Below are 72,089 nucleotides of genomic sequence, written 5' to 3'. Positions count from 1 at the left end.
AGACCTGGTAGTGCATTTTTTGGCAGCTTTGCCGAGTGCCAGGGCAAAAGGCACTCGACAAAGGCTCTTTGCCGAGTGTTACACTCGGCAAAGTGACCAAAATTTTTTGTTTTTTTTTTGTTTTTTTCTTTTGATCACTGCAAACACAACATATGACATATATATCACATCCAACACCTTATATGTCACAATCCATCACACATACCACATGAATCACATCCGTTCATCACATGTCATAGTAATTCCATCCATTATTCGACAGGATTCCACATCATTCAACAAGTAGTTCAAATCCATCACCACATGTCACAATAACACATGCATGACAACAACATTGTCTCAGACAGAAATCCATTGCGAAGAGAACAAGACATGAAACTACAAGCGCTACTCACTGAAGCGGCCCTTGATGTGGCCATCCTGCTGACGACGGGGAAGGAAACATCTGCTCGTTCAGAGTGCCCTGAGCTGGGTTGTTCGAACCCGCCGACTGAGGCTGCACACAGGAGAAGAGATTGCATGAGACAAGATTAGTTGAATAGCGATTGTAGCACTTCCTTGCATGTGTGACATTACTCACTAGAGTAGCGGAGTGAGGAGGCTGAGGTGGACCCATTAACCCAGGAGGCATAGCAGCACCCGTCATAGTTTGCATCCAGGCAATAATGTCCGCCAACCTTTCCTAGGCGAGTTTGTCGGCCTCCCGCGCGGCCCGCTCGGCCGCCAACCCCAGCTCCAGCTCCTAGGCCCTCCTGTTTGCTTCTTCCACCTGGGCCTACAAATTGTTGCAAAGCTAATGTTACAATAATGCAAAGGAAATAGAGTTTTGTAAAGATCAATGTACGACGAGTAAAACATGAATAACCTGGAGTGTGTCGACCCGGTGCTGTGCAGTGCCCGGCCATGAGCGTATCACCGGGAGTGAGGAGGCGATCATGCTCTGTGCTCGGATCTGGGAGAGAGTGGGAGTAGAGGCCATGTCGATCACGCTGTCACCAATCCAGTAGCGGCCATGCTTCTTGCCTTGTCCAATCCTCATGACGGTGTTTGTATCAATGTTGTCGGTCCATGGATTGTACTCCGGCCCATGGATCGACCTTGCCACCGCCGTGTACTCCGTGATTTTCTCGTAGGTGCTCGAGTTTGTGTACGCCTCGGCTGGGTCATCCGGGTTGAAGGAGACGTCAGACGACGCCTTGCCCTTATGTGCCATGGCAAATGCGGCGAAGTTGGAGCACTCTTGGCCTTGATGTGCCGCCGACTGCAAGAACAAAAACAAGATGATTAGAATTCTTTGCCGAGTTCAACGAAAGCAAGAAGAATAGAAACATGACCACGTACCCATGCTCGGGCGTATCCGGAGAGGTTGCGGTTGCCTTGATGGTGTGATACACCTGGCATGAACAAACGCCGCTGCCGAGCAGCCGCGTGCTGAGCGGCCCACTCCGCGCTTAACCACCTATCCACCATCTTCGCCCAAGCCATGGGGCACCCATTGCACCACCAAGGAATCACCTACACGTCATCAAGTAGTTGACATATTTGAAAAACAAGTGATTCGTACTTAATCTCAAAAGGAACCAATTTTAATGTTCTTTAGCTACCTCAAGGAACTGGAGTTTGGTCAGCGTCAAGTCTTGTTCTCGGATGTCCTTCTTGGTGACCTTCTGTCCGAGCTTCGTCCCATAGTAATCTATGATGGCCTAGGGTCGCGCCTCATGATGGACGTCGACGATGCGTTTCCTGCAAGCTCGCTTAGCCACTGCCTCCGCCGTGCCCTCGAATCCGTCGTCAAGTTTGAAGTACTCCTGCATATACAGACACGATGTATGCATTAGTTATTTCAAGTAGAGTCCAATGAATGCGTTGTATTGAGCCATGTAGTGCGAGGAAGACTTACCCAGAACTCCCGAATGACGAGCGCAGCCACGGTGCCTGCTTCCATGTGGGGGGCGGACTCGTAGTGGGCAAACGTGAAGGCGGGCTCGAGGTTCCCGGCATGCATGACCATGCCAGGGAAGTGGGTCCTACACAAGAGACCTAGGATGCCATTGACATGGCGGGAGGCAGTGTTCCCCGACACAATCTCCCACCCCCTGCAGAAGTGATTAAGAAAACATATTAGTCTCTATTTCGATATCGAACATAGCAAATGAAGTAAAAGTGATAACATGCAAAGGCACTTACCTTTGCCCCTCTGGGCAAATCACTGGGCGTAGACGAGTATGCGGTCGGTCAGGGAGGGTGGAGGTCCTCGCAAGTAGACACCTGATGAACTACAGAAAGCGGTAGCTCCCATCCCACCCCCGTCCTCATCCTCGTCCTCGTCCACCTCCTCCTAGACCAGCATCTCCTCCTCCTCGCCCGCCTCCTGCTGCACCTGCTCCTCCTCCTCCTCCTCCTGCTGTTGCTGCTGTTGGACCATAGGCGTGGTCCTCCTGTTCCTCCTGGTCATGGTCCTCATGCTCCTCCGCCTCGTTGAAGACGTCCCCTGCTCCTCCTCGCCCCCTCCGCTGGAGGCTCCTACACCAGAGGCTCCATGGTAGAACGAGCTCAAGTTCCTCTACCGGCTGCCCGGCATTTTTGTTCAGTCACCTGCAATTAAAAAGAAGAAAGAAGTAATTAGAAATAGATGCAAAATAAACAAAACAAAACAAAATTACAAAATTACAAAGTATTACATGTATGTTACAAATAATCTTCATGATCGGGATTAGCTGGATCGTAAGTCTCATCATCACTATCAACCATGTCGAAATAATCAACACTATCCGATGGAGGAATGTTGTCTTCATTGTCATTGCCTACATGTAATCGCTCAAGCATTTGTAAGTCCTTTGCATTTCGCACTTCATCTCCATCGTCATCATCATCAACCATTACATTGTCTACATCCATTCCTATCTCGCCGGTTAAGTCTATCTCAAACCTCCCTTGTAGCCCATCTTCTTGATAGAACTCTCCGTCATACGTGCTTGGGTTGAAGTTGTAATCTTCATCGTTTGGGACAGGTAGTCGGCCGTGTGGCGAGACCTTGTGCACAACAAACCAACCACTAAGATCCGGTCTAGTCTTGGAAGCATATGACGTATAATAAACCTGTGTGGCCTATTGTGCCACAATGTACACATCGTCTCTTGGATGGACGGAATCCTGTCGAATTTCGACTAGACCAAGATGAGGGGTCTTCCTCGTTACTCCCGGATCAAACCAATGGCATCTGAATACGATAGGATAAAGATTTGTGCTACCATGGAATGAAAGTTCGTATATTTCTTCAATTCTTCCATAATAGTCTACGCCATCAGTGCCGGGCGTAAAAACCCCTCTATTTGTGGTTCTTCGATTGGGCCGCCTCCGCTCGTAGCTTCCTGTGTGAAATCGATATCCATTCACGTCATAGGCGTCCGATGACTTGACCCTTTGGTCACAGCCGTTGGCAACCTATCTCAACTCGGCACTGATAGACGCATCGGTTCGGGCCTGCAAGCTCAAGCAGGATACATCGTTATATTAATCGGACGTACGAGCAACAACAAATCGGGGCTAAATTGGACGGTACCTTGGTTTTGAACCAGGAAATAAAATTGGGGCTCCCTTGTCCCGCACCCTTGGAAAGAAGGGTATCACATTCCGGCGGGGTTGGTTCCCTTGAATGGGGCCAGTATTCATGAATGGGTACTTTGTAGCTCTGTCGTATGTCCATACCCCATCCTCCCAAGCACTGACCAATTCATCAATCAGAGGCTCCATGAAGACACCCATCTTCTTCCCCGGGTGTCCAGGAATTATCAATGACAAGAATACATTCTGACGATCAAAGGCGACGCCGGGGGGGAGATTGAGAGGGATGACGTACACGGGCCAACATGTGTAGGGGGCAGCCATCAAACCATAAGGATTGAACCCATCTGTTGCCAGCGCAACACGTACATTACGGGGCTCTGATGCTTTCTCATGATGAATGTCATCAAAGTGGTTCCATGCTTCACCATCGAACGGATGTACCAACTTGTCAGGATTATATCGTGTGCCCTGTTTGTGCCACGTCATCTACTTAGCGGATTCCTCGCTCATGTATAGCCGTTGGATCCTCGGCACGAACGGGAGGTATCGTAAGATTTTCATCGGGACGGTAAGCTGCTTCTTGTGGCCATCCCCAGAGTCTACCTCTAGGTACCTGGAGGATTTGCACTTCGGACAGTACTTTTCATGCTCATGCTCTTTCCTAAAGAGGACACACCCATTCGGACAAGCATGTATCTGCTCGTAAGGCATCTTGAGTCCATCAAGGAGTTTCTGGCACTCGTACAGGCTCTTTGGCAGAACGTGGCCCTCCGGAAGCATGCTAGCAATCAAGGCCAACATACCATCGAAGTGTTATCGACCCATGTTGATCTCGGCTTTGAACCCCATCACGCGTCCAATGGCATTGAGTTGACAAACCGTTGTCCAATCATGAAGGGGTTTCTGTGACGAAGACATCATGTCATAGAACGCCTTTGCGGATGCCTCCGTCTCCTCCACACGTCCATCAGGGATCTGTGCTTGTTGATAGTCATCTAACATGTCTGCAACCCCGCCATCATCATCAACATGCTCGAGGCATGGTCTCACCACTTCCTCTCTCATCCGATGGGCTTCACCGTAGTGGATCCATCGGGTATAGTCCGGCATAAAGCCATTCTTCTGAAGATGTGTACCCATGTTGTCCTTCTTTTGCCATTTTCTGTTTGCACACATGTTGCAGGGACACTTCATTAGATGCGCTCTATTCGCACCCCTGCCGAATGCATGGTCCAAGAAAGCCTCGGTCTTCTGCCCTCATTCAGTGCTGAAATCACTCTGACTTCTGTATCCCGTGTACATCCACTCACGGTCATCCATCCTCTAAAATAGATATCAACGAGTAACGTAACCATCAACTGCATCTACGTGGTGTTCCTACTATCTAATAGGTGAGGATAGGTCCTAATCCCACCCGCAGATGTGTAGACGAGGTTAGTTTCCATGGTCTACTCCGAGCCGAGATAGAATTTCGGTAGCACCTCCCCGCTGTTCTCCAGATACACGTCCTGGCAGGGAGAGTGTGTATCCGGAGAACAACACGGAGGTGATGCCAAAACTCTGTCTCGGATTGGAGCAGACCATGGAAACTAACCTCGTCTACGCATCTGCGGGCTGTCTAGAAAACATGGACAATCCAAAACAGATATGGTTATACATATGTAAAGATATGCATACTTCCAACCGTATCTCTTTCGGACGGGAGACACCTAACTGGGTTACACCGATCTACAACAACGATAAGGAAGAGAGGTTATTTATACCTAGGGTGGCGGTGGAGTCAGGCTAGCGGGGCAGTGGCGAGGTGAGGCTGTGCAGGCAGGACCGCAGCACCGACGAAGACGATCGGGGTCGCCTAGGTACTATGGGTCCCCTCCGACAGGTCCTGCTCTGCAAAACAAGAAACACAACACTATAAGTTGAAAATTTTGGTTTCCAAAACCTGCAAAAAATAACGGCACGAAGGCCGACATTCACAAGGGCACGAAGGCCGACATTCACGACATTCACAACGGCACGAAGGCCGACATTCACGGCACGAAGGCCGACATTCACAAAGGGATGGTGCATATACCTTGGGCGGTGGCGGGACGTGCACGCGCAGAAGAAGACGCTGAGAACTCCTCCTCCTTCCTCCTCCTTCTCCTTCTCTTCCCCTTCCTCCTTCTTCCTCCTTCCTCCTCTCCTTCTTCCCCTTCTTCTCTTCTTTTCCTCTTCTTCTCCTTCTCCTCTTCTCCTTCCTCCTACTTCACCTCTGCCTCCTCCCCTCCAAGAACCGACGGCGAGGGGGGGGGCTGGGCGCGGCCCCCACGGGGAGGGGAGGTGAAGGCGGCCCTCCCTCTCCTTCTCTGGTGGCAGTGGGCCGCCGGCGTTCAGCGGCGCCGGCGGGGGCGCGGGTGGGGCGCGGAGGGGAGGGGAGGGGAGGGGAGGAGAGGCGGGCGCGCGGGTGGGGCGGGCAGGCCGGAGCGGCGGGGTCGGTGGTCACCGGCGCGGCGCGGGCCCGCAGCAGCGGGCGGCAGGGCTGGGGGCGGGCGCGGGCGGCGGTGCTAGGGGCGCAGGGTGGGGACGCGGCGCGGGGATGAGGGCGCGGGGATGTGATCACACGTGAGATGTCTAGGTTTCTAACCATCCTACGTGATAACGTGCGCGAAATGTTCTCAAATTTTTACCATAGCCTCCACATGTGAAAGATGTGTCACCAAGTTTCATGATTTTCGAACTTCGTTTGCATTTTATATAATTAAAAAACACTTCACCCGCAATTTTGTCGCCATGTTTCGTGCGTGAGATGTTTGAAACTTCGGGCGTGCTCCTGGAAACGGCCTCAAAATACAATAAGTAACGCTAATATCATTTTTCCACTCGTCGAATTCCATGATTCGATGCACCTGCAGTTCAAACTTACATTTCCCGAAAAAATGCAATTAAATGAAATAAATTAAGGATATATAGCAAAAAGGTCGAGAAATGTGCCAAATTTGAGGATGTACTTCAACTTAATGTGTAAGGGCTGAAGAAAAAGTTTGGAGGCAAAAAAACAAAAAAAACTTTGCCGAGTGCCCAACTCTGACACTCGGCAAAGACTCTTTGCCGAGTTCCTAAAGGGGGGTACTCGGCGAAAGCTGACGGCAAGTACCCCATCAGCTCTTTGTCGAGGGCCATCCTTTGCCGAGTGCCGGTCTTCACCGAGTGCTTGGCACTTAGCAAAGAGTTCTTTGCCGAGTGCCCGACATTTAGCACTCGGCAAAGCCGACGACACTCGGCAAAGCCAGGCTCTCCCGTAGTGCCTAGAATTCCTTTAGGTGGCTCTAATGGCCATGTTATCGAAACTGACTCCTCTGACCTAGCGATTTCGATGTCAATGAAACATCAAACGCATGTAGTGCCATACTTGCATCCGAATGGCAGGGAAGCTAACCTTGAGAGTGTGCTTAAACATTGATTAGGATTTTACTATATTTTTTTGAAAGTTTCCTATTTTCGTAGAACTAAATCTAATTTAAAGAATCTTTTATAGATATATTCCGCTGTGGCAGCAATCAACTTCGGCTCTGGAAAGATCTCAAGAACGCGCTTAGCCAGGGGCCATACCAATATTGAAGTGGAAGAGGAAGTGCATTGCTCTATAATTGGAATTCCTCCTAAGGATCGGATACTTGAATCTATTATTTTAGTTGTTCTATTTGGACCATCTAAAAATGTGGGCTTGGCGATAAAATGATTATGAAATTTAATGTAGAATTAACCCTTGCCTATTTTATTGAACATAGCCCTCTACTTAATTGCCGATAATTTGACAAAGATGGTAAACAAATAGCAAAGTCACAAATTTATACAAAATAATACTCTACTAAAACTAGTCCGGAATATATGACTTTCCCCTTCCTTTGTCCACAAATAGCAAAGTCACAAATTTATACAAAATAATACTCTACTAAAGCCTTCTTTGGTACAAGACAACAGACGCTAGGTATTAAAAAATAATGAAACTACCTTGAAAACCTCCTCTAATTAGGGCATGTATGTAATTTAAACAGGTTTTCTCATGCCCCAATCCATCTCTGAGATTTTTCTCTTCATTTTTAGAAGCTCTCGGACATATTTTTCGTGGTTTAAAAACCTTATCACATGTTTACCAAAAATTTTAATTAAAAATTAATGAAACGCGTATAAAACCACTTCTAAGTAGGGCAGTGAGTAATTTAAGTTTAAAGGGGTTTTAGAGTTAAACAAAGCAATTTTTCCAGTTTTAGAGTTAGAGCATCTCCAAGAGTACCTAATATTTTTCTCCTAAAAAGATGGTGTTTTTCAACTTCTAAAAAAGTTTTGGAAGGAATAAATTAGGTCATCTCCAAAAGTTTCTAATAGTTCACTCCTAAAAAACATATTTCAAAAATATATTCGAATCATTCAATAGCATTTTCGTAAATACGATCGTCTTCTTTATGAGAACAAGCACGTACAGCATGTCCTTCCGTTCCTCAGCTGGCCGGTTCCATCTCAGAGCCCAGCTCGATCGGCAGCTCCAGCGAGCGAGAGAGAGACATAGAGATTCACAAACTCTAGGCAATCCAGCACGCGTGCGTTTGTGAATGGTGAACGGCGAGCGGGCGGGGCCGGAGTGCACGCGGGAGTCGTTGCTGGGAAGGTATGAGATCGTGCGGACCCTCGGCCTATGACATATGATTCCTTTATATGTAATGTTATAAAAAGAATGGTTCTAACTTTTGAATTTATCTCTAGGCCTAGAATTCCTGCTTTGGAGCCATGACGAGCGGGCCGGCGAGCAGGATCCGCAGCGGCGCGACGAGCAGAGGATGCTGCGGCCACGCGACCAAGCTATGAGCCGCAACGCGAGTAGCCTCGCGGGGCACGGTGAAGGAGAAGAAGATCGTCGGAGAAACCAGAATGCAGGGGATTCACGTGACCGGAGTCCGCATAACTTTACGCGCAAAGAGGGATTTTTTTTCCCAAATGCTAAAAGATTGGGAGGTATTATTAGGAGTTGTTGGAGATAGTTTTTTCTAATCGTTTTAAAAATCTAAGATTAGGAGTGTGTGTTTAGGTACTCTTGGAGATGCTCTTAGGAGGAGAAACCTAAACTTTGGAGATATAGTTAGAGAAACAAAAGGACCTTTTTTTCTGAGGCAGAACAGAATTAAAATTAACGTGGCCCGGGCCAAGTTACCCAGCAGAGCGGCCTCTTTTTTAAAAATAAACATGCATGTCAAGTTGTCAACAGAAACAGACCAGAGCCGGGTTTCTTGGCCTCTTCCTCAATTGACTTCCCGTGGTATAGATACCGGTAGGGGCTATTTGGCAGCCCAAATTCCCGGAGGATCCCTGTGAATTCCCTGAGCCAATCTCTCACGGGCCAAATTTTGGTGCTCTTTGAAAGCCCACCAACCCGAGGTTCGCAGCCCGTTTCCTTTCATTTTCCACGCGGAAATAATCCACGAGCGAGGAGGTCGGAATGGTTTTCCGTGCGCTCGCGAGTCGCACGTGGCCTCTTCCTCCGCTCGTGACGCCACCCCGTCACGAGGCCGCCGCCACCACAGCGTCCGGCCGCCACCGACCCAACATACGGTCGCTGTCGCACCGGTATCCAGTCTCTGCCGCCCCTCCGCCTATGAGGATATGACCCCCGATACCCACAGGGGTGTATATGGGCCAAGCCGTCAGGGGAGGCCTAGGCCATAAAGACTGCGCATGGGTCGTGCTACTAGTGGAGGCCCAGCTTACAAGACGACGCCGCGTGAAGCACGGCCCAGGTCGGCGTGCCTCGCAAGACTACGTAAAGATCCTTGGTGATCTGGGAACCCCGCTCGGATATGCTAGATCCTATAATATTTGTAACTTCCTATCTTGTAAATCGATCAGGATAGAAATAATTGATCTATAACCCTACCCCCGGGCTATATAAGGTGGGTAGGGACCCCCTCGTTTTCATTTGATCATACGCAATACAACCCATAGAAAGAAACATGACGTAGGGTATTACACCAAGTCGGCGGCCTAAACCTGCCTAATCGCTGTCTCTTGCGTTCTGTGTCACCGTCCGGTTTTCTCACGCGCACCTCCACCGATTCATCTACTGCCGTGGGTATACCCCTCAGTAGACTACCGAACATATTTTGTTGACAGTAGCACGCCAGGTACGAGGTGTGCGTGCTAATTCCTTGATGAACTAGATGGCACTACGTGAAAAACAGTTTATAGCAACAGAGCAAATTTTTTGTAGGGCGGCTAGTGATGGAGCCGTCCCTACAGTGGCGTACTCGGGAGCCCAGAAACCAGCCGCCCCTACAAATGGAATAGCAGGGGCAGCTGTTGATACGAGTCCGCCCTACAAATAGGTCGGATTTGTAGGGGCGGCTCACTCACCAGCCGCCCCCGGCGTTGAGATTTATAGGGGCGGCTCAATAATCAGCCGCCCCTACAAATGTTGCACGAAAGCCATCAAATAGCCCAACAAATAAATACTCGGCTTCAGTCGTTCCATAGGCTTCTTCGCTTTCTCCCTCCCTCGCTCTCCCAACGCCGACAGGGCGATGGCCGCTGGCGCGCGCGGCGCGGCAGCTGCGGCCGCCCCCTCCTCTTCCTCCTCCCCTCTCGCGTCGTCCTGGCTGGCCCCCCACCGCTGGCTCCCTGTGCGAGGCGCTGGTCGCGTGACGGCGCCCCCCGGCGAGGTCGCCTCCACCGAACGCTGCGGCCTCCTCCAAACGCACGTCGACCTGGGCGGATGGCCCCCGGCGTGGCCACGCCGTCCTAGGGTTTGGCCGCCCATCGGCGCGTACGGCACGCCGCCGTCGCGGTGCCCAGATCTTTGTCGTGCCCTTCACCGGCAACAAGCACCCAGGTATGTCGGGTCCTTCGTTTCCCTTCCTGCTGCGCGAAATCGAGCACCCAAACCCTGACTACGGAGGCCGAATCTGATGAGCAGTCAGCCCGCGTGGGGGGAGCAGACGGTCGGCATGGCCCTCGGCAGATCTGGCATGGTGTTGTCTCGGCCTGGTGAATGCGCTGCCTGACGCCAGATCTCGCTAGTTGGTGGCTCTACCAGGTGAAGGCCCTAACCGACGACGGATCATGGTGGAGGCTTGCCACCGCCTTCCTAGATCGACCGCGTGGCATGGCACTCCATGCCCAGTGGTCGCTGTCGCCCCAGATCGACCATGCATGTAGCACCCCTATACCCAGAGGTACGCGCATCTGTGCCAGCTCGTCCCTCCCCACTCTCGCATCGGATAACTAGAGCTTGTGCTTGCGTAGCGGGTTTGTCAGCAGGACCCTAGCTGGGGATGTGACGCCATGCTGGCAACCCTGGAGGTACTAACGGCATGGTTGGTGGCGGCATAATTCTAGATGAGGCCGCGAATAGACCTAGCGGAACTGCAGGAGTGGTATGTATTACTCTCTCCTCATCAATCTGCATTAACAGTTTTGCCTAGAGGAATCCTACCTATTTGCCATTGGAATTGAGATAGGATTCATGACTAATTTCTTTGTAAAATAATGGCAATTGGAATTACAAGATGTCGCTGTAGTAGTCTTTCTAAATTAAACTAGCAGGGCTCTTATGTCTCTAGTTTCAGTATGATGTAATGAATACATGCCATCTAGTTTTTACTCGTTTGACTTGGTTTTTCAGTAAATTTACAATGAAAAAGGTCGGATGTATGATTATCAGTATAGAAGCTTATAGTTTGGTAGTCCCAGGGAATCAAACTTGAATAGAGAAGTTGTGATCCTTGGATCAATTATTACTGAACCACAAACTCATAGAGTAGTTCTTTTTCTCTGAAGTGGTGCTTGGTTAGAGACAACAGTGACAGTAAAGCAATAACTTCTCTAGGTTTTGCTGGGTTTTTTTTTGTCTTTTTGTCTAGATGACATTGGACATAGTAGTGACTTTGAAAGTCTTATCCTGATCATACAAGAAAGAAGATCCAAATACTGGTTGCCCTCTAGCACATCTATTCCAACTTTGTTTGATGGTAAGTTGAATTTATTTGCAACTACTGCTAGTTGAATTGCTCCAAGCACATCTATTATCATGTAGGTATCCTGTAGCCTGAACAGTATGTGATATGTGTAGGCATCATAGGACCTGGTGTCCTGGTCTCCTGGACCAATGGATCAGTTGTTGTATTGGTTAGTTTGCTTATTTCGCCTTTCTTTTGTTTCATTATGGATTTCACGGCCTATTCAGCGAGCAACTTTGGATAAAGTTTATGCTGTCTGCCGTAGTGCATAGGGCATAGCCTTGTTCAGCCAAGTGCCATGGAGCCGGTTGGTGCATGTGCAGGCGTATCATGGTCCTCGCTGGCATGCTGCAATTGTATAAGTTCTGGGGTTTTGGCTCCTTGACTTTTCCAACAATACTGTGCAAATGAGTGCATTTCTATCAATAATTCAGATTAAGTAGTTTGGAAAGCACACTATTGTAAATCTGAGACATTTTCCATCCAACTGTTAGGGTCCAGCGCGTGCTATGCTGGCTGATTTGTGCGGTAACTTTCTCACTAATTCATTTCAGAGATTTTTTAACAGTTTGTTGATTAGCCAGTGCTAGTACTTGTGACATAACACAATAAGTGGACTTTGTGACCTGATTTGTAATTACTTTTATTTGCTCAACAGGTCATCATGGGCCTAGTGCAGCTAACTCAATCTTCTGTTCTTGGATGGTGCTGGGAAACATCCTAGGCTATTCCTCTGGTTCCACAAACAATTGGCACAAGTAAGTCCACCACCACTCCTACATAAACTTTATCTGATTTTCTATTCTGAACATTGGTTTACTAAAAAATATGCATTCTGAATTATTACTGATATCATCACATACAGGTGGTTTCCCTTCCTCAAAACAAATGCCTGTTGTGAGGCCTGTGCAAACCTGAAAGGTGCATTTCTGGTGGCTGTGGTAAGTTTTACCATTCCTTCAAAACATTAGTGCAATATTTTTCTTTTCCCATGCCGCAAATAGAGACACATTTTATGTCTTTCAACAGGTGTTCCTAGTCATATGCTTGGTTGTAACCCTGATCTTCGCCAAGGAAGTACCATACAAAGGAAACGAGAACCTCCCAACAAAAGCGAACGACGAGGTTGAAGCTGAGCCTACCGGGCCACTTGCAGTGTTGAAGGGCTTCAAGAATTTGCCCCCCGGGATGCCGTCCGTGCTTCTCGTAACTGGTCTCACCTGGGTATGCCATTGCCATACAGAGCTATCTAGTCACTGGTTTTAGAGTGTTTTTGAAATGATCAAACATATGAATGTAGGGCATTCTCCACTAGAGATGATTCCACTGGAGACTAAATGTAAGACTGAATGTGGCGTGTTTCTTTGCAGATCAAGGAAGAAGAGGAAGCGACGAAGCTCATCGAGAACACAGACAAAGCTCATGGCGTGTTTAGTCACCCTAATTATTTTAGTTTTCTGATTTATATTTGTATACATACTTGTAATGTTCACTTAGGAAGAAATCCTCAGGACCACCATCTTATGCTCTTGTGCTTCTGGTCAGATTTGAATTATATATGTTTTGGTCAAATTTGATTTTTTTTTTGAAAAAATGTACTGTAGGGCGGTTCAGTCTAGAACTGTCTCTACAAACAGGTATTATAGGGGCGGCTGATGTTTGATTTGTAGGGGCGGCTGATAACATCAACATCAGCCGCTCCTACAAATCGATTTGTAGGGGCGGTCTGGGAACCGCCCCTACAAATCGGTGATTTGTAGCCACTCTTTGATAGGGGCGACTGGCCAAACCACTCCTACAAATGCCCATGAGCCGCCCCTACAAATGATATCTGTAGTAGTGTGGGAATTTTCTTCATCAACAACGTCACTGTAATTCAACTCCCGCGGCGGCGTGCTTGGACGGCCTGCTAGGGCAACTCGCAGCACGTCACGAGGCACGGAGATGAGCCGCGATCCCAGCACTCCCACGCATCCGCGCGTTGCAGCGAGCCATCACCGACAATTCACGGAGTCTAGCGGCAGCCTCGAGGATCGACATCATGACACGCGCGAAGCAAAAGCGGCGGGGCATCATCGTAACAAGAGCATTCGGCACCTTACCGTGAGGCCTAGATCCGATCTGCGGGATCATGCAACGTGGAACAAAGCAAGTCGCGACCAGCAAAAGGAAAGCAATCAACGTATCAATCTTGCATGGGCGTGTATATGCATGTATGCATCACGGATGCATGCGCATACAAGAAAATTTCCTTTGCTGATCGCCTACGTCTCCAAGATCAGATGACCACTCCAATTAAAATAAGCTAAGTCAAGATTTTCTATTTAGCAAAATACATATTTTTATATATTGTATTTCCGGCTACGTCTACTTGTCTCCCTGTCTACTATGGGCAGGAATCAGATACGGCACCTCTGCCATGTGGGCAGCTTTCCTTATCCAAGAGGGAAAATCATCACGGAACGAAGCATCATCACGCACATTAAGCGGCACCGCAACACGATTCCATCCAGACGGCGCACTTTGCGGCAGACAAGAATTAGACGAGGAGTTCACCCGGAGGCTAGCAAGGAGGCCGCGGAGTCATGCAAGCCAATGACATGCAAGCAAGTCCACGGAGCCATACTTTCGGCAGCAGCTTCACGGAGCAGCACCACGCAAGCAAGCAAAAAAGAGGCGTATATCAACGTGGCTTGCAAGCGCACTAACAGGAAACGGGTACCAGACGACCGACAACTGCTCGGCAACTAATCGGCTCGATCAAGTAGAAGCCCCAAGAAGTAGATGCACTAGTGGAGAAACGACTTTTGATCCACTTTAAAATTTAGCTTTAGTCCCGGTATTTTTCGCTCCCGGGACTAGAGAAACCTTTAGTCCCGGTTGGTAGCTTCAACCGGGACTAAAGGTCTCTGCCCAACGGCTATTGTGGTAGGTTTTTGCTGCAGGGGACCTTTAGTCTCACTTGGAGCTACCAACCGGGACTAAAGGTTAACTTTTACTCCCGGTTGGTCCCTCCAACCAGGAGTAAAAGTCTACTCCCGGCTGGAGGCTCCATCTGGGACTAGAAAGGGACCTTTAGTCCCGGTTGCTGTCTCCAACCCTCTCGGCTCTCAGCACGTAGGCAGCGAGCAAACCCTCTCGGCTGACTCGTCCACCTCTTTTTTCCTCTTTTCCCCTCGTGTCCGCTGCCCGCGCCGCCGGAACCCTAACCTCCGCCGCCACAGGTGAGCCGGACGGGACTCTTCTCTGCTGTTCTCCGCGCCCTTCCTATCCGGGTCCAGCAGTCTACTGATCTGCCTGATCCAATTGGCGTGGTGCATGCAGCCGGGGTGGAGAAAGGAGCCCCGGAGGCGTCGCCCCCCTGCGCTCGCTCCAGTGCATTTTTCTCTCCTCCCGATAACGTATTGCTGTGATATATGGCTGGAAAAAGCAGAGTTATACTTTGGAAAGTAGCACATAGTAGACATGTTGGTTTCTTCAAGTCATTGCTTATGCTCAGGTGTGTTGATTTTCAGATGCCCCAAGTGTGCTGAACTTAAGCTACCTCGTGAGAACGTAGCTTTCTGGTCAGTGGCAAGCTCCTCTCTCTCGTTTTACTGCATTGGAACATCATGATAGTAGGAAGCTCTCTGGATGAATGAGTATCAGCTAGTTTGATTGTTTTAATAACACAGAGCATAAAACCTTCTGCATATTTTAAAGGCATGTATCATTTAGTTATGGCCTTATATGGAAACTTCATCACAGTATGTAGTTAGTAGTATCTGTAGATACCTCTATTAGTGGAAATGGTATTTTTTTCATATCCTTGATAGCCACAATAGGTTTTTTGACTTGGTTATGCACTGTCCATGTATGGGTCTTTTAGCATTAAACTGCGCATTTGAGAGTTCCAGTATATTTGAGCAACAAAGTGGCTTCATGGATGCAGTAAACATGGTGTTGAACATTTCTTTCCATTCACAGTTTCACACCAAAATAGAGTATTGACAAATTGAAAATTTTGAACATAAATGCACCTTTATTCTTTGCTAATAATCTAGGGTGGGAGGAATGAGCTATTTGGGTAGTACCTTTCTCACATTTACTGAATGATTATGTCTTTCAGTCCATTGATACCATATCCAATATCAAAGATGCGTGTGGTGCCAGATGAAATTGAGAAGCCTGATTGGGCGCTTGATGTAAGTTCCTGTTGTTTTAAGGGTCTCTTCCTTCACAGTATGCATGCAGTGTCATCTCACCATTCCACTTGAAGTGATATCTCTTGCAATATGCTCTTTCAAATCTCCCTGACATTGTAATACTTTTTAGGGAATTCCCAAGATAGAACTAGATAGTGATTTGCAGAAAAGAGTAGAGGTAAAATCCTTCAGAGGTTTTTGAGTATCACATATGTTCCATGAACAAATTTCTGATGATTACTGCTTTCTTTGTGCCTCTGTAGATTAAGACCCCTGAACTCATAGAAAGGATGAGAGAAACATGTCGAGTAAGTTCCCAGCATGTGTAAATGAGTGCTTAGTTGTGACATTATAATTTCACTTTCCTAATATTTTCTGCTTCATCTCGTATTATCATTTATAGATTGCAAGAGGTTTCAGATGCAGCTGCGCGTGTAATTAAACCAGGAATTACAACAGATGAAATTGATAGAGTTGTCCATGAAGAGACAATTGCTAGAGGTGAGATCAACCTCCTTTAAGAATTAAATGCAACAAATTGAACTCCAGTTGATTGAATGATGAACTTGTGATCACTACAACTATTTTTAAGAAAAATACTATTTGTGTCTTGATCATAACTTTCATTCTTGATCCTCAGGTGGATACCCATCTCCATTGAATTACCATTTCTTCCCCAAGTCATGTTGCATGTATAAATATTATCTTTCTATATTTACTTACATGCATAAAGATTTATTTTTATATTTACTCACATGTATTACAATTATTTATCTTTCTTGAGTTCTATTTGTATGGTTGCACCTGATAGAATTTGAAATAATATGTTCAAATACATTTGATAGACCCATTCAAATCTTAAAGTAATTACCAGGGAAACAAGTCAGGAGCTGTTAAGTCTGATAACAGCACACTTTTAGTTTGTCCTACAAGTAGGTTCTTGGCTTGATACCATCTGATTCACAATACTTGTTTTGGAGTTGGGCACAAGAATTAGGGAGGAGGTAAAATGACCATCTCACCCACAATTAGTGTTCTCTAAAGTGTGCATGCATGGATAAAGAAGTTAGTTAAATTAGGGAAGTGTAAAAACTGGAAAATAGGCTAAAGTTGCCTTGACGTTGTAGAGCAACAAGTATTTTGAATGAAGATAATAAAAGAAGTTAAAACAAGTATTTTGAACCGGAGGCAGTAAGTAGGTTGGTAGTAGATTTTTTATTTGCAAATACCAGATTCTGACTTTCTAGTTTCATGTTAGGCACAAGTAAAGCTTTTGTTTGTTTATTAGTTAATAATATTTTCACTACCATTAACTTTTGTCCAAGTTGGTATATTTGATTAAAAAAAAGAAAACCTTTAGTCCCGGTTGGTAATACCAACCGGGACTAAAGGGCCGGGCCACGTGGCCAGGCCGGGAGGCCTCTTTAGCCCCGGTTGGTATTACCAACCGGGACTAAAGGTGGACCTTTAGTCCTGGGCGAGAAACCGGGACTAAAAGAGGGGCCCTTTAGTCCCGGATTCGTGCTCCCGGTTGGAAAACCGGGACTGAAGGGGTTTTCCAACCGGGAGTACAGCTTGTTTCTGTACTAGTGATGTCTTTGCTAAATATGTACATGTTGTGCAAATAACACCATTTTACTTGACAAACTATTGTTTGATTTCACAGACATGAAGAGAAAACAATCTCAAAAATTATGACATATTGACGTGTGGAACGTATCAACCAACTTCGTACACGAGCTAATTAGCTAAACTTGACTAGTAGTGGTTGACGACGAAGCACTTCTCCCTGATCTCTCCCTCGTCGCCGGTGAGCACCTGGACCTTGCCCATCTTGACCATGGCCATGGCGAACTTGACCTGCCATGCCTTCTTGACTGCGGCGTTGAAGTGGACGATCCCGGCCGTCCAGGGGTTCTCGAGCAGTGTGTTGTCGGAGATGAACAGGACCTTGTGCGCCAGCACGTTCTTGAAGTACTGATTGTCGAAGGTGGCCGGCGTGACTGGGTCAAGCGGCACCACCGTGGGGTCCATCTGGGCGTCGCTGGACGGCCATGGGCAGCGGATCTTGAGGTGCTCGGCGTAGGCGGGGTCGAGCGACGGGTCTGTCTGCCCCAGCTGGCCGCTGAAGTTGTAGAGGCGCTTCGTGAAGGAGGAGCAGTGGGAGCGGCCGATGGTGTGCGCGCCGGAGAGGGTGACCATGTCGTCGGCGTTGAGGCCCTTGCGCTTGAAGCTCTCGATGAGCTCGGCGACATCGTCAGTCGGGGCGGGGACATTGTTGTTGAGCACCTCATTCTCTTTGGATACGCGGCCGTCACGGCGACCCGAGGGGACCTTGTAGTCAAGGCCGCCGGCAAGATAGGCGCCGTCGCGGGCCGCGAACGCGATGATGTCGGCGCAGGAGACGGTGCGTGGGCAGTGCGCCTCGAGGACGGCCTTGGCGTCGTCGATGACGTCGAAGCCGCGCATGCTGGGGTTGTTGGCGACGGAGTCCTTCTCGGCCTCGTTGCCCGGCGTGGAGTTGATGAGGATGGAGGCGTCGCAGCCCCGGACGAAGCAGTCGTGGAAGTGCATCCGGATGAGTCCCGCGCCGACGCCAGGCTCACGGGCGATACCGCGGCGGACGGTGTTGCGCACGATCTCCTCGGCCTGTGGGCACGAGTGCTTGTAGAAACCGACCTCCAGTTCCGCCGCGTGTGCCACCGAGGCGACGACGAGCGCCGCCAAGGCTGTTGCCAGCCATGTCGACCCCATGATCAACTGCAGCCCTATCCTATCTTTCTGCAAGTTTGCTATAGTCGCTTGAGCTGAGGTCGAGGTCGATGGCGATCGCTGAGAATTGAAGCTGATGAGAAGATGAAGAATGGCGCCACTGCTGGGTCTCTATTTATACAGGGGAGGTAGCTTGCATGGCATGATGTCGTAGTTGGAGGGTGGCGTGTGCATGTCATGGATGTATTGTGTCTGTGCACCCAGTCAACAAATAAGACCCAATCTTCGCATTCCCTAATGTCTGCTAGACCCTCCTTCCATGCAGCATCGTTAAAACTACTCCTAACAACAGCTGCAAAACATGCATCTTGTCTTGTGTTTCCAATCGCCACGCGCATCAAATTCTTGGAAGCAAGGAAAAATAGGGATTTGCTAAATTCCATGTGTTCGAATTTTAGTTTTTTTTTCGGCAACGGTTATTTCATATATTTTACACTAAAATTATAATTTTAGTTCGTTGCAATTTCGGTAGACACAATCTGTAATTTTTTGTTCCGAAATAAAAAAAAAACCCGTTAAACAAAACCACAAACGTGACAAAATCTGATGTGTTGGCAAAAAGATAGTTTAACAATTTATAATTATTACTATAGTCAGACAAGGACAAAAATTTGGTACATTATGACACAAAGACAAATAACAAATCATAAAACTGACAATTTACTTATACTAATTGGTACTACAAGAGTGTTGCCTGAAGTCATCTTAAATTTCAGGCATAGGAGAAGTGGAAAAAATATTTTGTTACAGTTCCACCTGCAATCGCATATGAAATGGATGAAGGGATCAATTTAGCACCACTTTTCCCATAGGCTCTCCTGCAAGAAACAGATAATCTCCAACTTCAACTTATTAATTTATTTATTTTTTTATAAAAAATTGTTAAGTTAACTCAAAGAACTTACCACATGAATAGTTAATTCGTTCGAAATGATTTCTTTCACTTTCCAAATTATTCGTTCCGAGTAAGAGTGCAAGCAGGCCTATCCATGAACCCATATTAGATTTTTTTTACGGGTCCACGCGGAACCCACAAAAATTAAGCCTAGCTATTTGCGGGTTTGTAGATGGGCCTGCTTGCATCCCCGCACACATGCATGCAAATTTCAAATGCAAACCGTGTTTTAGTTGACTTGTTGGTATGTCGCTGTCTCGCCCATCTCGAGGAGCCATAGACGGCCGGTGAACCATGAATCCATGATGGAGGAAACTTCAATTTGGGTAGGGCATATTTGTGCTCAATCAACGTAACTGGAAGAACTGGTAAAAGAGCCGACAGTAAGCATGTGTGTCACCATCTACCTAATGTTACCCAGAGACTTGGTAGCACCGTAGCAGGAGCAGGCGAGCAGCTATATATCATAATCATATGCAAAATCAGAGAAATGATAAGAGAAAACGATGTGTGAAGAATTGCTTTAGAAAATCCTCACAAAGTGCAAGTTCAGGGATGAACACGTAACATTGACGAGGTCGATCGATACGGAATGACCGGGACAAAAACAAATTGGAGACGTATATATATGAGCCTGGAGGACGATGTCAACAAATTCTTTATAATTTATGTACCTTTCCTTTTCCTTTGTATAGCTCGCACTTAGTCAAGAGGTTTGGTGATCTTCAAGATTATTGTATCATTTCATAGAAGAAAGTCGAGATGTCGGCTCTAGCTATATACATATATGTACCATTCTCCAAAGGCAGAAAGGCATGCATTGCAGCTGAACGAGTTCAATCAATTCCATCATTACTTACGAGTTACGATCACGCGTGATGATTTGATCAAATCCCATGCAAATTTTAATTCTTCTGTAAATTAACAGTTTGCTTATTAGATCGAGGTACTACTGCAAACTAGTCACCCTACTTTTTGACCTTTTCTTGTTTTTCCTCCGTCTTTGCTGCACGGAAACGCTTTTAATTTGGTGCGGTTAGTTGATGCAACAGGTAGCATAGGTTCTAACCACAACAACCAATAAACAGGAAGAGATGAGACGAGCACAAGAAATATCGGCCAGTAGCGGTTGACTATGTACAAGAAAGAAGAAGATGCGCCCTGTACACATCATTTCCACAGAAAAAACGTTGTGAAAACAATGTCAACTTTAGACCAAATGGCCGACAGCTTGTAGCATCCGGTTTTAAGAACCAAACCAGATACGCACCATATATGAGTCCAAGAAGTCAAATCTCACATATAGCTACAAACACTACTGGATTCAGGCGCTTTGCCGGGTGCCGAATGCACCCGGCAAAGGCTACTTTGCACTCGGCAAAGAGCCTCCAGCAAAAAGTTAGTCGGCAAAGATTTCTTTGCCGGGTGCTTTTTATCGGGCACCCGGCAAAGACTTTGTCGAGTGCAAACCCGGCACCCAGCAAAGAAAAGTGGCCTAGCTTTGCCGAGTGCCAGGGCCGGGGCACCCGGCAAAGCCCCAAAAATTAATTTTTTTATTTTGTTTTTTGATTCTATAATCACAAACACAGCATATGAAAGATATATATCACATCTGAAGCATCACAAAGACAATATAGCACATATATATCACATCCATCTCATCACAAACTCAATCCCACACATATATATCACATCGCGAATACAATACCTCACATACACGACATCACAAACATAATAGGTCCAATTACCATCGAAACAAGTCGATAGTGGATCACAGTGCAGCACATGTCCATCAAGCGGTGAAAAAGAGATGCAAACTAAAGGTGGGAAGGAAACTGAGTGCCTGGTGAAGGAAACTCGGCACCGCCTGCTTGCGCCTGAGATGGGTTATTCGAACCCGCCGACGGAGGCTGCATAAAGGACAAGAGATTCAGGCGCTTAGAGTGGGTCATCTAATGAAAGCACTAGTCGAAGCAATATGGATTCATACTCACTGGACTAGCTACAACTGGCGGCGGCGCTAGAGCGAACATCGGCACAGGTACACCGTTCACTTGCCCAAAGTTCTGCAGGAACATCGTAATCTCCACCAGCTGCTTGGCCTGTCTCTCCCGCTCGGCCCGCTCGGCTTGTCTTTCCCGCTCGGCCACCTCGGTCCTCGCCGCCAGGTCCCGTAGCTCCTGAGCCATCCTCTCGTTCTCGGCCTGCAACATTTCAATCGAATGTTTTAGTAATGTAAAGGTAACTAAGTTATGTAAAGATCAATGTACGAAGAGTTAAACTGGACTAACCTGGAGTGCGTCGACCTGCTGCTATGAAGGGGACGGCCATTGGCGTATGGCCGGGCCTCCGCTCGGGGTACTTGCTCGGATCTTGGAGAGGGAGGGAACAGAGCCGGACTCGAGGGTGCCATCGCCAAGCCAGTACCGCCCATGCTTCTTGCCCTGTCCGATCCTCATGACAGTCGTGCCATCAATGTCGTCGGTGCTCGGATCCCAGTCTGGCCCCTGGACCGACCTTGCCTCCGACGCGTAGGAGCTGATGCGGGTGTGGGCGCTCGGGTTGCTGTACGACTTGGGTGGGTCATCCGGGCTGAAGGTGACAGCGGAAGTCGCCTTTCCCTTGCGGGCCAGTCCATACGCCATGAACGTGGACAAAGGCTGGCCACCATGCGACGCCGACTGTGAGAAAGACAACAAGATGATTAGAAGAAACATGCAGAATGGAGCGTCAGAATACTAAAAATGAATTCACGTACCCAAGCTTGCTTGTACGCGCCGAGGCTGCGGCTGCCTTGGTGGTGTGTGGGGCCTATCGCCTGCAAAGCCCGCTCCCGTTGGGCTTCGTGTTCCTGGATATAACCCTCTGTGAACCACCTGTCCACGATCATCTCCCAGCAGTCGGCAAAGGACTCGCACCACCATGGAATCATCTACATGTCAAAGAATTTGAGATGTAAGACGACCAAATGAAAGCTACTTAATCTCAAAACGAATCAGTATTATTATTCTTCATTTACCTCAAGGAACTGTTCCCGGGTCAGAGGCATCTGTCTTGCCTATGTCTTGTTGACTTTCTGACCAAGTCGCATGGCGTAGTACTTGATGATGCAGGTGAGGCACTCCTCGTAGTGCATGTCGCTGATGTGTTTCCTGGCACTTTTCACCAAGTTCTTCTCCGCCCTCTCCTCCTGTCCCTCTTCACACCTAAAAAAGTCTGCAGACAGACACAATGTATCAATTCATTATGTCAAAAAGTGTCAAATGAATGCGATGTATTGATCAAAGTTGTGCGAACGAGACTTACCCAGAACTCTCTCCTAACCCGCTCCTGCTTGTCTTCATAATCTGCGTCGGGGGTAGATTTGTAGTGGTCCCACGATTTGGCTGGCCCCACAGTCCCCTTGTGCGTGACAATGCCGGGGTAATAGTGCCTGCACACAAGCCCCAAGATGTGGTTGGGGTTGCGTGAGTCACTAGGCGACACAACCTCCCAGTGCCTGCACAAGTCATTAACAAACATTATTAGTTTCTCTGACAATTTTCAACAGGTTATATGAAGTAGCTGTGATTAAATCTAAAGTTAGTTACCTGTCCCCCTGGGGGTGGATCACTGGGCGTAGGGGAGGAAGCGGAGGCCCAGGGAGTTTTGAGGGACCTCGCAAGTAGGGGCTAGCCGCAGCAGAGGCAGTGGAACTACTTCCGGCCTCGCCGCCCTCCTGTGCCTCTCCCTCATTGTCCGTCGCCCGAACCTCGTCCGTCACTAGAACCTGCTCGTCCTCCGAGGAGTCCATGGTACGGCGCTCCTCCTCCGGCACGTCACGCGGCCTGACTAGAGGAGGCCAGCCCCTCCTGCTGCCGCTCCCGCTACCGCTGCTCCTGGCCCTCTGCCTCCTCCCGTCCGATGCGTTCTCTCCGGCATCTGCGTCCTCACGTGCCCTCTGGTACCTCGAGTTCACGTTCCTTGGCCCACTGCCGCTCGCCATCTTTGTTCAATCACCTGCAATTAAAAAGAAACAAACAAGACATCATTACATGTATTAGAAATAGATGCTAAGTAAATAAACAAAACACGATTACAAAATAACATAGTATTACATGTATTAGAAGTAATCATCATTATTGGGATTATCTGGATCATATGTCTCGTCATCACTATCAAAATTGTCCAAATAAACAAGACTGTCCGAAGGTTCAATGTTGCCTTCATTGTCATCATCTAAATGTAATCACTCAAGCATTTCTATGTCCTTGGCATTTTGCACCTCATCTCCTTCTTCCTCGTCATCAACCCTTTCATTGTCTACTTCCACTCCAATCGCCTCGGTTAAGTCTATCACCAACCTCCCTTGTAGCCCATCTTCTTGATAGAACTCTCCATCATATGTGTTTGGGTTGAAGTTGTAATCTTCATCATTTGGGATAGCTAGTCTACCATGTGGCGATACCTAGTGCACAATAGACCAACCTTGAAGAGTCTTATTGCCTTGGCATGCGTATGACAAATAATAAACCTGCACGGCCTGATCCGCCACAATAAAGACATCTTTTCCTTGATAGATGGAATCGTGTCGAATCTCGACTTGACCAATATTAGGGCTCCATTTCGTTAGTCGAGGATTGAACCAGTGGCATTTGAACATGACAAGACGAAGAGGTTTTGAACCATAAAATTCAAGTTCATAGATATCTTCAATTATGCCATGATACTCGAGGCCATCAGTGCCGGGAGTACAAACTCCGCTGTTTGTGGTTTTTCGATGGGGCCGAGCTCGCTCGTAGCTTCTTGTGTGAAAGCGATATCCATTCACATCATAACCTGAATAAGCTTTCACCTTACTGTCGAAGCCATTTTGCAACCTGTCTCAACTCCTTACTCATAGTTGCATCGGTTTGGGCCTGCAAGCGCAAGAAGGAAAGATTGCCAGACTAAGTACGCGAAACTCGGAATCTCGAACTAGGTACGAGGTAAATTGGACAATACCTTTGTTTTGAACCAAGAAATGAAATCAGGCCTCCCTGCTCCCGGACCCTGTGAAAGAAGGGTGTCGGTTTGCTGTGGGGTAGGATCCCTTGGTTGATGCCAGGATACACGAATAAATTCCCTGTGCAAACGAGAAAGAATCAGTTGGATGCAGAATAGTGACAGCGTATTTAAACAAGTTCCTTGAGAACTTACTCAATGAATGACTTCACCTCGGGTAGGTTGTGGAACACATATAGCATGATCATGCGCCACTCTTCATTTTCCAACCTCTTATTGGTCGATCCACTTGACCTGCTGAGTTGCCCTTGGAAAAGGCTAAGGTTGGATTCATTCTTGTCAACATTGTAGCGAGGGAGTGGATTATGCACGCTAGGAAGGTTCTCCGTGTAGTATAGCTGTGTGAAGTTTGTCACCTCCTCCAGAATGGAAGCCTCTGCAATGGAAGCCTCAATTTTGGCTTTATTTCTACATTTTTTGCGAATGGCCTTCAGACATCTCTCGATTGGGTAGCACCAACAGGCCTGCACGCCCCCCCCCATACGTGCCTCATACGGGAGGTGCACAATCAAATGATGCATCAACAAGAAGAAGCCAGGTGGAAAGATCTTCTCCAACTTACAAAGCAACTCAGGTGCCACTTTCTCCAAGTTTGCAACCACGGTCTGAGATAGCTCCTTGGCACAAAGCTGGCGGAAGAAATAGCTCAACTCTGCCAGCACTAGCCAGAGATGCTCAGGAATGTAGCCTCGTACCATCGTCGGAAGAAGCCGCTCAATCCATACGTGGTAGTCATGACTCTTCATGCCGTTGACTCGCATAGTGCCTAAGTTCACTCCCCTGCTCAGGTTCGCCGCATACCCATCAGGGAACATTAACGCCTTGATCCATCATAGTACTTCCCTCCTTTGTTCGAGTTTCAAGATGAAATCGGCCTTAGGCCTTTTCCAGTTCTTGCCGTTTGCAGGAGGCTGCATCACTTGCTGTGGTCTATCGCACAACGTTGCCAGGTCCACTCTAGCCTTAGGGTTGTCCTTAGACTTGTCAGTGTCCATGAGTGTTGCCCAAAGTGCCTCGGCGATATTCTTTTCAGTGTGCATTACATCAATGTTATGGGGCAGTAGGAGGTCATCGAAATAGGGGAGCCTCGTCAAGCCGGACTTATGAGTCCACATGTGTTGCTCACCATATCCCACAAAACCACCTTCTTCATTGGGCAAGAGAGCATCTATCTGAGCATGAACCTCGACACCAGTCTTCAAGTGCGGTCTAGGGTCTGTGACTACGACACCTTTCCTGAAGTTCTTGGTGTCCTGTTGGAATGGATGGTTGGAATCTAGGAATTGACGATGTTGATCGAACGACGAATACTTACCACCCTTCTTCAACCAAATGAACCTCACAGCTTCCTAGCATATTGGGCACGGGAACTTCCTGTGAACACACCAGGCGCTGAATAACCCATACGCCAGGAAGTCATGCATGGAGTACTAGTACCAGACGTACATTTTGAAGCTTTCCTTTGTAGCTCGGTCGTATGTCCATACCCCTTCATTCCAAGCTTTGATCAACTCATCAATCACAGGCTCCATGAACACACCCATCTTACTCCCTGGGTGCCCGGGAATTATCAACATCAAGATCACGTTATGTCATTGAAAGGCGACGCTAGGGGGGAGATTGAGGGGGATAACAAACACGGGCCAACATGTGTAAGGGGCAGACATCATGCCATAAGGATTGAACCCATCTGTTGCCAGCGCGACATGTACATTACGAGCCTCATCGGATTTCAAACGATGCTTGTCATTAAAGCTGGTCCATGCTTCACCATCAGATGGATGCACCATCTTGTCAGGATGGTAGCGTTTGCCATTCTTGTGCCACATCATCTGTTTCGCGGTTTCCTCGGTCATGAATAGCCTTTGAATCCTCGACATGAAGGGAAGGTGCCATAGGACTCGGGCGGGTATCTTAAGCTGGGTCTTCTGGCCACCACCGTCACCAGACTCTACCTCTAGGAACCTGGAGGCTTTACACTTTGGACAGTACTTTGCCTCCTTGAGTTCTTCCTGAAATAGGACACACCCGTTTGGACAAGCATGTATCTGCTCATATGGCATCTCAGTGCTTTAAGGAGCTTGTGTGCCTTGTACATGGTCTTCGGCAACACGTGGTTTTTTGGAAGCAGGGTGCCAACCACGGCCAACACCTTATTGAAGCCTTCTCGACTCCAGTTTAAATCAGACTTCAACCCCATCAAGCGACTTATGGCATCCAGCTGGGAGACCTCAGAATGAGCGTGAAGGGGTTTCTATGCCGAGTCCATCATGTACTTGAACGCATCTATGGCTACCTACATCTCCGCCTCCTCACATCCTTCAGCAAACTGTGCTTGGTGAACGTCATCTACCATGTCTGCTACCCCGGCATCAGCATCGAAAGCCTCGACGTGTTGTCTCACCACCTCCTCTCTCATATGATCGGCTTCACCATGGTGGACCCACCGGGTGTAGTTCGGCGTAAACCCATTCTTGTGCAGATGTGTACCCATGAGTTCCTTGTCTAGCATTCTCCTGTTACCACACTTGCTGCAGGGACACAAAGCCATTTTCGGGAATTTTGCGGCCTTGCCAAATGCACGATTCAAGAAACGATCGGTCTTCTGCATCCATTCATAGCTGGCATCACCCTGACTTGTCCGGCCCGTGTACATCCACTGACGGTCCTCCATCCTCTAGCATATATAACATCACCACAGGTGACCATCAATTGCATCTACGCGGTGTCCCTACTCTCTAATAGGTGAGGATAGGTCCTAATCCCACCCGCGGATGCGTAGATGAGGTTAGTTTCCATGCTCCGCTCCTATCCGAGATGGAATTTCGGCAGCACCTCCCCGCCGTTCTCCCGATACACGTCCTGCAAGGGAGAGTGTGTATCCAGAGAACAACGGAGAGGTGATGCCGAAACACCGTCTCGAACCAGAGCGAAGCATGAAAACTAACCTCAACTACACATCCGCGGGCTATCCAAAAAGCGTGGACAATCCGAAATAGATATGGTCGCAGATATGCAAAGGTCCGCATATCTCCGACCGTATCTCTTTCGAACGGGAGACACCTAACTAGGTTACGCGACCAAAGACCACATACAGATAGAGGGGTTATACCTAGGGTGGCGGTGAGGTCCGGGTAGCGGGGCGGTGGAGAGTCGGTGCAGTGGCGAGTCGACGCGGTGTAGGAAGACCCGCAGCGCCGACGAAGACGATCGGGGTCGCCGAGTCCCTCCCACAGGTCCTCCTCCTGCAAAAAAGGGCAAAAATGGTTAGTGTCGACTCAAAATTTTGGCAGCACCTCCCCTGCATGGGGAGGTTCCCAAAACCTGCAAAAAACATGGCACGAAGGCCAACAACCACATATATACCAAACATGGCACGAAGGCCAACAACCACATATATACCAAACATGGACACGAAGGCCAACAACCACCAATATATCAAGAGGAGCCATGTACTTTAGTTCTCTTTCCATGCACATGAAAGTATTGAAGTAGTACAACAACAATTACTACTAACCCTACAACTACTACTACTAACAACTACTTAACTACTAACAATGCTAATAGTAAGAACTACTTAACTATTAACAACTACTACTACAAACCACTACTACTTACTAACTACTACTATTTACTAACCCTACAACTAACACTACTAACTACTACAACTAACACTACAACTAAAACTACTAACTACTACTACTAACACTACAACTAACTACTACTAACACTACTAACTACTACTACTACTAACACTACAAGGGTAGGGCTTACCTTGGCGGCAAGAACGGCAAGAGCGAGGGCCGGCGACGACGGCGGGGATGACCGCAGCAGCGCGAGGATCAACGGCCGGTCGGAACGGCATGGGGATCAACGGGCGGTCGGGTCGGCACCTTCCTCTTCTTCCTCCTCCCCCTTCTCTTTCTTCCTCTTCCTCCTCCTCCCCTTCTCTTTTTTCCTCTTCCTCCTCCCCCTTCTTTTTCTTCTTCTTCCTTCCTCCTCCCTTCTTCCACCTACCTCCTCTACTACTGGCCGGCAGCGGGAGGAGCCCGGCGGCCGGACCATGGGCAGCCGGCCTCATCGGGGACGGCCGGCGAGGTGGGGCCGCATGGCCGCTGCGGCCGGCGAGGCTGGGGCGCCGGGGCCAGGCAGGAGCGCCGGTCGAGCACCGGCCGGGCCGAGCGTCGCCGGGGTCGTCGGGGCGGGGCCACGGCCGCGGGGCCACCGAATCCGGGCGGGAGCACCGGCCGGCCGCCGAGGCGAGCGCCGCCGGGCATGGGCGCGGCTCGCGCGGGCGCTGGGCCGCCGGTGCCGGCGTCGCGGGGTCGCCGGGACTGGGCGGCAGAGCAAGGCGCGAGCGAGGCGCGGGAGAGGCACGGGCGCGGCAGACCGGCGAGGCGCGGGCGCGGCGAAGCACGAGGGCGGCGGCGGCGGAGCGCAGGCGCGGGGTCGAACCGTCTGCTGGAATAGGTTAGGGTTGGGACGTGGGCCGGCCTTTTTAGTCATGGGCCTTTGCCGGGTCTGCCGCGCCCGTGCCTCTCCCGCGCCTCGCTCGCGCCTTGCTCTGCCGCTTCCTGCATACGGCCTCGACATAGCCTAAATATCATGAATACTATTTTTTGAATGACCAAATTCCATTATTTCATGTACCTGCAGTTCAAATTTGGAATAGTCAGAAAAATTCAATGAAACGGAAAAAATTAAGGAAATATAGTTAAAAAAACTCATAATTGTCCCAAATTTTGAAATAGGGATATATTTACTGTAGCAAGTCCCCACAAAGAAATGGGGTAAAAAAACAAAAAAAATAATAATAATTTGTCGGGTGACACCCCGGGCACCCGGCAAAGAAGCCTTTGCCGGGTGCTAGGTCATGGGGCACCCGGCAAAGAAATTTAAAAAAAATAAAAAAATTCTTTGCCGGGTGCCTAACGGCGTGGCACTCGGTAAAGGCTGACGGCAGCTGGCCGCCGTCAAGCCGGCCACCTTTGCCGGCGGCCATATTTTGACGAGTGGCCGGCACCCGGCAAAGACCAATTTTTGCCGACGGCTGGAATTTGCCGGGTGCCCGGCACCCGGCAAAGGCTGCTTTGCCAGAGGCCTTTCTTTGCCGGGTGCCGCCAGGCCTGGCACCCGGCAAAGAATTCCTTTGCCGAGTGCCCTATAAAAAGCACCCGGCAAATTTTTTTGCTCCCGGCAAATCAGCCGTTTCCTGTTGTGAAATAAGGGTAATATCAAAAGACAATGCTCAATATATAACGTACTTAGTATAAATGATATAACCTTAGACAGCAAACAGCGGAAAGACAACTTCAATTTTCAGGTGAAGACTCCAATTCCACAGGGACAACTGACTGGTTGATCACAAACCTAATTCCTTCAAACCCTAGCAATTTGGTATCCAAACGGGATTTTATCCAAATAATTGAAAAATAATGCAAGCGTAAGTACATGTCGCACTCAACAAATATAACATGGGATTCATGAGGCTCAAAAGGCTGACACTGATTTAACTGCGATTAGCTTTTATTGAGTCATGATTTTAGCAATAGGGTGGCAACAAGTTTATTCACAAGCTCATATAAACACATGATCAGATAAACATAAATAATGAATAGCATAAACAGTAATCATTAATGGGCATCTTCATCATCCATATCATTAGTGTTCATCATCTATTTCGTAAATGTTCTAAGGCCGCTCGTGACCGTGAGCACGGCTGATATACCAGTTTTACACTCTGCAGAGGTTGTACACTTTCTCTGTGAGTCGTGATTTACCCTTTCGCCCGAGGTAGCTAATCTCTTGACCCACTTTCAAGGAAGGTCGGCAGGGTTCACTATAAAGCCTTTCAAATGTTCGTCTAACAAGTGAGGGCCATTAGATTCACTCAGCAAACAGATGTAGGAACCCCCCTTCCTGATGGCACAATGACACGCAGCCTATACACGAGGGGAAAGAGGTTGTCCTATACCCAATTCGTCCATCCATTCTTACGCCAATAAAGGTAACCACTAACAAGCTATAAAAGGTCCTCATACTGAGCTAAAGCTAGAGCCATGTAGCCCTCATAGCTGTACTATAAGTCCTGAATGATCACTTACAGATAAGTACTTAGAGAGAGGAATCTAGAGCACCATAAAAACAACCCAATGCTCTAGCCACCTTGTGCCATGTTGTTAAAAAGCATCTTTTAAACATTTATTGTATATACCATTAGTCAAGTTACAAGATCATGTCTTTAGTAGAGCACTAGCAAAGCTACCCAATGCAATAACCCAAAGGTATCAAGGTACAAGTACAAAAGACTAGGATATCCTTAGTAGTAGTCAAGGTAGACACATGTAGCATGAATTAAATGATTAAAGGTGTATAGGACAACAAGAAAGATCACATGCTATACTTGCCTTAAACTCTGATATTCTTCTAGTCCAAAACTTCAAAGATCTGCTTCTTGATTTACCACGTATAGCTCACCAACTGGACGTAATCATTGAACACCACACAAACATTCATACACATATATTCATAGCATAAAATTACATCTATGTTAGAACAGTACGTCAAACATATGAAACAGTACGTAAAAACATTTTAAAGATGTTCTACACGTTACTACGAACACACAGACGTAAAAAGCACGCTAATCGAAGCTATGGTGAAAAAGATACATCTACCGATATATTTACTTTTAAAAAGAAACTATAGGATTTATTTATTTTAGCTATAGAAAACATGTATAAGATACTTCAGAGAAATACCTTAATTGAGTTAAATCAAATGATACTTGATTTAGAAAAACAAGGCAAAACTAACCATATAATTGACCAAGGTGAAAAGCGTGAGTTACTTTTAATTAGAAAAATCCAATTGCATAGTCATTATTCAAGTTAGGCATTAAACCATAAACTTCCAAAGCTCTTGACATAGAAAACATTGATACTAATGCATAGATTATGTCGTTACGATTCTAACACAACTTGAACGAGTCGAATCGGAGCTAAAACGGAGAAGAAGATATGACCTAATGAAGATAATGGCAATTTTGTAAATAGATGGAACTTGATTTTCGAATTTAAAATAAATAAAATCGGATTTTAAACCGAACCAGGGACTACGGATACTATTTTGAAGAAATATAGGGGCTCTTTAGAAAAACTGCAGGGACGATGGGTTCAAAATTTGGAAAAGACAGGGGTTCTTTTGAAAGAATCGCAGCGAGGGGTACCACGAAATCTCGACCGTCGGATTGAATCTGAGCGGCCGGGATTAGAAGACGTTGCCGGCGGTGAGCGGGGCGGCGGCGCATGGCCGGAATAAGCAGGGGACCTCGCCGGCGTTCGTCGTTCTACCGATTCTGGGCTTAATTGGCCAAATCAAGCAAGGAAGAGGAGATGACACAATCGGCGCGGGAGGTCCCGTTTGGTGAGCGGCGTTCGCTGGCTATCTTTGGCAGCCGGATTTCACGGGATAGCTGATTTGCTGTTTTGGAATGCAGGATACAACATCCGTTGGAGTCTATTTTATGCCCAACAAATTCTATAGCATCTCTGTTGGAGTTGCTCACAACAGTGAAACTATATATATGGTTGGGCTAGATATGTGGGCTTAGGCCTACAAAATATCTTGGGTAACATATCTTTCATTAGTGCCCAGAGGACTGCAGGTGATGTGCGGCCTGCTTCAGGTTTGAGCCCGCCACAAAACAGTCTATGTATCCACTCAAAAAAAACCGTCTAGGTTATGCATGCACGTATCTCTACTATTATATTATATTATTACTCTCTCCATCCCAAAAGGATGCAAGTCTACAATAGTACTATGTCAAACTATGTAAAGTTTAACTAAATTTGTGGAAAATTATATATATTTCTTTAGTAATAATACAGATACATATATATTTCTAAATATTGTTTGAAATAACACTTTTAAAGTAATTGAATAAAACTATGCATTATTTTTATTAGACATATGGCTTTTCAAAATTTATGCGCAACACTTATGCAAAGATTGGAATAAAATTCCTTTATATGTAATGTTATAAAAAGAATGGTTCTAACTTTGAATTTATCTATAGGCCTAGAATTCCTTTAGGTGGCTCTAATGGCCATGTTATCGAAACTGACTCCTCTAACCTGCGATTTCCATGTCAATGAAACATCAAACGCATGTAGTGCCATCCTTGCATCCGAATGGCAGGGAAGCTAACCTTGAGAGTGTGCTTAAACATTGATTAGGATTTAACTATATTTTTTTTGAAAGTTTCCTATTTTCCTAGAACTAAATCTAATTTAAAGAATCTTTTATAGATATATTTTCATAAGCTCTAAATATTTTATTGGAGTTTCTCATATCCAATCTGTCTCTTGGATTTTTCTCAGAATTTTTAGAAGCTCAGATTTTTTTTTCTGGGTTTAAAAGTCATATAAGGTGTTTACCGGATTTTGAATTTTGTGATTGCTTGATGCATATCCGTGGATAAGATAGCAGTGCTCTAGCTCACTAAATAATGGAACGATAGTGGTTTGCCGATAAGCTTGTTCTAATCTTGAACGCGGTATATTGGAATCCTGAAGTACCACCACGAACGGAGAAAATTGCTATTTCGTCATTATCAAACATGGGCTTCGCTCTTTTGCCATCCCGTAAATGGGATTTGCCCGTCTGCCATTTTCAAACGCGACGCACCGCCAGAATGCCCTGGACCAGTATATGTACCGTATTTTGATTTTGATTTTTTTTTCGTTATTTCCTTTCCCCTTTTACCCCTCACCCATGCCCATCGGAACCTTATCCTTTCGCACAGAAACGAGAGAGAAGGAGAGACCGGCGCTAGGGGAGAGGACGACGGCGGGGTCTGGAGCGCCGGAGATCTCGGAGCACCGTGGCCACCATGACGCGCGACTCCGTGAGGACCGCGCTCGCCCTGACGCCCTACGCCGAGGCCACGGGACCGCTCTGGCGGACCGCGCTCACCGCGACGCCGCGAGGACTTGCGCTCGCCCCACCGCCGCCGCAGCCGCCATCGGCGGCAAAACCGCAACCGCCACCACCTCCTCGGCCGTCTCCACCGCCCGGAAGCCCGTCGCGGCTCCGACGCTCCACCGCCCAGGAAGGCCGTCGTGGCCTCGCTGGCGCTCAACGCCGTGCCCGCGGAGTGACTGCGTCGCGGAGGCCAGCCTGCTATGGGTGAGCCATCCTCTGGTTCATCGTTCATCCCTACTGAAAGCAGGATGTATTATGTAGAGAGGATGGATCTCAAGATGGACAAGCATGGAGGGAGGATGGAGCTCAAGATGGACAAGCTTATTGGTCTGGTCCAATTGTTGGTGGTGCTGTGTTTAGTAATTGTTGTCATAGTTCTTCTAGGTGTGGTAGTGCTCATTACCAAGTGAAGCAAGTGTGTTGTAATGTTGTGCTGTAAGACTCCTGGTTAGTAAATGACCAGTAGATGTGTTGCAATGACATGTAAGCACTATGGAATGAAGTTGTTTTCCAATCATCTCTTCTGATTGTGATAGAATTTTGACAGAGTTTTGCTTGAATTTTGACAAAGTTTTCACTGAATTTTGACAGAGCAAGGGGTGTCATGATCACAGAAGCATAGCTTGAATATTGACAATGTCATGATCACATAAACAATGGCAGCACAAAGGTTCACAAAATAGATAGGTTCAAATAGCCAGTTTACATGAATATCACATCCCAAACCATAGCCAGGTAGCATTCAAGTTCTAATACAATAACATAGGTCTACATAGGTCTAATACAACAGCACAAAGCATCATTTGATTTCAGTTTCCTAGGCTTCAATTTCTTCGCCGGGCTCCTCTTCTGGATTGTCTTGTCTGGTGAGGCAGCAATGCTTGAATTCACACCTTCTCCCAGCAAAGTTTGGAGTCGGCTGCAATAGAAGCACCAATATTGATTATAGTTGTGTATATCTGTAAAAAAAGAGAGAACTAATGTGTTGCATACCCTCTTGTCACCCTAATGGGGTTGTTCTGTATGATCTGGTCTATTGTGAGCCTTGTGGGACTGCAGACTGCATCTATGGCTGCTGCTGCTGCCATTTCTTGGTCATTTGGGGCAGGTGGTGCCATTTCTTGGTCATTTGGGGCAGCTGGTGGCATTTCTTCCATTGTTAGTTCAGCAGCACTGTGAACTGCCTTCTTTGCTCTCTTTGTTGGCATCTTTGCATTTTCATCATATTTTGTTTTATTTGACCTTGGCTTCCTTTGCCTGCAAGTGAAATAAATATTGAAGTTAATGAGCTCAACAAATCAAAGCAGCAAGTGAATATAGGAGTTCTTGCCTTTTCTTAGTCCCATTAAGATGGCATTTGTAGCTTGTTTCACCATGGCCTAATTCTCCACATCTCTTGCACTTCCTTTTGCCTCTAATCATCCTTTTGTTGCCCTTTTGCGCCTCATTTGTAGCTAGTTTATCTGCCTCTATTGCTACTTTCCTTGGCTGCCCTTTTCCCTCTGCTATTTCCACCTTCAAGACAGCTTTTTATCCTGAGTTTTCTGTATCTACCAGCTTCCTTCTTGTCAAGGGGTGCCTTAAGCCCAAAAGGCAATTCAACATTTGGCCACTGTGACCTATCAGGCAGTGGCTCTATGAGTCTCTTGTAGCCTGCCTTGAACCTGTCTATAGAGTAATACTCGTGCACAAAATCCTCCATATGCACATTAGCAGATTGCACACTTGTTATCAAGCCAGAGCATGCTAGCAAGGCTTACCAGTATGCTGCCACTCAAGACAGGTGCACTCATGAAGATATGACTTAACAACATGTCTACTGTGAGTGTTTGAGGTGTCCCAAATTTCTGCTGCAGAATATCCACCATCCACGACAGTCAAGTGCCCAAGTCCTCTTGTTCTTGCATTCAACTGATGTATGACTGCTGGGAGGATCTTACCACTAAGCCTTTCTGAAATTTTCCTCCTTTTTGCCCACAAAACCATTATCATCTCTCTGAGTTTGTATGTGAGCTCCACAACAGGAAGGTCCTTCCAGTCCTTGATCTAATTGTTAAACGACTCAGCAAGGTTATTAGTGATATAATCACATTTAATAGCAGGGTTGAAGGCAGATCTCATCCACAGCTTATAATGGTGAGCCTACAGCCAAACCAAAACAGCAGGACTAGCTTCAACAACTGACTTGAAAAAGTACTGGTCTTGGATGTCTAAAGCACTCTCTATGTTCAGCTCTTGGAAACACGTTCTTAACTGCATTTTCTAGACCTTTGCATGCATCTGACAAGATAGCTAAAACAGGAAGGTCTCCTATGGCCTTATGCAACTGAGTCATAAACCAAGTCCAGTTGTCTATTGTTTCACCATCAATGAAGCCAAAAGCAACTGGGTACATCCAGTTGTGACCATCTATACCACAAGCTGCAGCTAAATGACCATTCCACCTACCATTAAGCGCAGTAGAGTCAACGCTAAGATATGGCCTACATCCTTCCAAGAAACCATCTATGCAAGGTTTTAGTGCATAGAAAAATATGTGGAAATAGAATATTCCATCTACCTTCTTAACACCAATCTCAATAACACTACCTGGAGACCTCTTCATGACCTCTGCCCTCCAATTGAATAGCATCTGAAAGCTCTCTTCCCATTTACCATACAATTCTCTCAAGGCAATTTGCCTACCCTTCCAAACAGTGTCATAATGAATTTCACACTTCTGCTCATCTTGTAAAGTTTTTTTAGATCCTTACATCCCATAGTTGGTGTCTTCCTGAGGTGATGTATTGCCTTTGCAGCAACCCAGGCACTAGTTGGTGTCGTAGTCTTCCTCCTAGCACTTGATGAACAAATGTGTATAGGATCTAACACTGTCACCTGCAAAAATAAATAATAATTAGTGTCTACAAACAATAATAAAGGAAAATAAATTGGCACCACTAAATGCAAGTTAGTACCATCACAGTGCACCCATCAGGCTGTCTACGCCCAACAAGATGCCAACAACATCGTTCTCCATTGCATCCTTCTCCCTTGCAGTCCGCAATGTATCTAGTTGGGTCTGTTTTGATAATGTGTAGTTCAAACTCTGCACGTATAGCAAATTGTCTCACAGCCAATCTAAACTCCTTCATGTTAGGATACACTGAACCAAGATCCAAGCTGGGTCCATTTGGATCATGCACCACAATCCTCTCTCCTGGTAAATAGTCATCAACATCAATGGCTGCCCCAGTTGTATCAAAAGCCCAGTTGTATCAAAATCCTCATCTACATCATTGGCTGCCCCGGTTGTATCAAAATGTTCATCTACATCATTGATTACGTCAGTAGTACAACCTTTTTGGGCTGCATCCTCGGCCCTAAACCCCAGCAATTCATACATAACCTCATCATCAACAATCTCTATTCTTCCCTCTTCATCTCGACTTTCTTCAATGCGCAATGTATCCCAGTCAACAAGAGGTGCGTGTAGCTGCTAGGCAGGGGCTTGCCAAACAACACAAGATGACTACATCTGTTGTGCAGGACCTTCCCAATCAAGAAGAGGTGCCTGCAGTTGCCGTGCAGGAGGTTCTACCACTGCTAAGTTAAGCTCAGGCTCTCCATCGAGCCTAGGACAGAAAAAATGCGGGACAGTTAGATTTACAACCACATCTACACTAATCGATGCTAGTCTATACGCTTGGGCACAGTTAGATTACCACGAGAACTTCTACAACAGCAAGAATACGTACCCTTGGATGAGATCTGGCAAGTTGTCCATCCAACACTTGGAGAAGCACGGCGGCGACGACGGAGTCGTGACACCAGGCTGCGTGGGTGAGTGGGGGCGGCCGGTGAGGTCACGGCGTGGGCGAGTGGGGGCGGCCGCGGTGGGTAGGACGGGGAGGCGGCGGCGGCGCCGTCGACCAGCTTGCTGCTCGCGCGCCGGTGAGACCTGGCCGCGCGCCGGCAAGTCCTGGCCGCAAGCCGGCAAGTCGGGCGGCCACGGTGGGCTGGCCGGGGGAGGCGGTGGCGGCGCCGTCGACCACCTCGCTGCCTGGCGGCGTCTCTCTCCCCCCCCCCCATTCCTTCTCTCCCTCCCGATCCTTGTCGTGCGAACAGAACAAGATAAGGTTCGGGATGGGTGAGGGGTAAAAGGGGAAAGGAAATAACAAAAAAATTCAAAATCAAAATACGGTACATATACTGGTCCAGGGCATTCTGGCGGTGCGTCGCGTTGAAAATGGCAGACAGGCGAATCCCATTTACGGGATGGCAAAAGAGCGAAGCCCATGTTTGATAATGGCGAAATAACAATTTTCTCCATGTGGAGTGGTAAGGCACCACCCGCTGTGGCAGCAATCAACTTCGGCTCTGGAACGATCTTAAGAACGCGCTTAGCCTGGGGCCATACCAATATTGAAGTGGAAGAGGAAGTGCATTCCTCTATAATTGGAATTCCTCCTAAGGATCGGATACTTGAATCTATTATTTTAGTTGTTCTATTTGGACCATCTAAAAATGTGGGCTTGGCGATAAAATGATTATGAAATTTAATGTAGAGTTAACCCTTGCCTATTTTATTGAACATAGCCCTCTACTTAATTGCCGATAATTTGACAAAGATGGTAAACAAATAGCAAAGTCACAAATTTATACAAAACAATACTCTACTAAAACTGGTCCGGAATATATGACTTTCCCCTTCCTTTGTCCACACCAAGAAAAGCCTTCTTTGGTACAAGACAACAGACGCTAGGTACTAAAAAATAATGAAACTACCTTGAAAACCTCCTCTAACTAGGGCATGTATGTAATTTAAAACCGGTTTTCTCATGCCCCAATCTATCTCTGAGATTTTTCTCTTCATTTTTAGAAGCACTCAGAGATATTTTTCGTGGTTTAAAAACCGTATCACGTGTTTACGAAAAATTTTAATTAAAAATTAATGAAACACGTAGAAAACCACTTCTAAGTAGGGCGGTGAGTAATTTAAGTTTAAAGGGGTTTTAGAGTTAAACAAAGCAATTTTTCCAGTTTTAGAGTTAGGAGGAGAAACCTAAACTTTGGAGATATAGTTAGAGAAACAAAAGGACCTTTTTTCTGAGGCAGAACAGAATTAAAATTAACGTGGCCCGGGCCAAGTTATCCAGCAGAGCGGCCTCTTTTTTTAAAATAAACATGCATGACAAGTTGTCAACAGAAACAGACCAGAGCCGGGTTTCTTGGCCTCTTCCTCCATCGACTTCCCGTGGTATAGATACCGGTACGGGCTACATTGGCAGCCAAATTCTCGGAGGGATTCCAGCGAATTCCCTGGGCTAATCTATCACGGGCCAAATTTTGGTGCTCTTTGGAAGCCCACCAACCCGAGGTTCGCAGCCTGTTTCCCTTCGTTTTCCACACGGAAATAATCCACGAGCAAGGAGGCTGGGAGGGTTTCCCTCTGCGCTCGCGAGTCGCACGCGGCTTCTTTCTCCGCTCGTGACGCCACCTAGTCGCGAGGCCACCGCCACCACAGCATCCGGCCACCGTGGCCCTAGCATCCGGCCGCTGCCAACCCGGCATCCGGTCGCTGTCGCGCCGGTATCCAGTCTCTGCCACCCCTCCGCCTATGGGGATATGACCCCCGATACCCACAGGGTGTATATGGGCCGAGCCGCCAGGAGAGGCCCAAGCCATAAAGACTGCGCACGGGTCGCGCTACAAGTGGAGGCCCAGCTTACGAGACGACGACGCATGAAGCACGGCACAGGTCGCCGTGCCTCGCAAGACTACGTGAAGATCATCGGTGATCTAGAAAACCCGCTCGGATATGCTAGATCCCGTAATATCTGTAACTTCCTATCTTGTAAATCGATCAGGATAGAAATAACTGATCCGTAACCCTACCCTCGGGCTATATAAGGTGGGTAGAGACCCCCCACGTTTTAATCTGATCATATGCAATACAACCCACTGAAAAACACATGACGTAGGGTATTACGCCAAGTCGGCGGTAGTACTACAAAAACGATTTGTGGCAACGACTCTCTTTCTTTGTAGGGGCGGCTCTATATTGAACCGCCCCTACAAATGGTTGCCAAATGAGCCGCCATTATAAATGAATTTGTAGGGGCGGCCGGTGTTATCAGTCGCCCCTACAAATGGACCGATTTATAGGGGCAGCTCTATATCCAGCCGCTCCTACAAATCGGATTTGTAGGGGCGGCTCAATATTAAACCGCCCCTATAAATAGACGCCGAGTATTAAAAATTAAGCACTAAAATTTAAATTTTATAAATAACCTCGGATGGAGAAATAACCAAAATAAAAGTTGTAGATCTCGAAAAGTTATAAAACTTTGTAGTTGACAACTTTTTAATTTGAAATCATCTTGTCAAGGAAAACTACGTTTGAATTTTCAAAATTTAAAATTTGAATTTTTTAAACGACCTCGGATGGACAAACAGTAAAAATGAAAGTTGTAGATCTTAAAAAGTTATGAAACTTTGTAGTTGATAACTTTCTCATTTGAAATCATCTTGTCATAGAAAACTATGTTCGAATTTCTCAAATTTGAAATTCAAATTTTATAAACGACCTCGGATGGAGAAACTACCAAACTGAAAGTTGTAGATCTCGAAAAGTTATAAAACTTTGTAGTTGACAACTTTTTCATTTGAATTAGTTTAGGGCCTCAAACAATCAATTTATGCTCAGTTTTGTATAATATGTGGGAAACCGAAACGGATTGTAGACACAAGTAAACGCGAGGTGCAGTGGTAGAGGAGTTTGCGCGCGAGGGAGAGGTTGTGGGTTCGAATCCCGCCCGATGCAAAGTGTGCAAAAATCATGAAAAAATGCTAGTCCGATAGAGTGGGTGGTGTGGCCGCTAGTGAAGACCTCCTCGGATTAAAAAAATGTTTTTTTTGCCTTTTTTCGTGATTTCTGAAAATTAATTTGTAGGGGCGGCTCAATATCCAGTCGCCCCTACAAATCGATTTATAGGGGCGGCTCACCAGCTGTCCCTAAAAATCGATTTGTAGGGGCGGTCTGGAACCGCCCTTACAAATATATGGTTTGTAGAGACCCTTGCGTAGGGGCGGCTGGGCAAACCGCCCCTACAAAGCCTCTAGAGCCGCCCCTACAAATCATATTCTACGTAGTGCGGCCTAAATCTACCTAATCGTTGTCTCTTGCGTTCTGTGTCACCGTCCGATTCCCTCATGCGCAACTCCACCGATTTATCTACTACCGTAGGTATACCCCTAGGTATACCCCTAGATAGACTGCCGAACATATTTCGTTGACAGTGGCATGCCAAGTAGAAGATATGCGTGCTAATTCCATAGCGAACTAGATGAGAATTTTCTTCATCAACAACGTCACTGTAATTCGACTCCCGCGGCGCCATGCTTCGACGGCCTGCTAGGGCAACTCGCAGCACGTCACGAGGCACACAGACGAGCCATGATCCCAGCACTCCCACGCATCCGCGCGTTGCAGCAAGACATCACCGACAATTCACGGAGTCTAGCGGCAGCCTCGAGGATCGACATCATGACATGCGCGAAGCAAAAGCGGCGGGGCATCATCGTAACAAGAGCATTCGGCACCTTACCGTGAGGCCTAGATCCGATCTGCGGGATCATGCAACCTGGAACAAAGCAAGTCACGACCAGCAAAAGGAAAGCAATCAAGGTATCAATCTTGCATGGGCGTGTATATGCGTGTATGCATCACGGATGCATGCGCGTACAAGAAAATTTCCTTTGCTTACGTCTCCAAGATCAGATGACCACTCCAATTAAAATAAGCTAAGTCAAGATTTTCTATTTAGCAAAATACATATTTTTATATATTGTATTTCCGGCTACGTCTACTTGTCTCCCTGTCTACTATGGGCAGGAATCGGATTATAGATGTCAACGGCCCGTTCCCCGAATCCCCGCGGGGAATTCACCCATTAGAGGGCGGGGATAGTATGAATTCTATCCCCACGGGGGATTAAACGGGGCTAAAGTTATCCCCGTCAGAGATCACGGGGGTGGAGATGGTATGCAGGCCCCCATCCTCGCTCCCCGCGGGGACCCGATTCCAAAGGCCCATATACTGGCAAGGCCCAATACATGTGATATATAAGCAATGTTGTAACCCTAGCTTAACACCCATAAATCGTTTACTAAAACACTACATGAGCATCATGGTTATGTGTTAATGCATGTGATATAGTGTGTAGATCAAATTCCATAACTCGAAACGATCAACGGAAACGCGAAATGAAAGTTACATTTCATAGTCCCGTTATATCACTTAGGGTTTTAAACCAATTTTTATTAAACGAAAATGCTATAGAACATATATGTGCTACTTAAATAAAGTTTGAAGTGTAAACTTTGTAGATGACGATGAAATACCTGCGGCCCACGGAGATCCCCACGGGGACTAATTCCCCGATGGGGATGGGGATGGAGAGAAAGTCTCCCCGTGGCACTTGACAGGAATGGGGATGATGAATTTTCTTTCCCATGGAGACGGAGATGGGGAGGCACTCCCCGATGGGGAATTCCCCGTTGACATCTGGAAATCAGATACGGCACCTCATCCAAGACGGAAAATCATCACGGAACGAAGCATCATCACGCACATTAAGCGGCACCGCAACACGATTCCATCCGGACGGCGCACTTTGCGGCAGAAGAATTAGACGAGGAGTTCGCCCGGAGGCTAGCAAGGAGGCCGCGGAGTCATGCAAACCAATGACACGCAAGCAAGTGCACGGAGCCATACTTTCGGCAGCAGCTTCACGGAGCAGCACCACGCAAAGCAAGCAAAAAAGAGGCATATATCAACATGGCTTGCAAGCGCACTAATAGGAAACGGGTACCAGACGACCGACAACTGGTCGGCAACTACTCGGCTCGATCAAGAGTCTACCGGAGAGCAGCTCTAACTGCTCGGCTGCGGTAACTAACACGTGAGCGATCTCCCCGAACCTGTCTAAGAACGACCAGTAATATAAGGACGATGTCACCCGGACTACTCGCTCAGATGATGATCGCTGCAAAGAACGGCACTATGATGACCGCGACCGCCGCCACGACGGCAGGCCGAAAATCTCGAGGGCCTGGCAATTTCGTCGATGCCGATCAGATAATGTCATACGCCGTCGGCCAGCCGTTCTGACTAAAAATAAGTACACTTCCTATATACGTATTTGATACAATTTTCTCCTCGGTGCTTCTCCAATTATTATTTCTCTGGTCATTCTCCATGTTTAGTATCTTTTAGATACTCCATTTAATTTTCATTTATACCATCTTAAAGATGACATGTAAACTACACCTAAGGCAAATCCCCGAACAATTATATTGACACTCGGATGTTTCTAGAAACGGCCCTGTCTCTCCGGCTTCTTCCTACACGTGCACGAGCGTCTGCCCTCTGCGTTATGAGTGACCGACAGCGGCTCATTGGTGACGCTTTGTTCTTCCTACACGCACACGGGCTTCGCACTCCGCGTTACGGTTAATGGGCTAGCTAAGGTTGGAGGCTCAGCTACACACAAACTGCTCGGATGGTTTATATTAAATATAAACACAAAACCCACCACAACACTAAGTGTTCACCAAAAGCTGCTAAGCACTTTTACACAGCATTCAAAGTTAAGTGTTTTCCTAATCTACTGGACATTGTCTCATCCCTCGCCGAACAGGTTGACGTCTCTGGCAAGCTTCGCCGCTGCTTTCTCCGCAGATCAACTAGTTGGACCGCTAGGTTCATGGACTTCATCGCCAACCAGTTGGTCGGATTGTTCGGCGCTCACTTCTACTCGGCGCTTACTTCGTCGCCGATCAGTTGGTTGAGCTGCTCGGTGCTTAATTCTTCACCAACCAGCTGGTTGAACTGTTCGTCGCTTCATCGTCAGCTACGTTGGGGCTCGCCAACTAAGCTAGGGACTCCTCGGCGTTCGGATTCTTCGTGCAAGCATCACCAGCTAAGATGGGGACTCTTTGGAGTTCAGATTCTTCGTGCAAGCATCGCCAGCTAAGCTGCGGACTTCTTTGGTGGTCGGATCTTGCTACGTCTCATCTGTGTGCTATCAAGTTGCTTCATGCTGTTCGGATCAGGGTGTTGATCTTGGGCAGCACGTCCCGAGTCTTGATAAGTGCATGACATATGATGTTGCCAAGCTTTAATTAAAATTTTTGATCCTGCTACAAGATTTTATCTCAATCTTCTAGCAGTCTCGGGGACTATATATGTACACGTCATCTCGCGATGATTGTACTATTTTTACCCTTCTTTTTCTTAACTAAGCTAGGGACTGGTTTAGCACCTGAAGTCTACTGTTTTGGACCCTGGCACCACGTGAATACTTCACCTACTGTTAGACTCGGGGACTAGGTGGGCACACTTCAACCTTACGGTGAATGTGCTTGTCTCTAGGACCCAATGTTTTCTTGCATGACTAAGTCATGATCTACGCTTGGTTCTAAGAGTCTCTTTTTCGCCTAAGGCAAGTGGGCACACTTCATCTAAGGTGAAGGCTTCAAATTTTTTTACTTGAGCTCCTTACATCCTTATGGCAAACCTCAACTTCGAGTGAGTCCGAGCTCAGCGCCCAGTTAAACTGGTCGGACGCCTATCTCAACCGCTCGGACACCCACTTCAATAGCTCGAACGCTCGTTCAAACTAGTCGGAAGCCTGCTCCTGGTGATCAGCAGCAAGTTAGACAGCTCGGACGAACTCAAGACAGTATTGCTCAGCGGATACAAGGTGCTCGGGGACTAGCTGTGAGAGTATGACCCTCGATATCCACAGGGGTGTACATGGGCCGAACCGCCAGGGGAGGCCTAGCCCATAAAGACTGCGGATGGGTCGCGCTACTAGTGGAGCCCCCAGCTTACAAGATGATGCCGCGTGAAGCATGGCATAGGTCGGCGTGCCTCGCAAGACTGCGTGAAGATCCTCGGTGATCTGGGAAACCTGCTCGGATATGCTAGATCCCGTAATATCTATAACTTCCTATCTTGCACATCTATCAGGATAGAAACAACCAATCCGTAACCCTCCCCGCCCCCCCTGAGCTATAGCCCTTCTCTTTCACCTTCCTCCACCCAAAGTTTAGGGCCTGCTGAGTACTTTATGTACTCAACACCCCTCCAATCTATGTTTTTAGGCGAGAAGCTACAGGAGCATCTACCTGGATGGAACTTCTGGAGCTTGGCAAGGATAGGACACTCGAAGTATACTCGAAGATGGAGTCTTACGAGAGAGCTAGGCTAGGACTACGATGATTGGAATATAGGGTTACGTCCACACTCCAAGTTGCCTGTAGGAATGGAGCCACTATGACATAGGACTATTGTCTTAGAACTTTGATATATGATATAAGGCCAAGTGGCCCAAGCTATGTAAACCCAAACCTTGTAACATGTTTTCCCCATTAGCAATAAAAGTATGGTTTTTTATATCAATCTTGTTGAGTTGTGCGTATCAACTACTGATCCAGGGACTGATACATGATGCATAGAGGACCCTAAGTTAGGGGCTCAACAATCTCACACTTCGCTCACTCTGCTTTCGTTGCTTCTTTTGAGCCTCGAGATGTTGGACACGCTCTATCTAATGCCTGTCAATGCTATGCACGAGGAGTTAGAAAACTTTGAGCGAAACCAAGTTTGGGTTTTAGTACAACATCCACCCGATTGCCACCCCATAGGTACAAAGTGGATTTACAAGAACAAACAGAGTGAGGATGGGATGGTAGTGAGAAACAAGGCTAGGTTGGTAGCTTAGGGGTTTTGCCAGAAAGAGGGTATAGACTATGAGGAAACCTTTGCTCCTGTTGCTCATTTAGAAGCCATTAGGATCCTTTTAGCATTTGCAGCTTTGAAAGGGTTCAAGCTGTATCAGATGGATGTGAAGAGTGCTTTCTTGAACGGGTACATAGAGGAAGAGGTTTATGTTAGGCAACCCCCTAGCTTTGAAAATCCTAAATTTCCTAACCATGTTTTTAAACTCCACAAAGCCTTGTATGGGTTGAAGCAAGCCCTGAGAGCCTGGTATGAGCGTTTGAAAGATTTCTTGCTTGATAAGGGCTTTTAAAATGGGTTCTATTGATAAAACTTTGTTTCTCCTCAAGCAAGGCACTAACACTCTCTTGGTTCAGATATACGTGGATGATATCATTTTTTGTGGCTCTTCTCATTCACTTGTTGCCAAGTTTGTAGATACTATGAGCAGGGAATTTGAGATGAGCATGATGGGAGAATTGACTTTCTTCCTTGAGTTACAAATCAAGCAAACCCGAGAAGGGACGTTTGTGCACCAAGGCAAGTACACCAAGGATCTGCTAAAAAAGTTTGATATGGGCAAGGCCAAGCCTCTTTCGACGCCCATGTCGACCACGATGGCCCTGGACATTGATGAGGAAGGAGGAGCCATGGACCAAAAGGAGTACCACAGCATGATTGGGTCACTGCTGTACCTGACAGCGACGAGACCAGACATCTAGTTCGTGGTCTGTCTATGTGCGCACTTTCAGTCTTCGCTGCACACGTCTCATCGTCAAGCCATCAAGCGGATCATGAGGTACCTTCGTTTCACACCTGAATTTGGTCTTTGGTTTTCGGCCTCCTCCTCTCTTTCTCTTTGTGGGTACTCCAATGCGGATTATGCTGGCTGTCGCATTGAGAGAAAGTCCATGTCGGGGACTTATCAATTTATTGGATCTTCTCTTGTGTCTTGGTCCTCTCGCAAGCAGTCCAACGTTGCCCAATTCACCACAGAAGCTGAATACGTCGTTGTCGCTGCTTGTTGCTCCCAGCTGCTTTGGATGATAGCTACCCTGAGAGATTATGGCTTAGAGTTTAGGCGAGTGGCTTTGTTGTGTGATAGCACCAGTGCCATAATAAGTGTGGCTAAGAACCCCGTTCTCCTCTCAAAAACCAAACATATAGAGGTGCGCTTTCATTTTCTGCGTGACCACTATGAGAAGGGTGATATAGACCTGCGCCATATTGACACCCAAAACCAGCTCACAGATATCTTCACCAAACTCCTTGACCAAGCCCAGTTTGCATGCTTGTGAGGGGAGCTTGGGGTTTGTTTCCCTTTTTAGAGGAGGGGAACGGTTAGATGTTGTATAGTAGTTTTGTTTTCTTTGTAGCGTAGCTTTTTCTTTTTGGGTCTCTGTATCATATTGCATTTGCATATATGATAGATCATATTTTGAGCTTCATGATTATAGTTGTTAGATTGAGATTATGCTCTATTTGGTATGTTATGTATCTACATAATAGTGCTTATGGCTTAGGCTCCTTTTGATCACTTGATGCATGTTATGAGCTAAGGTTGTTTTATAACTTGTGAACACGATTAATACCTATTGAAAATTGAAAACTGTTCACTGCTGAGATTGGCAACTAGCATGTGTAGGACTTGTTGAGATCCCTGATGCTATCACTTATGTGCCAGGTTGCTATGCCTCTTGCCTTGAGTCATTCACTTGCTTGGACAACTTCAAGATTCTTGTGCTAAAATTTGAAAATCAACCTAAGTGATGAGAAAAGATCAAGATGGGTCTGTACTGTTCCATATCAAGGTATCGGGACGGCTTCTAATTGCATATTTGGATGAACTTGAGCCTTGTAGTGGATGCCGAAACCATTGTCTTAAGCTTTTGATTGTCTATGACATAGGCTTGGCATGGTTGCTAAGTTAGGCCTGACGGTACAGATGACCTCTCGCACACACATGTTTTGACTAAGTCTTGTGTTAAGCTGCAAACTCCGATAAAATTAAAATTTGATGAAAACACAAGTCTTAGGTTTGTCTTTGACATGATGTGTGACCGCTGCTTGGGGTAGTTCACCTTGTATACACTTGTTAGCACTAGGTTGATTTCCTGCTTATACCTGCTATGTGCTACTTTCAGTGGCGAACCCTTCTTGAATTGCTTAAACTTGGTCAAAATTGCTTAAGTGTTATATTTCGTTTCACTTGATCAGTTTGAGCATTTGCTAGCACTTGTAGTTGTTGCTACACACACATAACAGCACCAATTAGAGCATCTTTTCAATCTGATTGCTATACTCCTGAAGCTTCTGCATTTTGCATCCCTTTGCATTCATAGCATATTTTGAGGGGGAGTGACAGCTTTTCAGTGCTTGATAAGTGCATGTGTCAACAAGGAGGAGAGTTTTGAGAAATATCCAAGATCTTGTTGAGTGCATGTATTCATAGGGAGATTGCACTTGTTCAGGAGGAGTTGCACTTTGAGTTGTTTTTGCTAGATGTGTTGAGCATTTGCCTCTTCTAGAGGGTCTAGCAGTTTTTAGGCGTTTTGAGCTTTGCTAGTGGTGTTGAGCCCGTTGCCTATTGTTGAGGGCTAGCTGTGTTTGCTAGTGGTGTTGAGCCCGTTGCCTCTTCTTGAGGGCTAGCTGTGTTTTACTTGGTTGTGTCGAGCCGTTGCACATGTCTTTGGGGACCAAATTTTGCTCATTTCAAATGACCTGGTTTTGGCTTTTCTTTGGCTTTTGGTCATTTGGGTGAGCTTTTTGTTTTCTCTTCTTCTCCTTTTGTATTTTCTCTATGCTGTTTGTTGGTGTTGACAATGCACTCATCAAGGGGGAGATTGCGAACACAAGGTTGATATGTGCCTTTGTGATTTAGATTTGTGATGAGTGATTGTCAACGTGATTCGCGTCTTGGGTTGAGTTTGTGACTAACCATGGCATGAGTTGTGTTGTGCAATATATCTCTTGGCTTATGGTGCGTAGGTGTGGAGCTCGGAGGCGGTGGTCGATGGCGAAGTGAAGATCAAGTAGGGATGTGCCGTGCCGCTGGACCTAGAGTGGAGAAGGACAGACGTGAGGCTTGGACCAAGGGACCAGGAGGCCGGATGACTAGCCGCGATGGCTGACATCTGGGGACATCGACAAGCACAAGTGTACATGGGAGTGACCGTGTTGATCGAGTCAAGATGGTGGTCGAGCAAGTCGAGCGGAGGCTCTGGAAGACTTGGCGCCCAGGCGGTCGAAGATGGCGGTGACACGCCTCGAGTGGCAGGGGACGCGTATGGAGTACGCTACTCGTGGGCGGTTTGGTGGTTTGGGCCTCAAAACCATTGGGTGGACGGTTTCTGGGTTTGGTCCTTAAAACTTGAGTGGAGGTTCTGAGGAGGAATGGACGACACGTGACGACATTGTGGAGTTCGCGTCGAGGCGAAGCTATCTCATGAAGGGCGCGGTTTCCATCGGATGAAGACTACCTCGGGTTGGACCACAATGCCCTTGGGTTAAGTGGTTTGACTCAAAATATCTAGGGGCGTGTTTGGGATTGTGTAATAGCCCTGTTAAATAAGGATGAGAGAGCCCCAATCTCCCTCACCTCTTGCCATTTCAATCCATCTCCTTAGGTTTCTCCCTCTCTAGGTTCTTCTCAAGAGGTCCATCGATGAACTAGTATCCCGGTGTAATTGAACCTTTGAGTTTGGTTGGGAATGCAGGCCCTAACCTCCTCGTGTTCTCCGGGATTCCATTTGTGAGGTGTTTTTGTGCACGTTTGTGTTCTTCGCGTTCTTGTTTTCCGCCTTTGTTTCTTGGCTCGATTCATCATTTTGAGAGCGTTTTGACTCGTTCTTTTTTATCTGAGATGGACTAGGACGTGAGTTGATCCCTTCCCATCGAGGATTTCATCTAATTCCTCACGAGTTCATAGATCGGGGCGAATCAAGTTCTAGGGCTGAAAAACAAGGGTTCTTCGCAATTTCTTGTTTTCCCGTTGATTGGCTTTGTCTTGGGCGATGATCTTCTAGGAGTAGCCTACCAACTTTGTGGTAATCCTCTCCGCAAAGTTTCAAGTCATTCCGAGTTGATTTGATCGAGTTTTGGGTGTTGAATCGATTTTTTCCAAGAACTGCTCGTAAATACCAGACACGTCCGGTATGAATGTCAGACATGTCCGGTAGGTCAAACTTTCGACTTTGGAGCTGAAATTTGGTGGAGACCTACCTCACGGTGTCTAGAGGTTGTGGTTAAAATTTCATAATTTTTGGGCACCATTTGATATGGTTTTTTATTTTTCTCTCAAGGTCGCTCAGTTTAGTAGCGTTTCTTTGGGCATTTGATCTTAGTTTCGTGTTCCGTCTTTTGCATTGGGTTTCTACCGTTCCAAGGAACTTATCTAATTACTCTTGTCACAAGTTGGCTTGGGTGTTTTAGATTTGGGAACTCGCTTCTTCTTGATAGGAGTTGGGTATCTCATTTTCCGTCCTTCGGTTCGGGAAGCGCTCTCTTGCCATTTGTGGTGTCCCGCAGTGTTCCTAGAGAACATCCACCCACTAGTTGGGTCGTGGGCATCACAGTGTCTGGTTTGCGAGTTTGGCGGTGATTTTAGGACAGCGGCCTTAATTATCAAAAGAAATTTTCAGCTCACATTCACCCCCCTCAGCTCGCTGTTTTTGGTCCTTCACATCATAGAACATTGCTATACGTACCGCCACTACTGAAGAATCAACTTTAGGGACATTGCATATTCAGAGAGCAGTACATTGCATGTTACAATGCCATTGTCCATTGCCGTTTTTTATTAATATATGCAGCTCCTATTCTGAATATGCCAACAGAACATTCAGAAATAAGCAAGCTGTGGTCACTGGTCAGCTGTTACCCTCAGGCCTCGTTTAAATCCAGGGCTTAAAGTTGTGGGGTGTCACATCGGGTGTCACATAAGGGTGCCGCATGTGGTGTTGGATACTAATAAAAAAACACCACGAGACGAATTTATTAAGCATAATTAATCCGCCATTAGCACATCTGTTACTGTAGTACTATATTGTCAAATCAAGAATTAATTAGGCTTAAAAGATTTGTCTCGTAAATTAGTCGTAAACTGTATAATTATTTATTTTTTAATCTATATTTAATACTTTATTTATATGTCCAGACTTTGGAATGGATAGGGAACTAAAGGCCTCACTCGTCGAGAAGACCGTGTGCGTGGCTGGCCCTCGTCCTGTCCTGCGGTGGTGCGGGCGGCACAAGCCATGCCAGCTTATAAATAGGAGGAGACCAGAGCCCCGGCCGGCCGGCTCCTTCATTCGCCTCTTCCTCGGTTGGTCGTACATAACTAGCGTCCACCGAAGATTCTGCGCGCGTACGCGGAGGAAATCAGAGAGGGCCTAGCGGTGGCGCCTACGCGTATTACCTACTGCTGCACTGCTGCGACAGGTAGGCACCCTACTAGCTCTAAGCTCTTGCGTTCATGGAGTAGTAGTATCCATGCCTCCATGGTGTGGTCAGTCGACAGTCGTCATCGTCTCTCTCTTCTTGTGTTTTGCTTCTGTTTCAGCTCTTGATGTAGTTTATGGAGACTTCATTTGATTGAGAGGGCTTTGGCCTTTCATCCGTGATCTTCTTCATCCTGTGAATTAACTTGACTGGGGGATTCATGTATGGCACAGGGATAGAATCATTCTTCTTGTGCTCCAGGCTCCAGGGAAAGATCGATGAATGTATGTCCTCCTGCACTGCAAGTAGTCCAGAGACTAGAAGTTTTATTGAAACTGTGTTTAACATCTCCGCGTCGGTGTCCACTAGGTCGCCTTGATAAAATATCGTTTTCCCCTTCGTGAGGAGCGACAAAATTTGGACCTATCTGATAGGCATATCGATTGTAGATTCTCATTAGCTACCAATTTTACTTTGTTTGACGAGGTAAACTCTGCTTTTTATAAACCAAACGACAGAGTATACGTTCATACAACACGCAACTATCAATTCTATTTAACTATGTTGAAAAAGAATCACTAGTTAAGTTCGATTTATCGACCAATCTAGATTCTTTTATGTGATTTAATTTAAAAAGAGAAATGTTTCTAAGTAATTTAGAGTGAAATATTTCTATTTTTTGAGCGTTTGGTAGAGATTCATGTGACCAGAATAAAAAATGTTTCACCGTCCAAGCTGGCTAACCACTCTCGTTCACGGACTCACCACTCAGCAGGGTCTCTTTGTATTACGAATTATACAGCATGTTTTTAATCTGTGTAAGGCTACCCAATTAGCAGTTCTGTGGTTGGTCTAAACAGAACTGTACATTGTTACGCATGTGATGATTGATTTTTTTATGTAAACGGTCAGATTAAGCCTTAGAACAACTCTAGCAGGATCGGCCCATGCTATCGCACTTAAATTTATGTAGCCATCCAAATCCTCCCTTTACGCCCATTCCTGTGTTCAGCTTCAGACCCCATCCTACAGCTACGACAGTTCAGGTTGAAAATGAACAGAAACGGGCGGGAAAACCCCCTTCCTGTTTCCGTTTCTACATTTCATCATCGGAAACGGGATCGGGATCGAAAAGGTCAGGATCGGGTGTGGCAGCAGAAAATACGGGTGTTCGAAAATACGGGTGTGACCCGTCCTGACATCTCTTATGCTGTTCACATTCTTAGCCAATTTGTTACTGCTCCCATCCAAATTCACTATAGCCATCTTCTTCGAGTATTGCGTTACCTTCGTGGGACCATTACTCGTCGTCTGTTCTTCCCGCGCTCCAACTCTCTTCACCTCCAAGTCTACTCTGATGCTACTTGGGCTAGTGACCCCTCTGAACGCCACTCTCTTGCTGCCTACTGTATTTTCCTTGGTGGTTCTCACTGCTTGGAAGACGAATAAGCAGACCGCGGTATCTCGTTCAAGTGCAGAGGCGGAGTTGCGAGCTATGGCTCTTGCTACAACAGAGGTTACTTGGCTTCGATGGTTACTTGAGGATTTTGGTGTTTCAGCTGACAGTACCAGTGTCATCAACATAGCTCGTGATCCGTTGAAGAATGAGCTCATAAAGCATATTGGAGTTGATGCATATTACACTCGAGCTCAAGTCCAAGATGATGTCATTGCTCTTCGCTATGTGCCCTCAGAGCTTCAGTTGGATGATTTCCTCACCAAAGCACAGACAAGAGCTCAACATCGTTTCTTTCTCTCCGAACTCAGCTTTCGTGATCCATCCTGATTTTGAGGTGTGTGTGGGGGGGGGGGGGGGGTACATATTGTACATGTACATATGGTGGCCTTTAGCCCCCTTTCAGAATACAAGCTCTATTCTAACAAGGAGCAATGTCACTGATGCAGCATCCAAAAAGCCACCTATCTGTCGAGAAAAAGGTGTTGTTTCCATTGCCCACACGAGAGATCAGGCCAATAGAAAAGAGTGCCACCGCGTTGGGATGAACCGGGATTTCAAGTCCCGCCCAGGATTTGTTCTATCCTTGCGAACCACAGCCTGCGCATTTGTAGTGCCCAGCTCATGTACTCGAGATTAAGGACACCCAGTCCCCCAAGATCAAGTGGTCGCTGCACCTTTTTCCAAGCTACCAAACAACTTCCACCGTTGATCTGCTTACGTCCCTTCCATAAGTATGCTCTTCGAAGCTTGTCCACTGCCTTGATAAACTATTTGGGCACTTTGATGGCAATGGTTTTCGATTTTTCTCTCAAGGTCGCTCAGTTTAGTTGCGTTTCTTTGGGCGTTTGATCTTAGTTTCGTGTTCCGTCTTTTGCATTGGGTTTCTACCGTTCTAAGGAACTTATCTAATTACTCTTGTCACAAGTTGGCTTGGGTATTTTAGATTTGGGAACTCGCTTCTTCTTGATAGGAGTTGGGTATCTCATTTTCCGTCCTTCGGTTCGGGAAGCGCTCTCTTGCCATTTGTGGTGTCCTGCAGTGTTCCTAGAGAACATCCACCCACTAGTTGGGTCGTGGGCATCACAGTGTCTGGTTTGCGGGTTTGGCTGTGATTTTAGGACAGTGGCCTTAATTATCAAAAGAAATTTTTGGCTCACATTCACCCCCTCAGCTTGGCGTTTTCGGTCCTTCACATCATAGAACATTGCTATACGTACCGCCACTACTGAAGAATCAATTTTAGGGACATTGCATATTCAGAGAGCAGTACATTGCATGTTACAATGCCATTGTCCATTGCCGTTTTTTATTAATATATGCAGCTCCTATTCTGAATATGCCAACAGAACATTCAGAAATAAGCAAGCTGTGGTCACTGGTCAGCTGTTACCCTCAGGCCTCGTTTAAATCCAGGGCTTAAAGTTTTGGGGTGTCACATAAGGGTGCCGCATGTGATGTTGAATACTAATAAAAAAACAAATTACAGAATCCGTCAGTAATCCACGAGACGAATTTATTAAGCCTAATTAATCCGTTATTAGCACATCTGTACGGTAGCACCATATTATCAAATCATAAATTAATTAGGCTTAAAAGATTTATCTGATAAATTAGTCGCAAACTATATAATTATTTATTTTTTAATTTATATTTAATACTTTATGTATATGTCCGAAAGTTTGGATACGATAGGGAACTAAAGGCCTCACTAGTCGAGAAGACCGTGTGCGTGGCTGGCCCTCGTCCTGTCCTGCGGTGGTGCGGGCGGCACAAGCCATGCCAGCTTATAAATAGGAGGAGACCAGAGCCCCGGCCGGCCGGCTCCTTCATTGGCCTCTTCCTCGGTTGGTCGTACATAACTAGCGTCCACCGAAGATTCTGCGCGCGTACGCGGAGGAAATCAGAGAGGGCCTAGCGGTGGCGCCTACGCGTATTACCTACTGCTGCACTGCTGCGACAGGTAGGCACCCTACTAGCTCTAAGCTCTTGCGTTCATGGAGGAGTAGTATCCATGCCTCCATGGTGTGGTCAGTCGACAGTCGTCATCGTCTCTCTCTTCTTGTGTTTTGCTTCTGTTTCAGCTCTTGATGTAGTTTATGGCGACTTCATTTGATTGAGAGGGCTTTGGCCTTTCATCCGTGATCTTCTTCATCCTGTGAATTAACTTGACTGGGGGATTCATGTATGGCACAGGGATAGAATCATTCTTCTTGTGCTCCAGGCTCCAGGGAAAGATCGATGAATGTATGTCCTCCTGCACTGCAAGTAGTCCAGAGACTAGAAGTTTTATTGAAACTGTGTTTAACATCTCCGCGTCGGTGTCCACTAGGTCGCCTTGATAAAATATCGTTTTCCCCTTCGTGAGGAGCGACAAAATTTGGACCTATCTGATAGGCATATCGATTGTAGATTCTCATTAGCTACCAATTTTACTTTGTTTGACGAGGTAAACTCTGCTTTTTATAAACCAAACGACAGAGTATACGTTCATACAACACGCAACTATCAATTCTATTTAACTATGTTGAAAAAGAATCACTAGTTAAGTTCGATTTATCGACCAATCTAGATTCTTTTATGTGATTTAATTTAAAAAGAGAAATGTTTCTAAGTAATTTAGAGTGAAATATTTCTATTTTTTGAGCGTTTGGTAGAGATTCATGTGACCAGAATAAAAAATGTTTCACCGTCCAAGCTGGCTAACCACTCTCGTTCACGGACTCACCACTCAGCAGGGTCTCTTTGTATTAGGAATTATACAGCATGTTTTTAATCTGTGTAAGGCTACCCAATTAGCAGTTCTGTGGTTGGTCTAAACAGAACTGTACATTGTTACGTATGTGATGATTGATTTTTTTATGTAAACGGTCAGATTAAGCCTTAGAACAACTCTAGCAGGATCGGCCAATGCTATCGCACTTAAATTTATGTAGCCATCCAAATCCTCCCTTTACGCCCATTCCTGTGTTCAGCTTCAGACCCCATCCTACAGCTACGACAGTTCAGGTTGAAAATGAACAGAAACGGGTGGGAAAACCCCCTTCCTGTTTCCGTTTCTACATTTCATCATCGGAAACGGGATCGGGATCGAAAAGGTCAGGATCGGGTGTGGCAGCAGAAAATACGGGTGTTCGAAAATAGACAAATATGGGCGGAAAGATGACGAAAACGAGCGAAAACCGAGAACTTAAGCCGGAATGACGATCACATATCAATATCATAACACCAGCTGCTGCACATGTCAATATCATAATTCATATCACATACTTAATCACATATCAATATGCTGCACAGTACGCCACCAGTGCTGCAAGTGGCAACCAGTCAAGCACCAGCACAATGCAGTGCACTACTGCCACTGCTGGAAAAGGCAATATGCCACGGCTGGTTGACTGCTGCCAGCATGCCACTGCTAACACTAACAGCACTAGACCGCTAGGCACCAGTGCAGTGCACCACGCCACCACTGCTAGCAATCACAAAGTATTGTAAAAAATTCAAGAGCACCTTAACCAGGCAACCAACCAATCACAAAATATTAGAAATGACCAAGCAACATTTAATAAGTTCACAAATCACATAGTCACAACCACAAGAAAACATCTAGTACAATAGTCTGCAACATTTAATAAGTCCACACATCACAAAGTTTCTACCACAAGGAAACAAAGCTCTGCGGTCACAACTCACCACCATCTTCAATCATGGCATCTGGATCACTTATCACATCTTTTTACAATTTTCAGCACATATGTATTCATGATTAATTGCAAACATGTAGCTATGTTATTTTTCTCTTGCAAGAATGGTTACGGAAACAACAACCAAGACAAATAAACAAATACCTCATCATCTATTGAGTGACTAGAGCTCACAGGAATAGTTTCTGGAGGTTTGAAATCAGCCACAATTGAAGGAATAGATTTAGAATCTGAAAAATGACAAGTCAAGGCACATATGCATCAGTACAGTACATGAGTATGTCACATATATTTGGAAAATTCTAATTGAACAAATGAGCCAATTAATACCTTTTCTTGCAATATGTACCCGGTCCTTGGTGCAGATCAGCGCTGGTACTATCTCAAGGGTCAAGACAATTACGATATGGATCAATTATCCGTCTAGCTCTGCTAAATGCATATTCGGATGCAACCGTGGACACTTGAATGGCCATCATATCACAAGCTATTTGTGAAAGGATAGGGTATTTGTCTGTATTGTTCTTCTAATATGATAAAATGTCAAATAGATTTTGCTTCAATAGTGGCTCTGCCATGTATTTGTCTAGCTCATTTGTGTCACTGCTATCAGGCCCATGATCATCATATAAGAAGCTCTCAAGTTCATCATCTCTATTTTCAGCTAGAGGATCCGTTGGACTAAGATGTTCATTTTGATTCACAACACTCTTATTCTTTGAACTAGAGCTAGCATAAAATTGGTACAAGTTCTTCACAACAGTAAGAAACTCATCAAGATGAATTTGATAGTAGTCACCATAGAACTTTCTCATGTAGTACTCTAAAAACTTCTTTTTGTACCTAGGATCAAGAAAGCAAGCTACTGCAAGACTCATGCTAACAGGTCCAATACTTTTCAAACTTTTCACTCATAGCAATGGCCATTTTCTTAATAGTGAAGTCTGCACCAAGACACCAATTATCAAGCAACTCCTTTATCTCACAAAAACCTCTATAGAATAGATTTGCAGTAGGATATGATGTACCAGAAAGCAATACAGTAAGGTCATAGAACTTTTTTAAGCACTGAAATACAGTTGTAGCCATTTTCCATTCATCATCATTAGGAGTAATTTTCGTAAACTTACTTCGATTTGATGTCTTGAGTCGAATGAAAGTATCTTTGTAGTATAAGGCATCCTTAAGCATCAAGTAGGTTGAATTCCACCTAGTTGTAATATCTAGTTGAATTCTCTTTATTGTATCCAACAGACACTCAGTGGCACACTTCATAAGCTCTTCCCATTGTAAGGGAGAACCCTTCATAGTTAGTACCAAGGATTTAATCTTCTTAAGTGCTTTAGAAATAACAGCCAACTCATCTCTTGCAACCAAATTAAGTATGTGACAACCACATCTAATATGAAAAAATATCCCATCACACACTAAAGAAGCTTTTCTGTTCACTTGGAGATCAGTAACAATATCAGTGGCTGCCACAAAATTATTCGATGCATTATCTAAAGTCAAGGCAAACAACCTCTGCTCAACAAACCACTTCACCATGGTTTCAGTAAATGACTCTTGACAACTTATGACCAGTATGTCTACCTTCCACATGAAAGAAACCCACAATTCTCTTCTGAATACGCCACTCATCATCTATCCAGTGCAACGTGACACACATATACCCTTTGTTTTGAAATGATGTCCGCATGTCCATGGTTGCACTAAAGTGACATTTAACTGTCTTCAAATAAGCATATAACTTATCCTTTTCTGTTTCATATATGTCCATTATATCCTTTCTACCAGTGACTCTAGACCTGAATATAAAGCTAGGACGCAAGGAGCTGATGAAATCAACAAAGTAGTCATGCTCAACAATGTTGAATGGGTACTCATGCATGATTACCGTCAAATAGAACTTCTTGAGACTTGTCTCATAATCATACCTGTAAGGAACAACAGTGCTAACATCTTTCCCAAGGTCTTTTTCAGCCATGAGTTGCATCTGTCCTTTGACAATACTATGACAACTTCAAATGATTACGAAATGCATTTGTTCAATTGTTGGACTCAGCCCTGTACTTATGCTTGCAATGTGGGAAATTGCAATGGCCCCACAGCTGCTCATACTTCTTGCCACCCTCCTCTATGACAATAGTGCGCTTGGTGAAATACTTCCACACAGCAGAGGTGCACCTCTTCGCCCTCTTTGATGACCCCACAACCTCCTCTTCATCATCGTCACCATCAAGGGCCACTATATCTGCAGCGGCAGCAACAACACCTGGTTCTTGGGTACTAGGGTTGGCGTTACCCCCATCAACTTCAGTTTCAGGTCCACTGCCACCACCAGTGCTAGTGCCAACCACTTGATTTGCATTCTTTGTTGCTGAAGATGAGGCTGACACACTGTGTGGTACACTCTGACTCTGACTGTCAACTTCACTTGCTTTCCTCTTGTTGCCTACCAAAAAAATCAACAATAATGCAAGTATGCAACTTGAGTCTATTTGTGTGCTATTGAGTCTGACATCTCAACACGTGACTAAGTGAGACTGTGAGAGACATACCTGCTGCTGCTGAAATGGATCCGGATCCACTGGTGCTGCCTTTGACAGAAGATGGTGGCGGTGGTGGCGCCGGCAGGAACATGGTGCCCAGCCCCAAGTATTTCTCGGGCGGCATGGAGGCGGACCCGAGACGTCCAGCTCCAGCGCCTCCAGGACACGAGTCACGTGACATCAGGAGGAGGCAGGCAACCGTCGGGCAGCGTGGGGGGCCGTGGGGAACAACTGGCGACGGGGGCCACGAGGACTGGCGTGTGGCGGGTACTCAGGGCTCAGGCTATAGCGGGGAGTCGAGGTGGCAGCCGTGAGGAGACTCGAGAGTCGAGATTAGAGGAGTGAGAAGAGGTAGGGTTAGAAGTTTTATGCTAGATGGGCATTTACTACTGTTATTGGGTTTCACCCATATTTGAAGAATCCGGGTCAAATCCAGATCTTTTCCGCCCAAATACGGGACCCCGAGAAAACTGGGTGGGAAAAGAGCTCTCCCTTTTCCGTCCCGATCCCACCGACTTCCATCCCGCATCCCATCCTGTTTTCGGATTTTTTTCGAGAATACGAAAACGGGCAGGGTCAAATGTAGACATGCTGGGTGGGTCAGGTCAGGGAATTATCCCGTCCGTTTTCAGCCGGACGGTTTCCTCTCCCGCGCGCTGCCACTGCCGGACTCCTCGGTGCTATTCGACGGCCCTCTCCCGCGCAGCTGCCGCGTGGGCGGCGGCAGGGAGCCGCCCGGATCTCCTCCCAGCTCACCGGCTCGATCTCCTCCCCGCCCTAGATCTCCCTCCCGCGACCTGCCGACGCTGCCACCTGCCTCCGCCACTCCGGGCTCGAGCGCCACCCGGCCATGACGCGAGCGTGGCTCGCCGCTCCCCCGACGCGAGCACGCCACCCGGCCAGGCTGCAGTGGAGGAGGTACAGGAGGAAGGGTGAGATACAGGCTAGCTTGCTTTGAGGACGGTGCTAACCTAGATATGGATTTGAAATTCATCAGCAGTCTTGAACATTGGATTAATTAGTCTCTGATGAATTGCACCCTTTCGGCTTATCCAGAAACCGGCTTGTTCAGCTTGTTTTTTTTAGCCGGAATAGTATTTTTCTCTCACAACAATTCAGTCAGAACAGTGTTTTTCAGCCAGTTTCAGCGAAGTTTCATCAAGCCGAATGGGGCCATAAATTGGTACTTTCTGCTCTATACCTTTGATATCAAAGTTTCAATTATTTTTTATTTTTGAACTAGGTATTAGGTCCCATAATTATGGTGTGGCATCTTCCTGCCTAATGTTTTTTAGAGAACATACTATATACCGTTAAACTCTGTCTATGTTGTCTCAACATAGCAGGTCCCAAGCCCTGGTAAAGGAGGAGGGTTGTAATAGGCGTGGCGAGCCAACGTTAAACCTAGCCATTCTAATGGAGAATGAAACCCGAAAGAGGTAGAGGAAGACCAAAGTTGACTTGGGTAGAGGCAATAAAAGGAGACTTGAAAGGATGGAATACACCAAAAGACTTAGCCTTAGATATGAGTGCTTGGAAAATAGCTATTCACGTGCCTGAACCATGATTGCTTCTGCTTGGGTTTCAACTCTAGCCTACCCTAACTTGTTTAGGACTTAAAGGCTTTGTTGTTGTTGTCGTCGTGTATACTATATACCGTTAAATCCGTAACACTAGTGCCTGAATTCATATCATATTAGGTATGACTTAATTCATGGTCATAGGGAGTTGTGATTCAGATAGTGTATTATATGTTACACTCCAAATTTACATTCTGGAAAGTGGAAAGTTAGGATTCATATGGCGCCTTTGTTCATCTACGCATTATAATTTCCTATCAGTGGGTCGTGCTCGGCATAGGTTATGATGCGGCCCTATTGGGTGAAGCAGGGGTTTACGGGGTTTTCTCTGTTGGTTTCACACTTTGACTTAGGTTTCGTCTCAGAGTAAACACGTGGGGGTGGGGGGGGGGGGGGGGGGGGGGGCGTTGCTATTCCCCACTGCTGAGCTTTTTTATATCTAAAACTGCAAGTAAGAATAGTAACATTATTTGACCATGTTATGCAGGCAATCAACCACCCATAGAATTCCTCTCACTTTATTGGCTTGCGCATGGATTACCCAGGGGGCAATCTCAGAGATTTCCTTCAAAATAATGGGCGTCAGGTGCTTCAAAGAGTGGAAAACAACTACAGCTTGAGATATTTCATGGAAAATGAGATACGGAACATTACTGATGGATACAAGACTATTCTGGGAAGAGGGCCATTCGGTGTGGTCTACAAAAGGAACGCTCGATGATGGATCCTCAGTTGCCGTAAAGAGATATATACATGGGACCCATAGAGAGGCGTTTGCCAAGGAGGTGATGGTGCACTCTCAAATAAACTACAAGAATGTTTTTTTTTTTGAAAGACCCGGAACAAAGCCGGTATATATTAATAAGGAGAGAAAAGAATTACATGCGCAAGCAACGCAAACGACTTCCCAGTTTAACAGACTGTCAATCTGGGCAAAAAAAACTTAATGGACTACTCACAATCTACGGATACAACAAGAGGCCATAACAACTTGGCCTCCACAATCAACCCATATGCATCTTCTAACTCCCTAAAACGACTCCCAAACATTTTCTCCCGACATCCAGAACATCTCTGCCTACAACCTGCTTGCAGCAAGCTCCATCCAATTCTCTAAGGCAATACCTTAGCCACTGTCTTGTACTCCCCAACGCTAATAAACTGGATGTGGCAACTCACTGACCCACAAATAACACATGTGCAGCCCATTGAAACAACATGACCGACTGTTGCTCGAAAAATCTGCATGAGCACAATCATCAGACCTCCATCTCGGCCATCCCTGACTCTGCTGCTATTGCAGCTAGGGCCTTGCAGAGCTCCTTGTTGCCCAACTTCGCCGCAACCCTTATTGCCTTGACTGCCTCCTCCGGGAGGTCCTGTCCGAAACTTTCAACAAACTCTGTGATTGCTGCATCCGGCGCCGGTGCCCAACTACAAGAATGTTGATAGACTTCTGGGCTGCTGCACGGAGGAAAATGCTCTAATGATTGTCATGGAGTTTATCTGTAATGGGAACATCAACAGCATACTTCATGGCAACAGCGCTAACAGTTGGATTCCCTTCCCTTTGGAAAAAAGACTAGAAATTGCCATTGAGGTTGCTGAAGTATTATGGTGCATGCATTCAATGTATAGTCCAGTTCTCCATGGTGACATCAAACCTGCTAACATACTGCTAAATGAAAATCTTACACCAAAGATATCAGATTTTGGAATTGCAAGACTCCTTTGTGCTAATGGGCCCCAGCAAACTTCCACTGTCATTGGTTCCATAGGTTACCTTGATCCAGCATACTGTGAGAGTGGAATTCTAACCCCAAAGAACGATGTTTACAGCTTTGGAGTGGTTTTGCTAGAAGTTATCACAAGGAAAAAAGCAGTGGATGGGACCATTACCCTTGCTCAAAGTTTTAATGAGGCTCTTACAAAAGGGGAGGATGTGCAGCACATGTTTGATGAGGAAATCAGTGTTGCAGAAAACAAGAAGTTTCTTGGAGACATTGGACAGTTAGCAGCTAAATGCTTGCGGAGGGACATCAAAACACGTCCTGAAATGGTTGAAGTAGCTACTAGTCTAAGGATGATCAGGAAAGCTATGCAGATAGATCAAGAAACTCACATCGGGAGACCAATTTGGCAATTTAAAAATTTTCAATGAAATTGAAATGAAAAAGATGACCAAAAACTACCGCATGACCTTTCGGAAAGAGTCATGTGAATGTCTCTACATTGGAGTCCTTGACGAGGATCGTCCAGTTATAGTAAGACAACTTAAAACATGTTCCGATACTGAGAGAGAAATGTTCCTAAACACTATGAACATATTGAGCCAAAAGAATCACAAAAACATTGCAAATGTTGTTGGCTTTCGCCTAGGAAAATCCATTTTAGAGTGTGTATACGAGTCTTTCTGTGATTTATCCAAGTCAAAGTTTGGATCTCTATTGTTATCTAACAGAAACCTCTATGACACTATCTGCTCCATAGAAAAAAATTCCCCTTCATCAACGTTTGTCAATAGCAGTCCAGTGTGCAGAGGGCCTGATTCATATCCATTCATTAGTAGCTGAAAGTCCTGATTTGTGTGGTTCGAGCCTCTTGGGAAATTTCAGGTTTGTCAATATATTTCTGAACAAGAATTTTGTGCCAAAAATCTTCAATTGGAACTTGTCAACATTTCTTGGACTTTCAACTGTGCAGAATACTGTTCATGACAGTGGACGAGAGTATTATTCAGACCCAAGGGATGTTTCTAGTCAGCTTTTTAACCTGAAATCTGATGTTTATAGCTTTGGAGTTGTTCTTTTAGAGCTCATCACTTGGAAGACAGTGCGACACATGTATGATGGAGGGTTCATGTGCTTACGACAGACTTCATTCATTCCTATAGAACTGACCATGGTGCAATAGAAATTTTTGGCAAGGTTTACGATGAACAAGGCAAGTCCTTCATTCACGAGGCCATTGCCATTGCTGTTGATTGCTTACAACCTCATATCGAAGATAGGCCAGAAATGAATGTTGTACTTTCCCGTCTCCGGATTATCGCTTCAGCTCAAAGTATCAGAAGCAAACTCACTGGTACACGCAATGAAATCTCTTCTCGTCCTGGTCTGTTAGGCTTAACCTTCTAGATACACACATAAAAAATAAATAGAACCTGCAGTACTTAAGGTTTAGGTGTACCTTTCAGCACAATAAAATGCACCCTTACCATATACGCTGTTCATTAAATTTTGGTTTGAAGTGGTGTACCATGTATATCAAAATATAATATTTGTTTTATTGTAGTGCTTCTAAGAAAATAAGAGTTTCTGGCGAAGCGATCATCTTTTCCTATTGTATTTACTTCTTCGTTTCTTCAATGCAGCTGGTGATAACAATATATCTAGCCAACACACAGTTCCTGCCACTGTCAGCAATACTGCTAAACTTCATCTAACTCTTACTCTTACACCGACCAACCGACCATTTCCCTAGAGGAACTGAATGAAGTAACCAGGAACTTCAGTATTGATCTTCTTATAGGGCAGGGATCATACGCCCAAGCTTTCTTGGCAGTTCTTAAAGATGGACAGAAATCTGCCATAAAAAAGCTTGATCATGTTGAAGAAATTCAAGTACAGGTCATGCATCTGTGCCTTGCTTTTCCACCTTTTTCAGTAATTGTTGTTTTTCTGGGTCCGAGTTATTGGGGAGAGAGGAGTTGACCGATGGACATGGTGGCATGGGCACAGGGAAAGAGGGTATGGAGGAGGGGGAGAGGCGGTGGCACCTAGGATGAGGAAGTGAGAGTTGTTTAGAAGACTGTAGCAAAAAGGCAGAGGAGCAAAACCCTGTCTCTGCTTTATCAAAATAGTTGCATTTCCCCTTTTATTTACAGGAAGGATCCAACTTGACGTCCAAGTAAATCCATTATCTGGACTCTTCCTAAAACTAACCTAGAAAACACCGTCCCGGCGGTGGTGCTACTGTAATCATGGTACTGTCCTGTGTCCACTTAGGCGAAAGTACCTGTGGAACTGTTCACGAGCCTAATTTGGTCACTTATTGGGCCTATTTGATCCTGGGCCATTATATTTTCATTTTTTAGTATGTACAACAAAGGATTAGTTTCTGACAACTTGTGTTGCAAGTTCCGGCCATTTTAGGAATGAGTCAGCATGACAATGTTGTGCAACTTCTTGGATATTTTGTCAAAGAGAAAACTCGTGTTCTTGCTTATGAGTACGCACCAAGGGGATCCTTGTATGATATTCTTCATGGTATGGAATAACCCTAGATTTACTTTCATAAGCTTCAAGCTTGATCATTTGGTGTTTTCTTGTTAGCCTTAGACATAGGGCAATGTCATGATTATGTTAAAAAATTTGAACCAATCGTATCAATCGCATTGTTAGTCTACTAAATAATCTACAAAGTATCAAGCTCGGAAAGCCCAGATGATATTCTTCGAATTCGCCATGATTTTAGGTAAAAAGGGTGTCAAGGGAGCCCAACCAGGACCACTTCTGTCATGGTTGCAGCGTGTGAAGATTGCCATAAGTGCTGCAAAAGGCCTCGAGTTCCTCCGTGACAAGGCTGATCCTCCCATCATCCACAACAACATCAAGTCTAGCAACATACTTCTCTTTGACAATGATGTTGCAAAAGTAGGTGATATTGGTGCCTCAACACATGAAGCCCCTAATAGGTTTGATAAGTACTATGAGACTGTTTGGGATTCTCGCAAATATGCTTCTGGCTGGGAAGCACCTGAGTATGTGATGGAATCCTTCTACACTTTCAGAATTACACTTATGCCTAGGCTGATAAATGATATGCCAGCATTTTGTGTGTTGTTGCCTTCTTTGAACTTGTTAGGTGCACAATCACAGGAACATATAGCATAAAGAGCGATGTCTATAGCTTCGGGATTATACTGTTGGAGCTTTTAACTGGTCGTAAAGCATTCGATTGGAATGCCATGTGCCGGCGTTTCGAGTTGCCACCGACTAGTAAATTTCTAATATTGCGCGTCTGGCTCGGATGGTGTGCTAAGAGGACACGAGGTTTATACTGGTTCAGGCAGAATGTCCATATGTCCAGTTCGTTGGTGTTGCTCGTGTTACTAGCACGAAAAGTTCGTAGTAGGGGTTACAAACGGTCGAGAGAGGGATGGGTCCCAAGTCTCTGATGAGAGGAGCGAACAGGTGCCGAGAGCTCGGTCGCTTCTCGGTTGTGTGCTTGTGTGTTTTGATCGGTTCGGGTTCGATGGGTTCCAGTCCGAATCGATGCTATGTGTTGTGATGCCCCTTATGGGACGCCCTGCCTTCCTTTTTATAGGCCAAGGGAAAGCACGGGTTACAGTGGAGGGAAAAGAGAAGAATGAGAAGGAGAAGAAGTCCTCCAGGATCATCGGGTCCTTTTCTATCATGCGGGTCCCGTCGACCCTGTAGACGTCAACAGGGACAGCTCCACGTCGCGGCCCTGTCCGTCATCGGCCGTGGCACTCCACTCCGTCTTGGCGGACGTCGTGGTGAACTGACGCACCTGTCAGTGCTCGTACGAGGGTTAGGCAGAACAGCACCAGTACGCTCGACGCTGTTCCTGATGCGAATCCCCAGGTATGGCCCGTCACGGCCACGGGTTATATCGGGGCATGTCGGTCACCTCCCTACTGTCAGAGCTTTGACCCAGGCCCATTCGCTGGACCTGGAGTGGTTGGCGGCGGTATGGGTCTTCGTCGAGCGAGACGGATCCCCCAGCCTTAGGGTCGATCGAGGCGGAGTCCCCCCCAGAGGCCGGGCGAGGCAGAGCTAGCCCTCAAAGGTCGGGCGAGGTGGAGCCCACGGCCTCAGTGTCGGGCAAGGCAGAGCCAACCCTCAGAGGTCGGGCGAGGCGGAGCCTGTGGCCTCGATGTCGGGCGAGGTGGAGTCCGCCCTCAGAGGTCAGGCGAGGCCGAGCCAGTCCTCAGAGATCGAGCGAGGTGGAGCTCGTGGCCTCGGTGTCGGGCAAGGTGGAGCCTTGCCTCAGAGGTTGGGCGAGTCAGAGCTCAAACCCAAGGGTCGGGCGAGGTAGAGCCCACCCCTAGAGGCTAGGCAAGGCAGAGCCAGCCCTCAGAGGTCGAGCGAGGCAGAGCCCGCGACCTCGGTGTCGGGCGAGATGGAGCCCGCCCCTAGAGGCCTGACGAGGCAGAGCTAGCCCTTAGAGGTCGGGCGAGGCAGAGCCCGTGGCCTCGGTGTCGGGCGAGGCAGAGCCCATCCTCAGAGGTCTAGCGAGGCGGAGAGCAAATCCAAGGGTCAGGTGAGGCGAAGCCCGCCCCTAGAGGTCGGGTGAGGCAGAGCCCGTGGCCTCAGTGTTGGGCGAGGTGGAGCCCACCCTCAGAGGTCGGTCGAGGCGAAGCTTGCGCACCTAGGGTCGGTTGGAGCTATAGTCGCACTCTTGACTGCTCGAATGAATCAATGTTGATGGTTATTAGCTTCTTCTCTTTGGGTACTCTAGTATTGGTCCCCGACAGTAGCCCCTGAGCCTGCAGAGGAATAGAATACTCCTTCAGAGGCTTTTCCAGATGGGAGGACTCTGAAGGCCTCAGCCTTCTTTTGTTGCCTACAGCGTGACCTGGGGGCGGTGATTCCCTTTCCTGGAGCCCCCTCCCGTAGTAGGGGCCCGGTCAAGGATCGGTTCGTCTTTACGATTGTCTTCCCTCAAGTGTTTTTTGATAAAAATGGAGGGCCAAGTCGTGCCATGATTTTCTTTTAAGGACAAATTATGGCACCCGGTGAGCTATTAATGGGCTAGTCTGAGTGGGCCCCTGGCATCCCGTTCGTGGGGATCTGGCTTGGGTCAGCTTGGTGACTGATCCTAGATTCTCATCGATCAATCCATATAGTTCTCAGGTTCGTTCGATCGATCCCGAGCGCTAAGTACCTTTCTTCGAAAAAAAACCATGGATCGTAACCGGCTAAGACTCGAACATGGGCCGGGATGCCCTCGGCGCTTGTGCGCCCGGGTACTGGCCACTAGCGGGGCCATCCCTTTCCACCTCTCACCCTAAAGACGCCTGGAGCGGTTGTCGAACTCATCGATGGGTCGACCTACGAACTCCTAGGCCCAGTCGGGCCATAGAGGCACTTTTAGATCCGTATTCTTCTTACTCGTGACAAGTCGTGGCCCATACGGAGAGGCAAAATGTCCGGCAAGTTTTCTGAGGAAAAGGATAGAGATTGCGTGCGCACATCCCACGGTAGGACGTTGTGGCAGATCATGGCAGGTGCAGAGATCTAGGTGGGCGGTTGGTTTCCTCACATCCGTCGCCCCTATAAAACCAAAGGGTTCGCTCCTCGGATTCCATACCTTGCATCCTTGCCTTGGCATCCACTACCGCCACCGCCAATCGCTTAGGTTTTCTGTCTCTACATCCTCACCACCATCGAGCTCACATCCACCTGCCCCCATCTCCAATGGATCCGTGTTGCCGCTTCGACATCACCTTCCAACTCATGGAGGGCCTCATCCATCACGGTCTTCTCCGCGCGTGGACCGTGGCTGAGGAGTGTGAAAGGTCCTAATGGCTAGAGGGGGGGTGAATAGCCTAATAAAAATTTCTACAACAACACTTAACAAAAAGGTTAGACAATTATGAGGCGAAGCAAGTGTTGCGCTAGCCTACTCAAAATGCAAGCCACCTACCACAATTCTAGTTTAGATAGTGTCTATTTACACAAAAGCTATAACACTACCCTATGTTAGTGTGCTCTCAAAGGCTAACTAAAGAGCCACACCAACCAAGCAAGCAAGCTCTCACAACTAGCTACACTAAAGAGCTTGTCAACTAGTTTGCGGTAAAGTAAAGAGAGTGATCAAGAAGGTTATAATGCTGAGTCGAGGAAGGAATCAATCAATCACAAAGATGAATAACAATGGAGACCAATCACCTCGGAATCAATAATGAACACAATGATTTTTACCGAGGTTCACTTGCTTGCCGGCAAACTACTCCTCGTTGTGGCGATTCACTCACTTGGAGGTTCACACGCTAATTGGCTTCACATGCCAAACCCTGAATAGGGTGCCGCACAACCAACATAAGATGAGGATCACACAAGCCATGAGCAATCCACTAGAGTACCTTTTGGCTCTCCGCCAGGGAAAGGTCAAGAACCCCTCACAATCACCACGATCGGAGCCGGAGACAATCACCACCCTCCGCTCAACGATCCTCGCTGCTCCAAGCCGTCTAGGTGGTGGCAACCACCAAGAGTAACAAGCGAAACCCGCAGCGAAACACGAACACCAAGTACCTCTAGATGCAAACACTCAAGCAATGCACTTGGATTCTCTCCCAATCTCACAAAGATGATGAATCAATGATGGAGATGAGTGGGAGGGCTTTGGCTAAGCTCACAAGGTTGCTATGTCAATGAAAATGGCCAAAGGTTGTGAGCTACAGCCGGCCATGGGGCTTAAATAGAATCCCATATGAAATAGAGCCGTTATACCCCTTCACTGGACATAACGCGGGCTGACCGGACGCTCCAGTCAGTTGACCGGACGCTGAGCCCCCAGCATCTGGTCGCTTGCAGTCAGCCACATGTCCCGACTTCAGTGGTCATCAGTCTTGACCGGACACTGCGCCTGAGTTGACCGGACGCTGAACACCCAGCGTCCGGTCGTTTACAGTAAGGTTCCAAAACTGACTTTTGTCGACCGGACGCGTCCGGTCATGCTTGACCGGACCCAGCAAGCGTCCGGTCACACTGTGACTTCTTATTGTGCTGATCGACAACACGACCGGACGTAGCCCTTCAGTGTTCGGTCGCTAAGCGACCTAGCGTCCAGTCAGTTGATCGACGCCAGCATCTTTGCGACCAACTCCATTTCACCTCTAACTTCTTCACCCTTGCTCAAATGTGCCAACCACCAAGTGTATCACCTTGTGCACATGTGTTAGCATATTTTCCTAAATATTTTCAAGGGTGTTAGTTCTCCACTAGATCCTAAATGCATATGCAATGAGTTAGAGCATCTAGTGGCACTTTGATAACCGCATTCTGATACGAGTTTCACCCCTCTTAATAGTACGGCTATCAAACCTAAATGTGATCACACTCTCTAAGTGTCTTGATCACTAAAACAAAATAGCTCCTATGGTTTATACCTTTGCCTTGAGCTTTTTGTTTTTCTCTTTCTTCTTTCTAAGTCCAAGCACTTGATCATCACCATGGCATCATCTTCATCATGCTATGATCTTTGTTTGCTTCGCAACTTGGAGTGTGCTACCTATCTCATGATCACTTGATAAACTAGGTTAGCACTTAGGGTTTCATCAATTCACCAAAACCAAACTAGAGCTTTCAATCTCCCCCTTTTTGGTAATTGATGACAACCCTTATACAAAGATATGAATTAAAATTCAATTGAATCCATGTTGCTTGTCCAAGCATATTTACCATGTGTAAAAGGATATGGACAAGTTTCATGAACTCCATATGGTAGCAATTGCTCCCCCTACATATGTGCTAAGAGTTTGGATTGTAGCTTGCACATATGCTTAGATAGGAAATATAGGAGTCAATGTCTACCAAATGATGCTAAGGTATAAAAGATGGACCTTTGAAGCGTGATACCAATCGGAGTACACCATTATACCATCCTTAGCATCATGGTTAGCTTGATACCACTTGGAAACAACACTTTGAAAATGAAATCACTATATAACCTATGCATGCTAGTTTTTTATATTATCATTCAAACTTACAACTAGCATACATCTCACAAGCATGGATGTTTAAATTTAATACTTGTGCCATGCACTCAAACATATGAAATGCACATTCAAATGCATCATCCAAGTTCATGAGCTTGCTCCCCCTACTTGTGTGCTCAAAAATTTTAATTGATCCCTTTCCTTTTTCATTTCTCTCCTCCTATGTCATATATCAAGTATATCTTTATGTTTCTCTCCCTTTTTCACTATTTTTACTACTATCTTTGTTTCTCTCCCTCTTTGTCATCAATGACCACAAAGTTTCAAAATATAGATAGTATTACTTGTAGGGTCGAGATTATCAATGTCAATCAATGGGATGAGGATCAAAGTTCCAAATTTGGTTCAAACTAGAATATATGCCAAAGATTTTTAACTCGGTTTGATCCAAGGACAAGCTTCTTCACACCTCCAAATAAGGGTTATCTTGTACCATGTTGAGTTAAACCCTTATAGCTCATTTTCTAGATTAAACACTAGGTTTACAAACCCATAAACATGTCATATGCTACCACTAGATCAAGTCAAGCATAGAAGCAATAGTGATACCATATAGACATCAAAATCATTTGATTTTCATGAATGAGCCTAATAAAATAGAACCACTTGAAAGGTCCTAATAAAATTGAAAATGTGACTAGATGCACTAATCATGTCCTTAGCAAAGATGTATGTCATTCCAAATAACTTTTACCTTGGATTGCTCGAAGGAGAGGCATGTCATATAAGTGGGGGTCCATCAACACATATTTGAGAAATACAATATGTTCAACTCATTCCTTAGCTTGCAAAACCTTTTCTCATCCAATGGCTTGGTGAATATATCGGCAAGTTGATCTTCGGTGCCTACACTCTTAATACAAATGTCCCCTTTTTGTTGGTGATCTCTTATGAAATGGTGGCAGACATTAATGTGCTTTGTTCTTACATGTTGAACCAGATTGTTGGTTAGCTTGATTGCACTCTCATTGTCACATAGCAATGGCACTTTCTTGAACTTGATTCCAAAATCACTCAAAGTGGTCTTTATCCAAAGTATTTGTGCACAACAACTACCGGTGGATATGTATTCGGCTTTGGCGGTTGATAATGCAACACTATTTTGCTTCTTTGATGACCATGAGACAAGTGATCTTCCCAACAATTGACATGTGCCCGAGGTGCTCTTCCTTTCAACCTCGCATCCCGCATATTCCGAGTCGGAGTAACCAACTAGCTCAAACTTTGCTCCTTTGGGATACCACAAACCAACATTTGATGTATGCTTCAAGTACCTCAATATTCTCTTTGTAGCCTTCAAATGACTTTCTCTTGGTGAGGCTTGAAATCTTGCACACATGCATACACTAAACATGACATCTGGCCTTGATGCGGTCACATAGAGTAGGCTTCCAATCATAGACCGATACAACTTTTGATCCACCATATTTCCACTTGCATCACTATCCAAATTGCCATTGGTTCCCATTGGTGTGCTAATGACTTTGCTATCACACATGCCAAATTTCTTGATCATGTCCATGATGTACTTGCCTTGACTCACAAATGTACCACTCTTCAATTGGTTGATTTGAAGACCAAGGAAGTAACTCAACTCTCCAATCATGGACATCTCAAACTCATTAGCCATTATCTTTCCAAACTCATCACAAAAATCTTGATTGGTTGATCCAAATATGATATCATCAACATAGATTTGCAACACAAATAAATCTTTTGCAATCTTCTTGATGAAAAGAGTGGTGTCAACCTTGTCCATTGTGAACCCTTTAGAGAGTAGGAAATCCCTCAATCTCTCATACCATGCTCTAGGTGCTTGCTTCAAGCCATACAAAGCTTTCTTCAACTTGTATACATGGTTGGGCTTCTTATCATCTTCAAAACCGAGAGGTTGCTCAACATATACTTCTTTATTGATGTAGCCATTGAGAAATGCACTCTTAACATCCATTTGATAGAGCTTGATGTTGTGGGCACAAGCATAGGCTAGCAAGATTCTAATTGCTTCTAACCTAGCAACCGGGGCATATGTTTCTCCAAAGTCAAGACCTTCAACTTGTGTATAGCCTTGTGCTACTAATCTTGCTTTGTTCCTTACTACTATCCCATCTTGATCTTGCTTGTTTCTAAAGACCCATTTGGTTCCAATCACATTGTGTCCCTTTGGTCTCTCTACTAATTCCCATACTTGATTTCTTGTGAAGTTATTCAATTCTTCATGCATAGCATTCACCCAATCAACATCCTTCAAAGCTTCATCTATCTTCTTTGGTTCAATGGATGACACAAATGAGAAATGCTCACAAAATGATGCCAATCTTGATCTTGTTTGTACACCTCTTGAAATATCACCAATGATAGTGTCCAATGGATGATCCCTTGCAATATTGGTTGGTTGGAGGATTGAAA

The 72,089-nt window shown here is 46.2% G+C and overlaps 3 protein-coding genes, 1 long non-coding RNA gene and 1 pseudogene across 4 annotated transcripts; 3 read left to right on the top strand and 2 right to left on the bottom strand.

The window, feature by feature from the left end:
- Window positions 1-12,209: 12,209 nt before the first annotated feature.
- On the top strand, window positions 12,210-12,716 carry LOC136516768 (uncharacterized). The gene is made up of 3 exons (XR_010774123.1): window positions 12,210-12,310; window positions 12,418-12,493; window positions 12,582-12,716. It is a non-coding gene; the product is annotated as an uncharacterized lncRNA (long non-coding RNA).
- A 4,652-nt stretch (window positions 12,717-17,368) lies between these two features.
- Window positions 17,369-18,574, bottom strand: LOC136517984 (peroxidase 5-like). Its single transcript, XM_066511642.1, has one exon. The coding sequence runs from the start codon at window positions 18,488-18,490 to the stop codon at window positions 17,495-17,497; it is 996 nt and encodes a 331-aa protein (XP_066367739.1). The 5' UTR covers window positions 18,491-18,574; the 3' UTR covers window positions 17,369-17,494.
- Window positions 18,575-28,309: 9,735 nt separating this feature from the next.
- LOC136515268 (uncharacterized) lies at window positions 28,310-28,921 on the top strand. The gene has a single exon (XM_066508911.1). It carries the CDS (start codon window positions 28,310-28,312, stop codon window positions 28,919-28,921), a length of 612 nt encoding a protein of 203 aa, XP_066365008.1.
- Window positions 28,922-33,418: 4,497 nt separating this feature from the next.
- On the bottom strand, window positions 33,419-58,473 carry LOC136515267 (uncharacterized; annotated as a pseudogene).
- A 2,951-nt stretch (window positions 58,474-61,424) lies between these two features.
- On the top strand, window positions 61,425-64,824 carry LOC136515266 (uncharacterized). Its single transcript, XM_066508910.1, has 5 exons — window positions 61,425-62,068; window positions 62,545-62,772; window positions 62,823-63,013; window positions 64,084-64,197; window positions 64,406-64,824. The coding sequence occupies exons 1-5, from the start codon at window positions 61,425-61,427 to the stop codon at window positions 64,822-64,824; spliced, it is 1,596 nt and encodes a 531-aa protein (XP_066365007.1).
- The last annotated feature ends 7,265 nt before the right edge of the window (window positions 64,825-72,089 follow it).

Source organism: Miscanthus floridulus, chromosome 17 (assembly GCF_019320115.1).
Source record: "Miscanthus floridulus cultivar M001 chromosome 17, ASM1932011v1, whole genome shotgun sequence".
Taxonomy (NCBI): domain Eukaryota; kingdom Viridiplantae; phylum Streptophyta; class Magnoliopsida; order Poales; family Poaceae; genus Miscanthus; species Miscanthus floridulus.
Note: the sequence above shows the minus strand (reverse complement) of the source record. Positions and strands in the feature narration are given on the sequence as shown.

Excerpts from the sequence above, each read along its gene's own strand:
- LOC136517984 (XM_066511642.1), bottom strand. The coding sequence starts at position 18,490 with ATGGGGTCGACATGGCTGGCAACAGCCTTGGCGGCGCTCGTCGTCGCC.
- LOC136515268 (XM_066508911.1), top strand. The coding sequence starts at position 28,310 with ATGGGGATCAACGGGCGGTCGGGTCGGCACCTTCCTCTTCTTCCTCCT.
- LOC136515266 (XM_066508910.1), top strand. The coding sequence starts at position 61,425 with ATGGAGTTTATCTGTAATGGGAACATCAACAGCATACTTCATGGCAAC. Across the intron at positions 62,773-62,822 it reads TGGAAGACAGTGCGACACAT|AACTGACCATGGTGCAATAG; the intron begins GTATGATGGAGG and ends TCATTCCTATAG. Across the intron at positions 64,198-64,405 it reads CTTGTATGATATTCTTCATG|GTAAAAAGGGTGTCAAGGGA; the intron begins GTATGGAATAAC and ends CCATGATTTTAG.